General features: G+C 40.9%; 1 protein-coding gene and 2 long non-coding RNA genes across 3 annotated transcripts; 1 reads left to right on the forward strand and 2 right to left on the reverse strand.

Annotated features, from left to right (window-relative positions):
* Window positions 1-21,757: 21,757 nt before the first annotated feature.
* On the reverse strand, window positions 21,758-44,282 carry RAB12 (RAB12, member RAS oncogene family). Its single transcript, XM_027452047.3, has 6 exons — window positions 43,935-44,282; window positions 32,687-32,747; window positions 25,222-25,360; window positions 24,592-24,681; window positions 23,522-23,626; window positions 21,758-22,999 (listed from the first exon to the last, which is right to left on the reverse strand). The coding sequence occupies exons 1-6, from the start codon at window positions 44,179-44,181 to the stop codon at window positions 22,886-22,888; spliced, it is 756 nt and encodes a 251-aa protein (XP_027307848.1). The 5' UTR covers window positions 44,182-44,282; the 3' UTR covers window positions 21,758-22,885.
* A 3,714-nt stretch (window positions 44,283-47,996) lies between these two features.
* Window positions 47,997-49,333, reverse strand: LOC140001709 (uncharacterized). Its single transcript, XR_011807200.1, has 2 exons — window positions 49,220-49,333; window positions 47,997-48,221 (listed from the first exon to the last, which is right to left on the reverse strand). It is a non-coding gene; the product is annotated as an uncharacterized lncRNA (long non-coding RNA).
* Window positions 49,334-67,568: 18,235 nt separating this feature from the next.
* Window positions 67,569-71,015, forward strand: LOC119716009 (uncharacterized). The gene is made up of 3 exons (XR_005263622.2): window positions 67,569-68,195; window positions 68,354-68,437; window positions 68,944-71,015. It is a non-coding gene; the product is annotated as an uncharacterized lncRNA (long non-coding RNA).
* The last annotated feature ends 1,074 nt before the right edge of the window (window positions 71,016-72,089 follow it).

The following is a 72,089-nucleotide window of genomic DNA, read 5'->3' on the forward strand; positions in this document are numbered from 1 at the left end:
GATATATCTGTGCCAAATTTAGCAATTAAAGCATCAGTATTTTTCCACAGTGCTTCGTTCCCACTGTATTATTTCCTCCTACCTCTATTACCTCTTCAACTGCTTCTTTTCTGACCCCGATTAGGGAGGCTGTTCCCAGCAGAAACTAAATCCAAATTTCTTTTTTTTTGTTGCCACTTCAGTTCCTCCTGAGATGCTGCAGGCAGACACACTGCATTCGTCTCTTTTCAGTAATTTCAATTAATCTACCTTCAACTGATCCTAGACCTTCAGGACATCAGGCTTTACTGTTAGCTCCTTCAAAGCTGTAGCTGTCTTTCATTTAAGTCTGGGTTTTGAGGCAGCTGCTACCTATATATATTTTTTTTTTTTTCTGTCTCTGTAAACCCAAAAAGCAAAACAATTGCTTCTCACAAATACTCTGGCTGCGGTGGTTTAGGAGTGGCTTTGTCCTCAGTGCATCTGTTGTTCTGCTGGGGTTCAGGAAAGCTGATTACTGAAGTCTGTTTCCCTGGCAGTGCTTTCACACGCAATTTCCTCTCCAACTCTCTCATCCAAGCTTGGGGCACGTCATGGCATCACCATGGGACAGTTGAGCCCTGTATTACACAGCACCTTTGTGGCAAGCACAAAATTACCTCCCGCTGTCTGCACTCATCTGAGCAGGCTCCACAACCCGTCGAGAAATCAATGATTTTGAAGAAACATGCAGACTCTCACCCACCGGACAGTGCCTATGGGTCAAAACCAAAGGCCTGGAAGAAGCAGAAGCCAATGAGTAGGAATTATTATCTTGACACAGAGAGAAGACTAAGCAAGGAAAGTGGACTTATGCATGGATGGACCATGTGTAAGATACACGAGATGGACCACTGGTTGCAGGACAAGATGGAAGCACAACCGAAGTATGAAGGCATAAAGAAATCTCCAAAAACAGTATTATTTGTCTGTTCAGGATTCCAGGCTCTTTTAGCAAATCAGCCATTTACTTTAATTTGTGAACTTAAATAAATACTGTTAGCACTGCGGAGTCAGAAGTTGAAGAAAAGCTTTGCTTTCTTTGTCAACATGTCTTGTAGTGTACTACAGCTTCTGTCTGATCAGTAGCAGAACCAACACTGGTCAGTTTTCCCTAAACTGGTGAAACATAAAGTTTTTCACTAAAACAGGGAGTTAATATTCACTAAAAACATTTTCAGATCAGCAAACATACTTTCACAGATCAATAAATATAAACAAAACAAATAACAATTAATACCATATAAATATACATGTTTTAAGAGCAAAAACATATCTCCAGATCTCTAGCATAACCAGAAAGAAATGTCCTTAACACTGAATGATTAGAATTCAGAAAACAAAGACTCAAAAATCAGACAATGACACATCTGCTATGGCTTCACAACACTTTGAGGCTCTTCTTTTTTTGGCTGGTTTGAAGCTGCTCCATATGCTAGCCAGTACAAGGAACTGCCCACATTTTGTAAAGAATAAGATATAATCTGATAAATAATTGAATTTCCACATCTCATTTTGTAGGGTTCATCTCAGAAAAATGCTGACATGCCAGTGCAGGAAAAACAGGTGAGGAAGAGCAGTTTTTGGAATGTCTTGTCTCGTAATAGTGTTTGGACTCCGTTCACTAGCTTCTGAAGGAAAAAATATCTTTGCATTCAATTTCTTGCCTGGTAATGGAAATAAAGCTCTAATATTCTCTATTTGAAGCAGTGATGCTACAGCATGGTGTCAGCACTGACTGGTCTTAAGATGCTCAATGTATTTGAGTGCCTTACCTGCGTATAACTGATCCAATATTCATATGAAGATCTTCTTGCCTTAGAGACAAAATAAAACAACAGCTCAGCTTCTTGGATATGTGGCTTGGTCTGGGAGGACCTATGAGTTCATGTTGTCATCTTTCTTATAACCATGCTGTCATACAACGGCCACCCTTCTTCTAAATACCAAGTGCTTATGAAATGCATGGCAAACAGCAGCTGCAACGTACTGAAAATTTTCTGAAGAGTTTTGATAAAATCTGTCTCCGGGGGCTGTTGACGATTCATCTTGTAAAGAGCTGAAAACTCACTGCAAGGTGGGAAGTATGTAGGAATAACTGGCAAAATGGAAAGCAGTTAATTGTTGAATTTGTCAAGGACTACCACAATATAATTGGCATTTGCAATCTATTTATTAACAATTTATAACAGGATGTGGATGTACACATTCACCGAATTTGCTGATAGCAAAACGTTATGCTGATAGCTCAGGACTGTGACAGGCTGTAGGAAGACCTTAATGAAATTAGGTAATAGACAATTTTGTGGTAAATTAAATTTATACCCATGCAAGACTGGGGACTAGAACTGAGTGAATAATTATTTCTAAAATGTATTCAGTATATTTAGCTTCTGTTTATGTTTGGAAATTGCTCAAGATCTATTTATGCTTTTCCAAAATTCATTACTTATTTCAGTCATTCCTAACATAATTGTTATAAGCAATTCACAAATTGCTTATAGCTAGTTGTGGCCATTTCACCTCAAAACACATGTCCTGACTCCTACTTCCAGGTTGGCGGCATCTAGAAACAGCAATGCAAACTGATTTCTGTGCTCATAGCCCCAGAGCACCCTTCCTTTAAGTTTAAGAATTAGTTAAAGAAGTTTAAAATTAGCTAAATTAAGGAAAGTAAAAGAGAAATGTATGGTAGAGTAGAAGATGTAATTACAAGACCTAGAATATGGATCAGATTTTCTTCTGATGTTTTGTACAAGAAGGGTCTCAACAGAATTTTCTGCATCAGAACTTGGCAGCACTCAGGAGAACTAAGCTAACAAATACAAAATAAGGTTTAGACAATTACATGAGTAAATACTGAATGGAAGGGAATCAATACTAGAAAAAATGGTGTTTTTAAAGGAAATTCAGAGAAAGAATGCAGAGAAGCCCAGGGAGTTCACAGGACCCCAAATGCTTGGTCTATCATCACTGGAGCTTCTTCAGTGTTGTCACTTTATCAGGACGGCCAAGAAAGATTTCCAGTTAAGAACATAACTTCAGTTTCCTTTTAAAAATGAACTATTCTACGTGTTAAAAAAGAAAGAAAATGATGCTGGTCAACAATACCTAAAAACCCAGCCATTAGGGCTAATGGGCATCTTAATGGTGTGTGCTGAGAATAGTTTGGAAAGAAGAACTGGTTCAACCTTTTTTCATTTCAAAAAGATCTGTTTTAACCCTGCTTTGGCACACATTATAGACAACAAGTATTGGATTATAAACTGCCTGTCAGAGTTCAAGAAGCATTTGGACTGTGCACTTAGTCATATGGTCTGAATTTTTGGGTAGACCTGTGTGGTGCCAGGAGCTGGACTCAATGATCCTTGTGGGTCCCTTCCAACTCGGGATATTCTATGAAACTCTATGAAACTAGATTTCTGTAAATCTAGCATCACATTGCAAAGTGCAAAATTCTGGTGAAAAAGGAAAGAATCTGGACAAGAAAAAGAGAAGTGGGCTTACAAATCAAATTGCCTTCCAACGATTAATAAGAAAACAGACCAGGTCTAGGACATACTTCCTATTACAGTATGTTTGGAAAATTATCCCAGTGCAGCCTGCCAATGACTTGTACCTCTCTCTCTACCTGTACTTCGCACGTCCTTTCCCAGTGGACAAAAAGGAACCAGGAGAAGGAGAGGATGGAGGAGGAAAGGGGGTACAGGAGGCTATGTGACATCATGGCCATGTGCAATAGCTGCTGCCTGTCTCAGGACAGCGCTTCCCTCTGACAAACCCACTTCACAGATCCCAGGCTGTCCCTGTGCTTTCTGTGTTAAGTGGTGAAGAAGCCAGCCCCCCCTGTAAGGGTAAGCAGCGTTTGGAGGACTGCCAGCCTAATGTGGCAGTAAATGAGCAGCACCGCAGCGCAGCTTCATTTTAACAACGGCAAGTTTATACTTGTGCCACCTCTCGTTTTTAATTCACCATCACAGATGCAGGATTTTTTATCATTTGCAACATAAATAGAGCCTTCCCTGTAAAAGGATCCCTTACTGTCCATTGTTTTTATCTTTTTTTTTTTTTTCCAATCCTCTCCTGTTTCATTGTTAGTCACTTTTGCCTTTTCTACATGAATCAGTGTTGCTTCTCCCAAAAAACAGGCATGTGGGATTATTCAGACCAAGCGTTGATATTAAAACTGGGGCCACTTCCCTTTGGTAATATGCAGGGAACAATAATGTGAAGCACTACAGTATGACAGCCATCTCCTGAGCGGAGAACAATACACACCTGACTCATTCTTTCTGCTCTCTCTCAACAGCAATGTATTGGGATCTTGCATTGCTTCTGCATGCCACACGACACGTTGTGTCCTCATTTCTTTTGGACTTTTCTGAGAATCTGCAGTGGCACACTCCAGAGATGTACATCAATTTTTATAACACTTCTGTTCTTTGAAGCACGAGGAAGATCTTAAACATCTATTAAATTGGCACTTGTCACTAATTATTTTTAAGCTTATCATCATTTGTAACTTTAAAGTCTCTTTAGTTGCTCTAATTATAGATTCTGTACACCATACTTTCTCCATTCAAGAAAAGAGTTCATCATCTCAATTCAAGCACAGTTTTAACAAACTCCAGGAGAGATCAAAAAGATATAACTGAATCCTGCCGTGTGGGCAAACACCTATTGTGCTTATGTGACTGCATGACAGAAATCCACACCCAGAGCAAAAAAAGGCAGACTTGCTTTAGGCATAAAGTTTCTCTTCTTTTACTACTGTTTCCCTTATGTATGCCTGTGCCTTTCTTTATCTCCTGCTCTCCCTTCACATCTAAATCATGCTCATCCAGAGTATCAAAACCACCTTTACCCTCTGGGCCAGGTCACTGCTCTCTTCAAATACTTCTTGCCAGCAGCATAATTCTTAAGGTCTTATCCTCCCATCTTCATGGATTTACCCACGTTTTCTGCTCCTTTCAACACACAAAATGCAATTCAGCTTAGGAAAGATGCTGTAAGCCCATGGGGTTTGAAACCATGTTGAGGTAGAGATGCTGCTGCAAAGCTGCATTTTGGTGTATATTTTATGCCTGACCTGTAGTTGAGGTGGGCAGTGTAAACCACCTTTTGAGACCTCTTTTTTTCATTCCCTCAAATTACGTGCAACAATGCAGTAACACATCCCCTTTCCATGTAGGTAGTATTAATTTTACCAAGTGCATGGGATATAGCAAGAGAAATCATGGTGCAGTTCTGCTAAGACATTAGTCGCTCTTCTGGCTAATCGCTGTGATTGTAGACACCGTGGGCAGGTTCAGCACAAGAGTGCAGGCAACTCTTCAATGTTCACTGTGAGATCAAAGTCAGCTACTTGCCCCTCCACACCTGACGGTTCTGCTCCATGTGATGAGCCCCAGAGTCCCTTTGGTGACCTACGCTCCTGGGGGAACCACAGCCACAGCCATGAAGGCTTGGACTCAAGCTCTGCTGCTCTCACCTCATGTAGTATTGATCCCACTGCAACAGTCCTGCAATCTCAGAGATCAGCTCTTAAGCTACAGCCCATGTTCACAGACTGTGTCTCACCTGCTTGCTAAATGTTCTTTTGAATACAGGAAAAATTCATAGGCTTTAACGTGGCATTACGGGATGGTGTGCTTTATTTTACAATCTTTGGTGTCTTTGTGAATTTACCCATAAAGCTGCATTACTACTTCGTGTTTCATCTAATAAGTGGTATTAAATAAAGGTATTATCATTTTTTTCAATCTTAGTTAATATTCACAGTTTCTACATTGTGTGAAATTAATATTATCCAAGCAAAACTATCAAGTCTGAAGAACTGAAATCTATACTGTTAAGTCAAGGCTACCACACACTGCACAGCGAAACCTTTTAAAGACTACTACACAACACATTACAGATCTAAGCTTTTCAAAGCAGGATATTCAGGATTAAGGCTACATTTAAATCCAAACATGATAAAAGGAAAAAAAATAAATAGGCAAAACACGATTACTTTATATTGATGTTATGTAAGTACTTAGATGGGGAAAAAATTCATTCCTTATTTCTATCTTGTAATGGTACTGGGAGGAGAAAAGATATTTTAAAGCATTAACCTCCCTCCCCCTTTTTTTGTCCTTATCTAATCTGATACCATAAATACTGAAATACTTTAATCCAAACTGTATGGTAATTGTCATCATAGTGGTGAGCTCATTTTGTTTGTAAGGCTCGGCCACGTCTTTTCTGTTTTAGCACTCACATTTCTCTTTTGTGCTTCATCTCTAACATTGGGGAGCTTGTCACCCCTGAAATTCTTACCTCCACGATGCTTCTCAGATAACCACAGCATTGTCTGTACTGTATTCTACCTTTAAGTTACTGACAGATATTCTCAGTACTGACTCAGTCTTGAGGTTACTTGTGTTTTCAGGCAAGACGACTAACATTACATTATCCTTTGGGACTCTGTATGCTGTCTACATAATGTATGTCTATTTTGTAAGCAGCTTAGGATAGATAGACCATATTTTATATGAAGCGGAGCTTATAACCAATGCCCTTATTTAGTAATAAACCATGTTCACAGTCCTGCCTGTAGCGCCCAGTGGCAGACTGGGATTTATTTGAGAGAACAGGAGTGACAGCACAATAACATCTACTGAAATGCACTCGGTATCGCTGCCTTTCTTACTGGGAGCTGAGGACAGCAAGCAGCCAGCAGTGTAGCCTCCTGTGCTCCTTGGTAATCAATATGCATAAAAGGCTCCTGGGTCCTCTCCCTGTCACTCAGCAGTCCACCTTCCCAGGAAGGGACACGACAACAGAAACGGCAGCAGCATTTGCAGGAGGGTAAGGCTGCCCCCATCCCTCCCCAGGCTCCCAGAGAAATATGTTGCCTTTGAAACCCACATGCCAGGATATTAAAGATTTATGGCTCCTGATTCTTGCTACAGTTCACTTTGCTGCTTTGTTTACTTGGCAGGGAGAGGGAGGGAGGAGGGAACGGGATTAGCCTCGAAACCCCACGACAAAAGGCAGAAAAGCTCTGCCTCGGGCATTTAATAATCTACATTTCTACAGAATTACTAAATATGCCTGCCTTATCTCCAGAAAAGTTGGCATATTTTAAAATAGTAATTCACAGCACTTAAAAAACACTTCACCCTAAAATAGTTTGAAAACCAACAGGAGCTTTGTTCTGATCCAGCGCCCACTGAGACGTACAAGAGAGGCACAAAGCCACACCGGGACACAGAACCAGTATAATTTAGTTACTATTTAAAGTCTCTGAAGTTCTTTTTTTACCTACATTACCTTTAACACCACAAATGTTACACAGCTAAAAATAATAACCAGAACCACTGTGATGGGAGGCTTGTGAAAAAGAGGGGGAGACAATTCGGGATTTCAGTCAAGTGGATAATTATCTGTACATACATGCAAAGGCCTTTACAGCTGAGAGAGCGCTGCAGTATTTCTCTGAACGTAACATAAGGGAAAGCGATTGGGGCATTTTATTGTATTTTTGTTAACATTTCCATCAGAGAAAGAAAACTACCTCGTCTTTTCTGATGGCATTAGATAAATATCATGCAATGGCTCAAAACGCTAATTTGTTTAATTGCATTAGTCCACTCCCCTCCTGTTATGGGAATTCAAGCTTCAATGGCAAATCCAACCCCTTAATGAGATTATGGGGACGTCCTCAATATGAGGCTGTAGGGTGGCAATAAGATGGGCAAGGGAGCCACGCGTCTCCTTGGTGACCGGCCGAGTGGTTAACCCTGGTAAGAAAGGGTGGAGGGAAAAATCAGTTTGAGTGACAGCACTTCATCCTTTAAACTTCACTTCACTGCTGAGCAAAGCAGAAACAGTGCCAAGCAGTGACCATGGGGAAATTACCCTTGTTTTAATCTCCCTCCCTTCCAGCTGATGTCAGGAGAAGGGGACAAGACAAAGGACCTCCAGCTGTGGTAAAGATCATTAAAACAGAAGAATACAAAGCCATGGACATCACCGTGCCATCTATTAAATATTAGTTTCAGTTGAAGGCAAACATTTTTCTTTGTTATGCAGCTTGATACTATTATTGCTGTTATACCTTTAATCCTTTTTGTGTAGCTTTATTCCTTTTTTTACCTCCTTTGTAACAAAGGTGCCTCGTAGTCAGCTCCACCAGCTAATCAAATTGCTTTCTCCTCATTACCCACAGTGAGCTGTTAGAGCCTGAAGCCTAAGCTAACTGGGATATACGGTCACGATTCGAGTTCTGTGGAAGGGCTGAAACTGTGCCAGAATCACCATACACAGATATGTTGTTATTGCTGTTGTAATCACCATACACAGATATGTTGTTATTGCTGTTGTAATCACCATACACAGATATGTTGTTATTGCTGTCGTATCAAGAGCAGGTGATATGCTTTGGAGTCAGGGAGCATTTAATCACATGGATGCCCAATTAGTATACAGAGACAAAACATGGGTTTGTCATTCATGGCCTTCAGTGGAGACAACTGATAAGTCTTTTAATGTCAATATCCAGTACATCCAATATCAATATCTCCAATCCATTGTTTTAAGACAAATGTTGGGCAACATTAAAGAGGTGATGTCTGTGAATTATTATTTGTTACATTATTTTTTTCCCACGACAGAGATATTTCTGAGTCAGAGGACAACACTGCCCACATACATCGAAGCAGTGCATAACCCACACACATGGATCCCCTGAGCCCGGCTCAGTTCACAGCAGTGCAACTCTAGAGGATTTCCACTGGAGCCAGCCAAGTTAAAGTGCTGTGAAAAATGTCCATAAAGGCAAAATGGTTTCCATTTCACAAGACCACGTAAGGAAGAAAGGTCTGGGGGTGTAGACCCATGGGTAAAACTGGTCTAAGGGCCCCAAATGTTATGTGAATCAAAAAGCATCAGAAAACTTACTCTGAGCACCATGCACCACGGGTGGGTGGCTGGCCTCTCTGGCACGCTGCAGCTGGCTGGGAGGGCAGTGTCCTGCTGCAAGGGTGAGAAGAAAAGGGCAGCCCATTACTAAGTGAAACCAATACAGACAACTTCTAATTCCTCCATGCTTTAATTTAGCTGAGAGTGTAATCAATTGCTGAAATCATTTTGCTATTTTTAAACCTTAGGGAGCAAATGGAAATCTCATTTTAAAGACAGAACCTTAATTATGCTTTCTGAGAGCTAGTCATTTGCCAAAGGAGGAGCAACGAGGCCAGGGCCACATTCCTTACCTCCTTTCTCACATCTGTGAAGGTTTCCGATGCCTCCTGCCGACTCACCGAACGTAAGCCTCCACCGCGTGGGGTTTCCTTTACTGTGGACTGGCTCCTGGCAGGTATTTTGATGCAGCTGGTCACCAGGATTAGAACAGAAGAATCAATGGGTTTCTCATTTGGTTTGTTTTTGTTTTCCTTGGTGCTTTTGGGAAAGCCTGTAATTCTTATAACCACATCCCAACCTCAGTCATCGAGATCTTCTGTACTGTAATCCAAGCTGCCATTACAAGCGTGGCTAGGTATACTTGCAGCAGCTGTCATCTACCTAGAGCCAGATGAAAGGTTTCTGCAGCCTTGGGGCTGCTGAAGCCAGCAGCAGTGAAGCTGCAGCAGCATGGGGTCCCTCACAGCCCCACAGGGAACGCTGGGCACCTGCTTGGCCATGGGCTCAACAGCCCTTTCTGTGGCACCTTGCCTGGCTCTGCCAGAATTGTGCCTTGCCCTCATGGAAATAACTCATTTCCTCCACCACAATTAGACTGTCTGTAGTTAAGTCTTCAAAACCTCATGTTGTTCTTTGGTCCTTCAGCCCATTTATTAAATGCACAGCCAGTTTTGCTCATTAAGCTTTGATAGTTCACGTGGGCTGAGAGTTCAGTCCACAGCAGCTCCTGTTGTGCACACAGGGCACGCCTGCAGCTCCTTCTCTTCAGCTCTGGATTTTTTCCTGAAAAAAATCACCTTTTTGCATTTCTTGAAGTTTCTTTGTTGGTCATGGTTTGTCTAGAGCCCAAGAGAAGACATTCTAGTGTACATCTGAAAGTTCATCAGGATCTGTAAGTTAGCAGCTTAAGAAGCTGAAGGCTGGGAAGAAGAAGAGATACTCACAGCCCCTTTAAAGTTATTTGATACATAATCAGGTACAATCAAATATTTTGATATATCAATTATGAGCACAATCTCTCTTGACTTTCCTGACAGTGAAAGATATGAAATCTCTCTCCTGAGAAGGACTTGGTGTAGGAACACAATTTAAGCACTCAGATTTAGATGAGTTAAGTGTATGGTGCGCTGACTCCTTCTCACTCCATTTTTCCACTGCTCACAAGTAGGAAATTCAGATGTATGTTATTTATTTACTTTTTAACCATGTGGTGTGACCTCTTGCTGCTAATGACAAGAGATTAACCTTTTGAAATGTGAGGATGAAATTACACACTCTTCAGGACTACAGTCATGAGCGAATACATTCACAGATAGCCTTAGAAAGAGCTCCGCACATGTCAGAAACCCAGATCTGAAATTTGTGTCTATAACAACAAAACCAGAACCTTACTAAACAGTTGTTTAGCAGGTTCGGGATCACAATCCCAATCCCTTCTGCTTTGGCCAGGAACAGAGAACAGTTAGTAAGGTTGTGAACCCAGATCTCCACCCACAGTTTCAGGGGGAGGAAAGGCACCTTGCAGCTGGGTCTTAACTGGTCATGCAGCAACAAGAATTTTGGTTTTCGTGGAGAGGTCTAAAACTAAAATGAGCTCTTAAAATGCATCCCCAACACTATTTGGAACTGAGTTTTGGGTGTGTAACACATACTCAAGGCCATGCGTGGCTGTACTATGTTTTGAACACAGCTGCAAGCACTCATGTAGTCATTCCCTTAGCAACATCCATCTGAGATATGGAAATATTAAGGTTATTAGAAAATAACTACTAGTCACTAAGAAAGAGCACCTTCATCTCACCACATGCTAAGAGAGTTGTGAAATACAGACAGTATCATCTGGAAATTTAGAAAAAAAAAAGAGGGGGTGGGGGAGGCGGGGTAAAGAAAGGCCAAGAGAGACCTTTTTTTTTTTTTTTTTTTTTTGTGTTGTAGTGCCATAAAATACAAATAAATGGGAGAAAAGGCAATTATAATTCCAACGCAGAATTTGAGGAATTCCTTATGGCTCTGCCCTCTGCCAGAGGACACTGCCCTTGTGATTACCATCAACATTTTTGCAGTATTTCACATATGTTTAGGTGGTTGTGTATCCGCAGGGGAGGAATAAGAAGGTATAATGTAATGGCATTATGTAGGTTTATCCCATGCAGAAAATACTTATCTACATCAATCCATCTCCCTTTTGGTTCTGTTGTCTTGTGCAGCAGATGGGATGTCAAGTCAAATATTGCAATGCTAGAAAAAGAGGTTTTGCTACCGTTACTGGCACAGTTTTAAGAAAAGTAGAGTAGAGGTCTAGCCCTACATACATACTGCAGAACCAACAGAAATACATACAGTTAAATTCTAGTTGAAAGATGCTTCCAGTGATAAACTAATAATTTTGCTGGCAACACCTAGAGCATATCCTTTTTCATTTGCTCCAGTGGTTCTCTTCCATTTCAATGTCTGCTTCTTTCTTCCTTTTTATCCATCCCTCTCCATCCCTTCTAATGCTTTTCCTCCTGTTTCAACGGTTTTCATCCCACCCCAGGCTGCTTACCTCCTAGTTGTACTCCACAGGACCTTCACTTGTAGAATGCTCCATTGGAACTTTCTTACCACTTTTGTCCTCTCTGTATTCCCAGGACATGCCTCTTACACCATTTTCAGATTTATATTTAATTTATCCCTACCCCATAATCCCTAATCTTTCCTTCCTTGCTGAAATCCCATAAAGCCTCATGCTCTGACATCTACCAGTGCTCTGGAGGCTCCTGTGAACCCTATTTTGTAGGTGCTGGAGGGTGCCTGTGTGCAGCTTGCACGGTGCTCTGCTGACTGGCAAGACACTGCTTTGATGGCTCATCTGGGCACACCAGGAGCTCGGCTCAGCTCAGCTCGTGCTGACAAGGTAGGCATCACCCCCGCTCGATCTGACAGGCTGACAACGCTGGTTTAATACTAATGAGCACAATTTCCCATTCCAGTATCTCATTAATATCTGATTTTTTAGTCACAATTCTTCTCCCTTTGCTCCCCCAATTCCACTCTCATCTACATTCAATCTACCGGTGATGTACTCATATCCAGTCTCCATTCTCTCTTTGTTTTCTCCCCAAATGCTCCTCTAATTCTCTTGCCTAGAGCAAGAAGCAAGAGTGGCCAAACACACTGAGCAGTTCAAGTGCATATAAATGATCTCTGAGCTCACAAGTCTTCACTGAAAAAGCCTTTTCCTTTGCAGTATGGAGTTAAATGAGAAAGAAGGGGACACGATGGGCCACGTGCTGGGGAGAGAGGTCAAGGTGGTAGCTATGACTGAGACGTGCTTTCTGATGAAGAGCTGTCATGGGAGATCAAAGATCAGGCTGACCAGATGTGTCTCTCATGCAGAGGAGGAAGGCAACAGGCCCAGCTCCCTCTGGTCACCATCACTGAAGCCACTCAAAAAGGAAGAAGGAAAGCACAAGGCAAGGAATGCCCCAGGTGAATCAGGGCAGGGATGACCTCCAGAGGTGCCTTCCAGCCTCAGCCATTCTGTGCCTCTACAACTGCAATCTGACCTCTTCAGATATTGGCAGGAACCTGGAGGCAACTCTAGGTTCTACCTGGAGTCTACCACCTGAGTCTCAGGTCTACCTCAGGTCTACCACCTGAGTCAAAACCCTCTTGTAAGCCTCAAACATTAAGACTTAAGTTACTTAGAGTTGTGCAATGCATGCAAAAGTTGGTGATATTGCAGAAAACCTGTAACCCTCCTTGTCTTATTGACTTCACTGCATGGTGTTTGCATTAACAGGGAAAAGAAAGGTTTAACCGGTCTCGATATCTCTTCTCCGTCCTCCTTTTAGCTCTATTATCAGCAATATTTTAAATTTCAGCAGACACCTAAACTTTCTTTATAGGCTCCTAGCACAGCCTAACACAACTGCAACAATTTAAATCTGTGCTATCCAAACACATTTTATCTTTTAGTATCTTATGACCCAGGAAGACATAAAACTCAATTTACTCATTAACCTTAGCTTCCTGAAGCTGCAATTACCGCCCTGTGGACAGCCAGTAATTGAATTGAGTAAGAGTAGCATGCAAATGCCACCCAGTGCTAGATACTGCTAAAAGATAATCCCGCATGTTTAAGAAAAAAGCATTGGCACACAGACATCAAGTAGTAAAGCAGTAAAAAGGAACAGGCATAAAGGAGCACGCACACAAATTAAAGAAATGCAAATGATCAGGAACACAATGGCAATAACTACAATATTACATAAGCTTAGGTTTACAGTTTACAGATAATAGCATGCAACTGTTACTTTTGCACTGAAAAGCATGTTCTGGTAGATGGCTTCACCACAGAATCAGATTTTTTTTCCTCCCTGCTTTCCAGAGTCATAATTCAAGGTGTTTGGTTACATTTTATATAGCCTAGCACAACTTGCTCCAACTGCAGTGAAAGAGATCAAGGCATTACAAATAAGGACTGGAGCTAGCAAAATGAGATTTAGTTTTAAGGACACTTGTCTTTTAACATTGTGTCTTTTTTTTTTTTCCCTCCCATTAAACCCTCAGTGTATTTTTCCCAAGCCTCTGGGCAGAGCTTTTGCATTTTTAAGCTTGATCTAATTTAAGTATAGATGACCCTGGCCTCTTACTGCTACATTACGTATCTCATCACGGTACTTGTGGAAACATCTTAGTATTTGGCTGAGTGCATTTATTACGTGACTTCATATTCTTCTCACGTTCTTCAACTTGTTTTGTTTATTTTCCTGGTTCCAGCCCCCTTTGTTTCTTTCTCCCTTTGCTCACAGAACATGCTCCAGGAAATACAAAATGCCACTTAAGACCTTTCATCACCAGGGTTCTGATCCCATACAAGACATGCCTATGAGAGTATTTCAATTCAGATTAGGATCATCCCCTCTTACTGCACTAGAGTTCACGTGGTAGAGTTGTTTTGGAGGAAATGGATTTCTTCTACAGGAAACTAAAACAAAAAAAGAAAAAAAAAGAAAAAAAAAGAAAAAAAAAGAAAAAAAAAGAAAAAAAAAGAGCCAGACCACAGCAAGTGCAAAGTAATCCTTTCCCTAGCAATGTGCTAGGGGCAGAGCCCCAGGCACCAAGTCCACATGGCTCTGCTCACTTTAGACCTCAATTCTTGTTCAGACTGACATAACAGCCACGGCATATATAAGTATGTACCACTTTCTCCTATTTTAATCTGATGACACCTTTCAAGAACCAACAGAGGATCTAAAACAATTTTTCCACTGATAGTTTTGTTGTAAATGATGTTGTCTCTTAAATAAGATGTTTGACTTGGGTCACCTTAACTCAGGTTCTCCTCTTATTCTTCTCAAGATCAGAGATGAACATGAATATAACTTTCCAGGACCTCTCAGATCCTCAAGTGTTTTTGAAGAGCAACTGTGAGTGCTAAAGAGACTTACGATTTCCTCAAGCCATCATCTCCCTAAGGCAAGTCACCCATATTTTGTTTTTCTGCTCAGGAGCTTTTCTGTGTAGTTCTTATATTTTGCCTGTTAATATATCATCATATCAGTTTTTGTGACATAAGACTTTTTCTGGGATAGAAAAAAAGGGATGCCTGGGATTTTGGACGCTTCGTCTAGGCACTTCTTTCCATAGTTTTTGAGACCACATTGTTTAGGCTCACAGAGTTCCTGGGTGCTTTTTTCTGCAAGGCATCACAAACGAGGCTTGGCAGGCTTTGGCTGAACTTCTCTCAGCCTGACTGGAAACTTTAGTTTAGCTTGTTTAAATGTCAAAACAGCTTTTCTAGTGATCTGACAGCTACTACCCAATCTGTGCACTTAAGCTTATTTGAAGCATGTGATATACTGATATTTATACAATAAATATCACTAACATCTCTATGTAGAAATAATTATTTAAGATTCATATGTAACAATACAGCGAACATTGCAGTTACACAGAGGCAAGGTATGACAGCACAGGCCTCTGAAGTGAAGGCCCTGGATGTGATTTAGACAAACACAGCCCTGGGCAGATGACAGAGGGGGCCCAGGATAATGCTCAGGATGTAAGTATGCACCACTAGTCAATGGAAGAGAAGCACAAATAAGGACAAAATAAGTTCCAGGAGTAGCAGTGAAGGATCCAACACATGCAAAATGCACTGTATATTGAAAGACATTGCAGACCAGTGAAGAAAGGACACGATGTGCCAGTGTGTATGAAATGTGAAAACAGCCACCAGTGTAACCTAGGGTGGTAAAGAAGTCACCAACATCACACACCTCCTGTTAAAGAACCGGAGCAAACCCCAATACTGATACCACTCTACCCTGTGTGTCTGCATGTGCTCATGTGTTTTTGTGCAAATTTAAACTGACTTTTTAAAAATAGAGATGCATTTTGAATTAGTTATATGACGAGGACAGTGAAATATAGTAACTGGACTAATCACAACATCTGCATTTTATTTAAAAAAAGGTTTCCAATTAGACCAACAATAAATTCTTGGCTTTGCATATAAGGTACGTTCCCCTTTTTGCCCATAACAAGATTCTGAAACTAACAAACTGATTACAATTAAGATTTCTTTTGCTGTTATCTCAAATAATTTGTATGGACACAGAGAATTCACAGGCACCTCTGACGGTGAGTAATTTTGTTATGGATTTGTATCTAGAACAATGTCAATCATGCAAGATCAGCAAAGGTAAGTTTAAAGTTTTAAACGTGTCAGCATGGAGATTTGCACTGCTTTTAAAACACCTTCAATCTGCTTTTTAAACTGGCAGAAACAGTGCAACCTGCCTGTGCTTTCCTTTACCTTGCCTGTACTGCCATGCAAATTCCACTGAGTTCTCTAAGGCTCACCAGACTGATGCTGATTTTGGGTGGTTAGTAAGTCCTGTAATCAAGGAAGACATGTAATAAAACGATATTAGGGATCTATTAATATCTGTGATATTCAGCCATCATAGACCGCATCAAAAGGGAGATCCACTTGATGTAATCTACCTGGATTTAACAAAGCCACTCAGCCATGTCCCTCCCTGAAGGCTCTTAGATATACTAAGATGCCACAGGATAAAAGCAGCAGTACTCTTTTGAATAGATTCCTGATTAAATGATAAAAAGTTATTGTGTACACTGATGCTGAAAACGCATTTTTGAAAGCAATCCTAGCCTTCTTGAAAAAAAGAAGGTAAAAAAAATAGTACAGAGGAGAGCTGTAAGGACACTTAAAAGAATGAAATGACTTCAATAACAGGAACAATTGAAGATATTATGACTTGTCAACACTAGAAAAGATATGACTGATGGAAAAACTTGCTAAGAGATCTGAAAATTACAGGTCACTTAGAAAAGGTAAAAAGGAAACAATTGTTCACCGTTTCTTCCACTAGGAGAAAGATGGGGAATGAAGTGAATTAGAAACCTATAGGTCCAAAATAGAGAGAAGCACTTTTTTTTCCCCTAGTGTACAGTTACACTGTAAAACCACAGTACATTGCAGGTATCAACAACCCACATGGGTCTAAAAAATTGTAAGCAATTGATCAGACCAGTTCTTGGAAGAAAAATCCATTGTGCTATTAAGATACTTCTGGTGTGGGAGAGCAGAAGTCTAAAGTCAAGTTGTCCTCTGCAGTTGGGAAAAAAACTGTATTTTAATCTTTGTCTGTTAGGGGATGGCAGTGAGGAAGAAAAACAACAACTTTATGTTTGTCTATGATCATGGCAGGCTGAGTTAAAGCAGTCTGAGCCATCTCTTCCAATTCCCCATTCTTAAAAAAAAAAAACAAAAAAACTGTACTTGAACAAAGGAAGCCACTCCCATTTATCTGTAGGTCACCACTCGTTGCAGATGGATGTTTGTCTCCTCTTTCTGGTGGTTATCAGAGCTCTTTGGATTTTGTCCCAGTCCTTGCACACCACCAGAAACCCCATCAGCAGCAGCTGCAGCATCTTCCGCGGAGGAGTGACTATGTTCAGAAGCTTGTAGTATAAAGTCATGTTACAATTTGGCAGGTAAACAGATTTTTGTTGCCCTACTGCCTTCTTCCCCACTTTTAAGTGGGGAAGCCAGCTTTTAGAGACCCAACTAGGGAAGGTGTCCAGAGGATTGCGAGTGCTACAGCACTGAGATACATGTAGTAGATTTTACAACTCCTGTGTGCAGCATTTAGAGAATGTGATAAAGGACTCTGTGTTAAGAGGAAAACAACAATTTTAATCTAAAAGACATCTTCATTTCCTCATAGGAAAAAAAATCATGGCCGATACCAAACAGGAATCCTCATTTTTAAGAGAACAAAATCCTCTTAAGGAAATATAAAATTAAGATTATAAATAAAATAAGATCTAAATGTTTCCTATCTGCTAGGATCCACAGGAAACTTGATTCTTCTGTTAGAGCTGGCACCTACCCAGACCAACAAAAAAATGTGTTTTAATAGCATTGAACCTGTGATCCTCTACGATAGAACAACGTCCTTAAACAAACAAATGGACCTCTGAAATGCCCCTAAAAATCAAAATATGATTTTAAGGAATAACACTCTTCACCAGAAACATTCATGTATATTGTAGTCAGAGCTGGAAGTAAAAACAATTTCATGCAAGAACACCAAATCAAGTTAGTAGCATAAAGAACAGGTTTTAGAGGCAATTCTAAAACAATATATATACATGTGCGCGTGTGTCTGTGTTTCTATTAGGAGTCGTAATACAGAAGCATAAATCACATTGTGTGGAGGGTGCACGTTTCAATTCATTTATTAGAAAATGAAGGCTCAAGTGAGTATGAAATCTTGATGATTTTTAAGGAAGTTATGGAAGTAGGTACTCAAGAAGTACAACTAAGCAAATTACATCTATCATACAGATCCTAGAAGTTAGGTAAAGTATCCTTTCTATTAAAGATGATGCCTAAGCATACACAACTTTGAATATAGAAAGAAAATATTCTATTTTTAATCATTCATATAATTCTTTCCTGGTATCAACGCAACACTAATGCATTTCTTTAGCCACATTTTCAGTGCCCTCAGCTATTCACTACTACTGTACTTTCATTTGCTGCTTCTGAGAAAGGAGTTTGGGCAACAGACCTTAACTGAGCAGGAAGAAAGGAGCAGCTAACCCTGCAGGAGAGGGCTCTGACTTCTTCCTTGGCGGAGCTTCAGTGACCCCTAATGGACAACTTCCATCAGTGCGCCTGCCCCTAACAAAAACCAAAGCTACGCTGCAAAAACACACAGTACTGAAAACATCTTGTTTCAGCCTAATATGAACTCTGCCGCTTTGACATATTTATAGCTCCCATTCAAGACCAGTGTACCTATTAGGATACCGCCTTCAAACCCTGGCTATTTGAAATACAAAGAAGAATACGGTTATAGGTGAATAAATCCTACATGTAATGGGGTCATTCTGACAACTGGTTATGACAAGGCTAATTCAACATTTTTAAAACAAGAGCACAGTGGTTTTACATCTTCCCACAAAAAAAAAAAAAAAAAAAGTTAAGGTCTAATCAACATTTTGAATTGATCCATTTATACCATTTTAAAAGGAAGATCTGCACAATCAAGAGCCATTATGAACAGCAGTAATAATTTGAAAAGAGTGCAAAGATTTCTACCTTCTCTCCCGTAAGTAACTACACCTGCCAATAGTGTGGCAATGAGCAGTTTTCATTACAGGAATAGGATTCTCTGCTTCAGTACAACTACTACTATTTGTAAAGAATAAAAAGCAAACACAAGAAGGGAGAAGTTCATGCTGGTTGGAGCAATCCCTTTCTTTCATTCACCAACAGCAGAGATGAACTTGTGTGAATGAATTCTCAGTACAAGAAAGCAACGAAGCTGGAAATGGCCCGCACTCCCTATTCCTCTTCAGGCAAAAGTTTCTGTTCATGTGCTTTCTTCACTAGCTTTACTGCTCTACTCCCCTTTTCCTATCTACCTTCCCACCTCAGAAACGGAGCTGCTATAAATCTTCCCACTTCACTGAGATTTTGACACACCAAGGGGTAAAGGCATCGAAGAAGAGGATCACAAAGCTCCACTTAGACAACTTATAACAGTAGTCCGTAAGATAACTATTGGCTTCCAAGGCTAACTGGATTCATAAGAAATTCTTCACACACTCAGACCTACTTAATTCCCATTCTTGCTTAAATCTAGCACTTCAAGTAGTGATCAGTCGGCAGCATCACTTTCACAAATAATGACAAAAAGGCAAACCAATTAAGGCAAAGCCTTCACTGCCAACAACTTCACTGCCCCTTTAGCAGTGATATAAATTAAGCATTTGACATAAATGAAGGAATGTCGAAGTCTCCAGCAATGGCACAAACGTGCAGTCCTAAATTTGCTTTAGAAAGTCACCCTACCCTGGCTTTTAACTCCCAGTCCTTTCTTCTTCTGCCTTCTCTTCCTCTTTCTTTAGAGGCTGCAAACGCTGAAATCAGTTGTGTATCTCTGTTCTGAAGAGGCAAAAGATCTGGTGAACAGAATCAACTGTCACTGCTCAAGCAGCACACAGCATGACAGTACATGTACTCAGAAAATAGCCGTGACACCTATCGAGTAAATCAAGATGTGCTAGTGAGCCAACAGTTTTCATTTTTTTCTGTGTTGTGACTCACTGCTGCACAAAAGAAAAGTTTCCAGCCCTCCTACTTTTCTTCTATTCTTCTATAAAGAAATGACCTGGTAACTCAGCCCACTGGTTGAATGCCCATTATAGGCAGATCTAAAACTCTTCAGAAACATGCAAATACCACATCAGTCTCTGGATAGAGATGAATTTCATTTTTGGTAGGAGACAATGCTAATTGGACGTACCACTCAAGTTGTGCCATTTCAATCACTTACTGGATTAAATCCTAACCGCACTGAAATCAGTGGCAAAACACCCTTACATGGCCATGATCCACCTACCATTTTTTTATGAAAATCAAGAAACCAGTGCTACTTTGGAGCAGATGTTACTGTCCTACTTCAGACAATTCTTTGATTCCTGATCACTATGCTAGATTATCAAGAGACACTGCTGTGAATTTTTGTCAGCATGCAGAAACTGGCAGGGACAAGTGTAGTGGTAAAGCATGTTGGGCTCAGTATTAGAAGAAAACCATTTCCACAAACACCCAGAAGCACAGAAATGGATTACGCCAAACCATGGCTCCTGAAGAACCATGATCTGCTAGCACAAGCCAGAACAGATTTACAACTGCAGCTAGTTCTCATCTTCCCTTTTTTTCCTCCTTTGATCTCTCAATGGTTGTGCAGGCCATTCTAGCAATCCATCATTAAAGGTCAACAAGGGTTGGGCTGACAGATGAACGTCTGTATGAGCAAACGGACAGCAACAATATTTTTCCCCCCACCCATCCTTCCACACCACATTGCAAATGCTTATTAGGATGTAAATGAACTTTGACTCGTGTAAAAGTTGCCAAGATCAAATTAGGAGACAAAAACCACTTTAGGATTGTATCATAATGGATCTGAAGCAAACAAGTTTCCTGAACTTTTTATGATTTCCAATGAATCACATACACACACTCTTAGATAAATAGGTGTCTCAAATGCAATGATTTTTCATTTTAGATACAAGAGACTGGGATCCCAATTTACCTACATACAAACAGAACATAATTACAAGAAGAAAGTTTATCTAAGTCAGATTTCTTAATTTTTATTAAATCCAAAAACCGCAGGAAAAAAAATCACAAGTTTCTAAGTACATATAAAAACAAATCAGCTAAAATAGAATGGTTGTCAAATTAAAACTCAGTTTCCATAAATTTTCCTTCCCTGCTATTGCCCACAGTATCATCAGAAATCCTACAAGTGCTTTAGAAATTGATTTCATCTTATCAATATGATAGTAAACCGTAAGTTTACTATGTAAAAAAGCAAACTGTTTAGGCACAAGGTGGCAAAAGACATAAGCACAAATATCAACCATGCTTCCTTAATCTTTAAGTATAAATCAAAATGTGCTAAAGACCTGCATGGTATTGTATTCAGAATGTCAGAGCTCACTCAGTAAAATAATAAGGGATCAAAAAATTTATTAATACTTTTTAAAATGCTTTTTACAGTTCTGTGTGTCTTTTTTCCTTCCACAAAACACAGAGAAGCTGCTTCAGGCAGTGGTATAGCTTACTGTTCAGTGCCAGTGTTTTGGCTAGAGTGACAAAGGTGACAAAATGGTTCCAGCACCAGAGAATGAGAAGTAGAGAAGCTGTAGTGTGAAAAAGACTGGTTAATATTTGTGTTGCCAGTGTAATTAATAGCTTTGCAACCGCCTGCTAAGATGGCATGACAAGCAGTCACATGCTACTTGAAGATATCGGCTGGGCGAGGTCATCCCAAGACAGCAAGTATCATGGTGAACAACTAATGCTTGCTGCTCTTTTAACTAGACCTAAAGGAACTGTCAAACAAAGTTAAATAGTACAGAAATTAAAACAAGAGTCGTTCCATATTCTAGATTTTACCTTTTACCCATAACTTGATACTTGCCATTCTAATAACAGGTGCAGTTCCACTGTCATTCATAAATACAAAATTTTATTTGCACTTCATTAGTTTAGAAAGACCACAATGTTTTTCAATACCACAACATTCAGGACACACCAAGTTATTCAAATATGTAACTACTGATTTACCACAGCTAAACTAAACAGTGCATTTTAATAAAAGATATACCAAAGATATAATTCACAAATTCATTATCAGACAAAAACCTAACACAGTATTTGCTTGATGGGAATATTTTCCACCATTAGGAAAGAAAATCATTTCACCTTAGTTTCCCCTCCCCCAACCCTACAGATGTCCAGACAAATACACACATATGTTCCTTAACACAGGAAAATGCATTACCTTAGTATTTTTTTATTTATTTAAAGAATTTGTCTAGGACAGCAGCATTGCTTTTTATACCTTCTTTTAGAGCTTGAATATATTTCCATTCTTTTATTTAAACTTATTGATTCTTGCAATTAAGTTTATGCTTATGCAGAAAATTATATATGCAATTTGAGAGTGCAATCTTAGATCTGCACCAGATGTGATGTCTTAGTACACAAAGAAAGGGTTCAGCATTAAACAAAATAAATAAGGCTGCCAAAAATTAAACTTAGCTTTCAATAAATCCAGTCAGCAGAGGATGCTACAGCCAAAAATGTTTTCACTACATTAAAATGAAACATAATGCTGATTATGGAAGCTTTGTACATAAAGTCCTCTGTTTTAAAAAAATTTGTCTTTAAAATAGTTAGCAAAGCACCATATACTTATCTTCATACCAGAAGAGCTTCTGCCTGCCTGTTTATAATAACAAGAACTATTACAACATTTATGTCAAGAATAGGTATAGATTTAACTTCTCCTCCTCCTCAACTGGAAGTGTGGTAAATCCCAACCAACTGTACAGTATTTATAACACCGGGGCAATGAATGAAACATCATTGTGAGGGAGAGGGGTAATAATTAAATGTTATATAGCTGAATCCTACACAGGATTGCATATTTGCATATTTACAAGTTAGTGTGTAGCTCTGACTCGAATAACAAAGTGCAACAAGAAACTGCCAAATGATTGTAGTGCAGAGTACTATAGACACTTTCTTTACCCTCCCACTCCTATTTTTCACTCTGTACGAAGCAACAAGTCAACAGCAACGGACATGTGGCCTTGGAGGAGGCAGTTCTGGTGGGATTTCTGGCTCTGGTTGCAGGGACAGGATACTGTTGGACAACTCATTTCTTATAACATCCAGTGGCATCTTAAAGAAAAGAAAAAATCACCTGTAAACAATCATCTGTACAGAATTCAGCAGGATGAGATAGTTTAAAGAGCGTAGCCAGCCAAAGCCTTCATTTAAGGATTTTTGGTTCTTATTAATTAGTGAACTACATTAGAGCAAATTGTGTTAACAATTCCTTTCAGAAAGAAGTTGCAGGACCTTGTCAAAATAAAGTCACTTTCATAAAAAAAAAATGACAAATTACAACAGAACTGCCTGCACACGAAAGCAGGCAAATGTACAGTCAGACACTGATATAAGTGAAGTTATAGGAAGTAGGAAGTGCAGCAAATAGCAGCAAATGTTAATAAATACTGATGTTGAATTTGGTTAAGTGAAACACACAGCAGAGTCTGCAAACTACATCATGCCCACTACACATTAGCCTCGCCTGACAGTGTGCACTTACCCTGTGTCCTCCCAACAAATACAATCAGTGATTCAGTATTTAAACTCTGACCCATTTATGTGGTCACAGAGACTACCACTTCAGTATTTTACCTTTTTCAGAATGTCATCAACAAGTTTTAGAAATATTTCATCCACATTAAAATTATCCTTGGCACTTGCTTCACAGAACCGCATCCCAGTTATTTGCTGTGCAAACTGATGGAAGAGAAAATAAGGTAACTACACAAACAGCAACTATACATTCCTTATAAAGCCTTTAAAAAGTTTTCTTGAAATCTGACTGGACTTGAATTCAATTAATAATCCTGAATCTCTAAGGTATAGCAAATATTGCCAGATATAGCCAATTTTCACTTAGAATTGGTTTAAGGAAAAGTGTGTTACATTTTTCCAGACTTAAATCTGAGAAATTCATGTCTTCAGCTGACATGGATTACCGCAGATTGCCAAAGAGTAATAGCTTCTGAGAAGTTTCATTCTCAACCTTATTATTAAATGCACAAAAGGGGAGTACAGATGTACTCAATCAGCCTTGACTCCCTAACAAAATTCTTAACTTTCCAATGTACAATGGGTAGCTGAAGGAAAATGCATATGTCCATAAAATAGTGCCTTGATCAAGGTGGTGCTGTAAGTATCATGGTGTAACATACTCTCTTTTCAGTTTTCTTACCACTTTTTAGAGTTGGAAGAGAACAAAAAAAACATGGAAGCAAAGATGAGCTAAGTAATCGAGTAGGACTCTTGCCTATCCTAAAATAGTACTGAAAAGCAAATCCCTGGAAGAAGACAAAGATGTTCTGAATGGGCATATTGCTACTTAAAGCATACATCTTTACTACATCCTTTATCAGAGTCTATTTGCCAAAGACAGGTATCCCCTACACTACTGTGTACTGGCCCAACAATCAGATTTGTAGGATTTTTATTTTTTTTCCCTAAACAGCAAAGCCATACTGCTTCAATAAGAAAGAAGGTAATTGCACGTTGTATATAAAGTAGTAAATGCCATATGGCTTTTGACAAAACATCACCACTCTCACTCAGTATGTTCCTTAGACCCAACAGTCTGAGCAAGAACAGCCACGGACTCTCAGCAGGAATATCACAGCAGTTTTGGTTCTAGCTGTAACTCAGAATTTGTTTATACTTGTTCTTACCTTTTCTCCCTGCTGTCGAGAAATCTCTCGATCAACTTCACAGTCCAGTTTATTTCCAACTAATAGAAGCTCCGCATCTTCTGACGCATACTGCAAGTAAAACATTTTAGTTAACTAGACCTATAAATGTAAGACTTTGTAATGCCAATGCAATATTAACAACAAAAAGAGCAATTCCTTTACTAAATAAGGACACATTCTACACAGTCTGTTATGTCAAAGTACTTCCCAAACATTACTTCAAGAATTTTCATCTTCAACTTTTAAATACCAATTTTAAAACATTACTTGAGAAATGGTGTTCCAGTTTGTCTATGAGTGAACGTGGTGACTTATTTCACAGACCAAAATAAAACATTTATTCATTCCCCAGTGCATAGGCAAATGCATAACGTTTCAGATCTCCAATGGCAATTCTAACTAGGACAATTCCAGTCCAAGGATGCAGGGACTGACAATCATTTTACAACAAAACACGTAATTATTAAATTCCTCCTAAAAGAATCTAGCATAAATTAGCAGTCGTTAGTTTAATAATCCTACACATACACTGTTAAAAGTTTTACAGAGTTCCTTTGAGAAAAGGCTTCTCAAAACAAACAAAAAAAGAAAAAAACACGTAGAGCCTACCTTATCAATCATTTTCATCCATTTTGGTAAATCATCAAATGTTTCCTTCTTGGTGATATCATACACCAAAATAATTCCCTTGGCACTTCTGTAATAAGCTGAGGTAATGCTGTTGAATCTCTCCTGACCTGCTGTGTCCCTAAGAAGCAGCAGCAAACATTGGCACAAACATTTCACTGATTTGCAAAGTACACAATAACTTTGTTTCTATTTTAATAAAAACACCCCTCCCACTCATTACACACTATATTGAAGATCTCCTTCTATATGTGTGAATTTCAGGCAAAAAAATGGAGCAGTACTTTCAATCACAAAAAGTTTTCACATCATAACTACTTATTCCATACTAACTTCACCAAGAAAGGCCACCAAACAGTTCTACATGCGTCTGAAAATGAAGCTGTCCAATGAAATGAAGCTGGTTTTGTGGGCTTTGTTGTTGTTGTTATTTTATAATAACCCTGAAAAAATGAAAAAAGAAATGGAAACATGCTTATCAAACTAACACAGCTGGACATCCAACTATAAAATAAGCAAGGCATCGATCATTATGGTTTGAGCTTTCACAGTCTTGTTGGATCAACCACAGCAATTCAGCCGTGGTTCTAAGACTAATGCAGAGGCTACCGGCAGAAGTGAATGAAAGAAGCAAGCAGCCACACGGCGTGGCTTCTGAAAGCGGATTACTGGCTTTCACACTTCGACCTACTCATCTGAGGTGTCAGAACAGCATTTCCAGTCCTCATTTTCATCATTATAGGCATTTCTACCAGGTTGCACTTTACACAGGAGACAATTTTCCAGCAACGACAGCGCTTTGCCTGTACTACCTATAGTTTATATCCCAAAGTAGGTGATACAAGGATATTTTTTTACTGAACACCATTATGGAAGATTTTTGGCAGATATATTAAAAGAAAAAAAAAGCTGGTGTATACTGTAAGCCTTAAAATGTGACTGTAGCACTGTATTACTTACTTTCCACTCATGCTAGCAAAGTGATCGAGTATTTGCTGCTTGAGTTCAGCCCCCAGAATTAATGGGTAATTTTGAAATTTTACTGTAAGAGTAAGTTAAAAGATGGCCAAAATTCAGAGCAGATGGGAGAAAACATGCATCTGCAGGGACTCAAAATCTCAGAGGAAACTCTCTTCAACAGCCACATTTTAGACAAAAGGAGGATGAATTTGGGAATGAGATTAACAATGGAGAGCTGAAAACACTTGTTACAAAAAAAAAAAAAAAAAAAGGTTATGTTCACAAAATACCACATTGATTGTCCTGAAGAACTCTTCTAAGGTTTATGCACAACAAGTGGTAGAATAAACTACCACAAACCTATCTTGCTCTTCACAAAACCTTTAAGGATCTTAGATAAGCAGCTTTAAAAATGAAGCACTTGACTTTCTCCTGAAATTGCCACAAGTGTACTTGATAGCAACACAACTTTGCTAGCCATTTCACAAAGTAAACACTGTCTACTAGAAAGAGATTTGAAACGTCTGCCTCACAGCCTGTGGAAAAATATTGACTAATACTTCACTGCAAGTCAACATCACCGTGATGTGGAGCTTGGGGTAGGGAGGCCGAAGAGAACAAATTCCTATTGCATCCAGTTTTGTTTTATTTTTAGTCATATACCATTCTCCACTCAAAATTAAGAATTACATTCAAACAAACCTTTGGGACCCTACAGAAGGTGAAAATGGGTAGCCTGTTTCAAAAAGGCCAAGCTTCTAGCATGTCAGAGCAGTTTTAGATGGTTAATTGGTTGCTTTCTTATTGCTAACAAAGCATTTTCATTAAAGCAATACAAGTTCTGGCAGCTGAGGTCACACCGATAAATATTACTCAAAACAAGTAATTCGATTTTTCTCTTCCCTTCTTTGCTATGGTGAGAGTTGTTCTTGACAGGCCCTTTGGAGGTTCCTTCTGTGAAGGATTTGAGAAATCTATTACGAACCGTTGATTTTCCACACATGGATAACATTGCTCCAGTGTTTTATGCACAGTCTTGTCAGAATTAGGATCTCGTGGAGCAGCTGCTGCTCACCCAGCCTACTGACCAAGTGTGGTAGGGATGGTATCCATCCAGCTCCATTGCTCTGCGCAGCCGTAACCAGCTGGCAGGTGCCAGGGCATTCCCCGTGGGGAAGAAGGGATGCATCAAGCCTGGTTGCGGCCAGACTAATGAAAAAAGTTGCCTCTTTTGCTGGCCAGTCTTCTCCTCTTCCATGTGCCCTTTTCAGAGCAAAGAAATAGAGGAGCTGTTTCAGAGTGGCCTGGCTGGGCCTGCAGGCCCACGTCGAGGACTTGTAGCAATTCCATCAGAGAGGGGCTGCTTCTGAAGTATCAAGGCATTCATACATTAGAAAAACATGGGGGGAAAATAAATATACTAATGCTCAGCTACCCTGTCTGAAGAGACTAATCAACATGTTAGATAAGCTGAGGTGTAAGCGATGAAGTCACCTACACAACGCCACTCCACCTGTCTCCAGCCCCACGTTCCCCCAGCCTGCTGAGTGCTTTATCTCCAAGTCTATCTGGTGTTATCAGCCTCTCCTCCCCCTGCAACCTCAGGTGCTTCAAATGTTTATAGCATTCCCCGGCAGCTGTTCCTCTCTGTCGCCATACCCTCAAGCAGGCCCTACACTCCTCGAAATATCCCACACCTTGCAGTCTGGCTTGCTGGCTAAACAAGAGGCTGTGGCTGGTTCAAAAACCCACAGACAGCCTGGCGGCCCACTGCATGTGTTAAATGGCCAGATGGCCACTAATTGTCACCTGCCAGTCATACTGAGCATAGCTGACTTTCCTTGCCTTGCTCTAACAGTTGTAGACGTCCACACACTTCACGTAACCAACGCGTTGACCGCTGCATCAAATTTAAGTGAAGGCCCCCCAGCAGGTTTCTCACTATAATCGTGATCTTACAACCCTTGTTTCCTTCAAAAACTGGAAGAAAATAAGCCGAATTTGCAGTCTCTAACATTACCGTAACACTGTATTAGAGAAAATTGGAAAATTATCTCTGGAATAAGCAGTAATCAACAGTGGGCTGCTAATTTCAAATGCAACCCCAAGCTGGCTGAGTAAGCTGCAGAGGGAGCATCAAGTTGATCTTACACGTGGAAGCTTTTGTCTTCTACCAGATGCCATGGTCTTTTTCTTTTTACAGGAAAAATATGCAGTAAATTCTTCCAGCACTAAGTAAAAAAATAAGTCCAAAAGCAGAGCTGATGTTAAAAGCATATCTACCTTAAATGCCTTCCCTTCATGTGCTGTGCTGGAAAAATTAAGTTTGTTATACTGTTCTCATCAATATACTGCACTCCCACAGCCAGAGCATTTTAGTAAGGATAGCTACTACAGAACCAATAGAAAGCTGCAAGGAAAGACAAGAATTGTGTAACTGCACTGACAGTATGCAACTTCACGAATTTCGTGAATGACACTAGGCGCTGCTGGTTCCTTTCTTCTCTGTAAGGATCAACAGAAAAGAATCACTCAGTCCAACGTCATTAAACACAAGTCCAAACAATAAGTTACTACAACTTGATCAATGATTTGGCATCACTGAGAAATTACACCAGCTGAGTCTTTTTTTTTTCTTTTTTTTTTTTTTCTAATACTAAACCCAGTTTTCTTTTATTGATTTTTCAAGGACTTGTTAATGGAAAAAACACTGATATTTCCAAATCGTACTCACAAACACACAACGTGTGACTCCTAGACCAACTACAAACTGTAATTAAAAAAAAAAAAATCCTCACTTGTTTTCCTGCTTCAGTAACAGAAACTAGACATCACTCCAAAAATGCAAACAAATGTTACACCAAACAAAAGCAAATTAAAAAAAAAACAAACACACGCAGCCCATTTTCAAGTGTTGACTTGCTGCATTCTAATTATTTCAGACCGCACAGAACACAATACAAATACAGCTGATCTTCATTAAGATACTTGTGGATAATTTTTGTTTTACATAAATGTTCTCTATCTAGAATAGTTGCTTGAAAGACAGACTCAAAACTGTCCTTGGCTCGGAAGTTAGATTCATCTTTTAACAAGTGGTGGTGTGAAGTAGCGATAGAGGGGGATGTATTTTTAAACAGAAGTTAAAAAATAACACTTTCTCATGCTTTGTGCATTTATGGAACTTGAAGGCAACATTTTAAGAATGTTTTATGCCCTTTTAGAGGTTAATTCTACCTGTCATGCTGAGCTTTTCCTTCCCATAAATTAATATATATATAGATTTACAATCTTTTATTGTATGGAATAATTTATTTCAGAGGTACTAAACAGCAGGAACTGCATTCTGTTACGTTTCAGAACAGATGATCTTTTCCTCAGAAATTTTCCAGGAGGATAATTGCCCATTAGGAAGGCCTGAGCTGGCAGAATCAGAACTCTTTATGAGAACGCAGCAGCCCAAACTACCTTCAGAAGCAGATCGAAGAGTTTTCTTGCCAAATCAGTAAATTTGTAGAGCTACCAGAGAGCTCCCCTGGCAGACTGGCAGGACGCAGCACAGCGGCACGGCACCGCCGCTTCCAGCAGCCAGGTGCCTTCAGACAGGTAGCCAGGGCTGGCTAATTCTTGCTTTAGGCAAGTGCCCAGATGGTTCAGAGGACAGGGTACGCTCTGATCACCTGCTGTCCTCCTGAGCAGCCCCTGGCACACCATACTTTGAAGTGTCAAGGTGTGCTTCCTATATTTCCTCCAGTTTTCAAGCTCTGAAAAAGCTCAGCTGCTCAGAGTCGCTTCCCAACTCATCTGATGGCTCCAGTTACTTTACCCACGGCCTGACTGCACCACACGCTGCTTCTCAGGGAACACGAACTCCTTTCGGCCCAGAACTGCAGCACAGAAGCAGAACTATTGCACCTGCTGCTCCTGGCAGCCCAAGGGGCGCTGCTGCCCTTCAGGTGGAACAGAGAAGGTGGATGCTACGTAACATCTTCAGTTCTGCTCTCCTATTTTATATCCTAATGAGTAGCAGGTTGTTTTCTGACTGAAAGGCAGAAATAGGGGAAGAGGTACTGTAGTTAGGAGTGATTGGATAGGAACAAATAAGCTAGAGGCAAGAGCAGAAGCCTCCGTGATCCTCAAGGGCGCAGTCTCCACTTGGAAAGGAACATGGGAGACCAATCTGTATGCTGCTGTACTAACAGCAAGCAGGTGAAAGCTGCTTTCAGATGGGTGTCTTGCACACCTAGTTGACTGATACATTCACAGTTCTCTGCTGTTTTTTCCATAACTTTAAGTGGCAGAGGTTTGTTGAGAGCACTGCTGGCAGGGCAGTCAGTGAAGAGACAGGTCAAGTGACCACTGAAAAATGCGGTACTGAAATACCAAAATTAAACCAAAAATAAAACAAACAAAAATCCCAACCTGTTCCTATTTGATTTTTGAAGTAGAATTATCACAACTAAAAAAAAAATAAACAAACTGGATGCTTCAAAATGCAATCTTAGTCATTTTTAGAAAACAGATGTGCAAAAAATTTACAAATCATTTGTTTACTGGAAAACACATGTTTCTGTAGCAGTTACTGTGATCTTTGTATGTAAAGACTGCCAGGAAATACAAGGCAACCTCGCCTTTGTGTAGGTATGAAAGGAGACTGCATTAACCATGCGTGACTCAAGTCTGTGTTTCTAAATTTCAAATGTTTGACTTTGTAAATTGTTTTCTTGTTTTCATCTAACAACTGAAAGTATAAAAAGAGTTAATAAATAGGCCCAGCAACATACACAACATACTTCGGGACAAATTAGCAAATGGAAGGGTTATCTAATTGCTTTTCAAAAAATTTACAAGTATGCCATGACAGTTTTAAGGGTTAGCTGTAAGAAGAGCATTTTAACAGCAACTGTTGGAGAGAAAGTGGCACATGGGAGCAGGAAGTTGTACACATGGATATTAAAGTGCTTTAAAATATTTTCTCTTTACAACATGTTTTGTTCACCATTTTAGCAGGGCTTTGCACAGGAATACTGGTCACATTTTAGCAAGCTATCAATTTTTAGTTTTAACTTTCCTGTATCCTACTAGCACATTCTCAATATGTGGAAAATAATGGTTTAAACATCTCTTTTCCAACAAAACTTCTTTTCTATAAAGTATTTATTCAACATGAAGGAATCAATTGACCAAGTTTGCACATTTCACAGCAGAATTTCACATTAGGCACACGGTAGCATCTCCATATGAAAATTCTTTGTTACCTCTGTCAGCTTCAGCAGACCCTGGCTAACAATTGCTGGCTCAACTGCCAGCCTTGTGGTCACAGGTTTCCAAACAGGGACAGGTGATGGATGGAGACATGCCAGTAACATTCAAGTGTTAGGTGACTGATGACACCAAAGATGATGCAGCAGTTAACTCAGAGGGAAGCAAGACAGACACATGGTGTGACAAACAGAGTTGATGGTGACCTGCCAAGAGGAGTTAGTAAGCTCAGTTCACTGCATCCATGTAGTTAAGAGTGAGAAACCACCAGAATATCCCCAAAGTGCATTGAAGAATTATTTAGTGCTTTTTCCCCCTCTATAGATTGTTAGCAGCTTTAACAGCTTAACTACAATGCCAATTATGCATCAAGCACTATTAATAAACAAAGCTAAGCCTCTACATAGTAGCATATAAGATTAATGTATATTAACATAGCTGGTTTATTCTCTCATAACAATGCTTATGTATTGCACTACTCTGCGAAACAAAGGAGCTCTTAAGCTCAAAAATTCCTAAGCAATGTAAATTGTTTTAATCTTTGGCATGGGGAATTGTTATGAGGAAACATGTAGCCTACTCCAGAAAAGAAAAGCTGAGCTCAGACATTGAGCTTTCTGCAGTAGGACATCAGTTCTAGTTAACGGGTACAGTCTTAGTTGAATGGAATCATTTTACTTCCCAGTGCTGTTCATAGTGGGTGTAATTTACTTAGCCTTGAATGCCCTTCGCTTTCAGTTATTTAATATAGCATCAAAGAAACAGCACTGCCGACACCAAGTTTTATAAAAATAGTTTAGGAAATATTTTACAGTTGCTTTATAATTGCTTTTATAACAAACATCAGTTTTGAATGGTCCAGAATTAAAACCAAAAAAACACCTTTCTCTAGCATCTATTTAACATGGTCCCTTTTGTTTGTAGAACTCCTATTTCTTGTGCAGACAATTTCACACTTTTAGAAAAAAGGGCTCGAGACCTCTGTGATGCATGAGCATTTCAGTAGTTACACTCATGTCCTATTTCTAATTTTATCTTTCTCCTCCTTTATCCTCACAAAAATCTAAGAGCTATTTGGTTTTGCTTAAGTCTTATGGGAACAGAGGAGAGGAGCAAAAGGGCAAGAGCTAAACCAGCTTATACCAGTTAATAGTATTAGACAAGCATATTGATTCATGCTATAACATAAAAATTAATACATACTGCTGGTTGCACATTTACTTACCAGATTTGTAATCTAATTTTCTTTCCTCTTAGCTCTACTGTTTTGATTTTAAAATCAACACCTATAAATAAAATACAGCAAACAGAAAAGTAGGAATAAGAAGCAAAAGTAACGAGGGTGTAATTATTATTATTATTAATTATTTTTGGACTTTTTTTTTTTTTAATATCAAATTTAAACAGTCTGAGCAAGCAGCAGGGTTTGCAACACTATGGGGCACCTCAGGAACATCACGGGGATTTGACAACCGCTGTACAGTCTGTGAGCCACCCAATTTGGCAGCACCACAACATAAACCTTCCACTTTGTGCAGCACTCCCAGCAGCAGGTAAACCCAACGTAAGAGTAAAGCAACGGGTTGTTCCTCCCTTATCCACCCTGCCTGCCAAGGACAAGCCTGCTCTGCCTTCAGCTGGCACAGACGCCTTGGAGCATGAAGCGAACCCCATCCCTCCGCACCAGTTTTGCTGTCTGTGACGTGGAACAACACACATCCCTCCCCAAGCTGGATGCTTAACATCTGTGAAGTGCTACAGCGCAAGCGCTGGAACTGTGGTTGGTTTATGCAGTTTGTTAGCACCGGCATTCTTAATTCCTGCAAATATTTATAAACAAACTGCTTAGATTTAGAGCGACTTTTAGAATTCCTTCTATACCTGAGTGGTACTTTCTTCCATCATCTCAAAACTCCAGGCACATTTTGAATGCATGCTAAATATCAGAGATACAATCATGAAGACCTTGTTATACAGAAAGATTTTAAGTGCAAGAAATGCTGGCAATCGACACATAAGACACACTATGGTCAAACAATACCTAGACACAAAAGAATACCACTTTTCCCACAAAAATATTTCAGGGTACAGACGTCCCAGATTATCACTGTATTTGTAAACTGTTTGCCTGATCATCTTAGTATACATTTGTATAGATTTTCACCTCAGTTCTTCCTGAGGAACACCATCCCTTCTAACAGAGCTAAATCAGAAAGGAGGGAAATAAAAAGACAAGAGGACATGATTCAGACTGGTACACTTAAACTCACACAGAAGTGCAGAAGCATACTGTGTTGGAAACACTTTTCTCTTTCACATACAAGAGTATACCAAGCATAAGGATGACAACGAATAGGAAGAAAAGATTTTTATTTCCTCCAACAAAAAAAATACAATTCTTCCTAGTGCCTGTCCCTGGTAAAAGTTAAGTGTCCCTACTGATATTGCTAGAATCAAGACCAGACTGTAATTTCTATAGAAGGAATTGAATTTGGCCCTCATTTAAGCTTTACGAAAGTCACAAAAAACTTAGTTACAAAGAAAAAAAAAAAAAAAACCACGAACATTTTACATCCTGAAAACAACCAGTTAGACATTGTTGCCTTGGTGTTTATTTCAAAGTGCTTTTACAGTTGTGTCTGTAAAGCTGTTGGCATGAGATAAGTCAATCAGATAATAATTTCACAGCAATTAACTTGTTTTGAAAAATGAGTTACATTTTATGAATGGAAACAAAAAGATAGCTTTGACTCTACTTTTCATTTGTAAAACAGGCTGTCACTATTTAGCTAGACTAAATATGTGAAAAAAATCACTGATCTTCATTCCCCTAAACAGAAATCCCTCCAAACAGCTTGCAGTTGTGCACTACACAGTGATAAACGTGTTGGTTATCACCACGACAGTTATTCTACTCCATGTCCTTAAAATTGCCTAGCACAGTTATTCACCAGTTCTTACACTTGCTCAGGACATGTGATATTTATGCTCCACTTCCCAAAATGTACCCCATTCATACTCCTGTGGGGCTCTTGGGGAATACAGGAACCAAAGTAATAAACTGGTTTGTCTACAATTTTAACACCAATTTGCAAGCATTCGCATGCAAACTGAGAAAAAAAGTATCACAATAATTAAAGTTTCAGAACATTCATAAATCCTAACTTTAAGAAATATTTGCCGGCACTTTTGAAAAAGCACCATCTCTGTTAGTATAAACACTGTGTTAGTGTAAACGTTAACTATTTCTACTACTAAATGCCTTTTCTCTACATAATTTCATTTAAACTATATAACACCGTTGTCTGAATGGCCACAACTTTGTCTACAACAAGACGGCTGATTTACTTGCAGAGGAGGTAATCAGCATTAACTGAACTTGCTTCAGACCTCTCCCTTCCTCCAGGAAGCTGGAATACAGCCGCCCCAACATCTCACCTCGAATTCCACTGCCACTATCTCATACAGCATGCCATGAGATCTGCCGCTCATCTGAGACCTCCGGTTAAAATAAAACACAAATTAAAAAAATAAAATATAAAATAATATAAATAATAATAAATAAAATAAAAATAAATAAATAATAAATAAATAAAAATAAACAAATATAGAAAATAAATCAAGCAGAGAAGAGCCTACGGCTGAAAAAGACTGTTTCAGAAGAACACTCTTGAGATACTATTTATTATTTCAAAGGCAGGTCCTCCTATCAGTCATTTTAAGAGTCAAATCATGAGAAAATTCTTTGCTATTAAAGCTTGCAACAGACAAAACAAACTAGCAGGTTTTACAGAAGAACAAACTTCTCTGAAGCTGAATCATTTAACACTTACATCAGACAGCTTGCCAGCGCTACGCAAAAGTTGCTCAACTGATTTTTATAATTAGTAATGCTCAGCAAGCATCAACACAATGCCAAAGCTTCCCGTCTGCCAACACCGAAGGAAAAGTCTGGCAGCTTTCCTCTTGCAAATGAAGAAATAAATTCCTAAGCCTGTCAGTCTTCGGTACGGTGTTTCACCATACACCTGCCAAAGGTACCGCTTTGAGTTTACAAGCAAACTCGTAATTTAATTAAAATAATACACTCACTTGTCTTCCACTTGGACTTCAAACATCGTGAGAAAAAGCTCAATGGATCAAATAAGTTAGCTTGACTAAAGTCCATGAATATAACTAAACGTAAGGCTTTGCTATCCACATAACTTCTCCAATTACTAAAAACCGGAGGAAAAACTGTTAACAGTCCCAGGAAGTCAATCAGGAAACCCACGCTTTTTTTTTATTGCTTTATTTTTAAAGAAGTGCTTTTTTACCCTCCTGTATTGATGGCAAGGATATTTGATAAATTCTTTAAAATCCCTGCTTCAAAGAGTGCCTAATGTACAGTTGTCCCCAGTTACATACAGCTCAGGAAAGCCCAGGGATCAATGATCACTGCTGTCAACAGCACCAAATCTGAAAAAAAAAAAAGCATTTTACAAGGGCACAGGATTTTAAAGGGCTCTCTTTACCTTACTCTGTAGCTTATTAGTGGTATTTTGAACATTTCATACAGAGCACAGTGCTTTTGTGATGAAAGCACGTGAACTTTGGATTAAAAGCATGCTTCATACAAATACGAGCACCTACTAAAACACGCACTCAGCTGAAGCAATGCTTTTTCCAGGAAAAGTAAAGGGCTACTAGACCACAAGGCAAAGAGAGGGGGGTTATTTGCTTATTAATTTATTGAGTCTATCAAACACACAGCTAGGCAAACTGTCTGCACTCCCTTCCAAAATAAACAGCCCGAAAAGAAAGAACAGGCACTCAAAATAGAAGCGCCCTAATGAAGCTCTAGATAGGGCAAGTTGGTGACAATGACGAATCTTGTCACTGCCCCAAACTTGAGACTGTTCCAGACTGAAAAAAATCCAATAAAAATTTAGCCCGGAACAGATTTTAACATTTCTTGCCCCAAACAGGAATGAAAAGTTCCCTACCAAAGCATAAACTGAAGCACACACAACTGTGTCTAGGTTCTCCCTTTAAAGCTAAAGCTTTCTGTCCAGAAATAAAACAGGTAGTGAAGAAGCTCCTCACTATGCATTCTGCATTTAAGTTTTAAATAATTTAATTTTTTCTGGGCCTAAGTGCAGAAAAAGGAAGTGGAAATGTTTTGCTTAATGCACACAGTGACCTTCAGAGGCCAAGATTTCCTGATCACAAAGTTCAAGCAGGAGCTGGGAGAACGGATGGAAATGGAGCACACAGCCCCCCTCCAGCTAAAATCAATTCCAACAGAGGACATTTTCAGAGGCCCATCAGCTATACGCATCAGAGCCAGTGACAAATAATCAGACCAGATTTGAAGAAATCCAATCTGTTTCAAAAGTCAGAGTTTGTGTCCTGAACCACCCGAAGCAAGAGAACTCAAAGACTGGGTCGGTTTGTTTGCTTTGGGCATCCGACAGCATTGCACAGAGACGTTTTCCTGCTTCCCTACAACCCGTGGCTGAGGTCATGGGGCTTCCCGAGGTCAGAACTATCCCTGTCACCAGCCTGCACGGTGTCTGCTACAATCCAGCCCTGCTCTGTGACTAAGGACTAATCACAACGCAGCTCTCATACCTACAGCCTCCGGGAACTGCTGAAGCCAAAGAAAAGACGCTCGGTGGCTTCAGTGCTCATTTCTGGGGGAGGAGGAGGGACAAGAACAAGGCACACGGGAGCGGAGAAGGTTGCTAAAATTGTTTTGGAAAAAAATAAACCATCATATTTAATTTCAATTGAAGCTGGAAGACAGGCAGGGAAATGTTGAGAACCACCACAGTGGAAGTACCTCTTTCAAGCCACACATTATAGAAGCAAAGATCACAAAGAGATGAGGGAGCATGAAGCGTTAGTCACCTGTGAGCCAGTCTGGGGATTGCTTTAGAGGCAGGTGACGTACACCATCCATCCGAAAAGCTCTGCAGGGTAACTCTAGAGCCATTAACACGCGGAAACCTGAGACTGCTCGCCTAAAATAAAAGCCGACACGGACCTCGGCTGGCAACCGCGCTACAGACCGAAACGAATCAGACACAACAACACACGAAAAAGTAATATACGTGCAGTGACTACATGTTAAAGTACAATTATGATGGGTTTTTAGTAATGTGACAGGGATTTTTGAATGCCTAATATACTGTTTATGGGCATCTCAGGTGCTCGGTACGTCCAAACTCAATGAAAACGGAGGAAGTCATTTCTTTATAATTTTACTGTCTGTGAAAATGTAAAGTCCTTCAGAAAGTGTAAACTTTTTACACTTTTTACAGTGCTAACTTCAAAGCACGGACCCAAATTTTGATAAACAGAACGAAGTAAAGGGGAAAATGGAACAAATAAGATTTTTTGGGCCTTCCTGAAGACAAAATATTACAAAGCTCCTGATTACAGAACGGAAAAACATCGTGAGCTACTGGTCTACAGCTACCCGACCTTGAAAGGACAATCAAATGCGAAAGAAAAATTAATAACCAGGACTCCAGATTTTTAAAAAGGCTGCATCTATTCCATCATGGGACTGGATTTTGGTGTGGGTACCGAGTTTTCCATTCCTTAGATGCCAGGAGAAATAAATTGCAAAAGTGTTTGCTATAGGCTGTGAAACAGTTGCAGTCCTAATAAGCGGGAACATCCATCCTCTCCCTCATTTAAGGACAGCCCAGGGAAGAAGCGTCTCAGACATGTCAGGGTTTCTGTGATGAAAGGCACCCTACAGAGAGAGCCTCTTCCATTTCATGGGTCGGCTGAAAACACAAGCACGCTGTGAAGTGCGCGTGCTATTTCACCAGGGGAACATGTGAGTTCACAACTTCCAGAAAGAAATACGCGAGTCCATAACAGAATCACATGCCCACCCCCTTTTTTTTTTTTTTTCCTTTTGCTCCTGACACTCTCAGCTGTTCACAGCCCAGACTGAGTTTGACAGCTGCATTCCACTCTCCTTCCAAACCACGCTCCACAGGCGACACCGCTCAAGTGGGCTCTTCGTTTTTTCTCTTCTTTTACTTGCATATTCTCGTAAAAGCACCGACACAGGACTACAGGACATGTGGAGAGCTCTGCGGTGTCGATATAACCTGGTAGCTGAACATTTCTATCAGTTTAGAGCAGCAACTGGTTTACAAATGACCAAATCAACTGCAAATTTACTCCTTGGTAATTCAAAAAACAAAAATAAAAATAGAAAAAACCTCTCCCCAATACCCTGCTCCTGAACCCTGATAATTTATACCACCTTGCTGCTACGTTTTCCTATTTTAAAATACAGTTCTGAGCCCCTTCTGAGGGCTCAAATGGCTACGCATGGAAAATAATTGCTGACTCCACCAGATGCTGTGAAACACGCTTAGCTGACACGTACGCTCGGCACACAATTACTTGCTAGCTTCTTTCAGTTGTGGTCTCCAGCGTCGATTGCAAGTGGCAGCACTACTCCTGAAAGGTGGAAGGCAGCTTCCAGGGAGCACAGGCTCCTGTTGAGAGATGCATTTCCTAAACCCACGGTTACAGAGCCGAAAACAAACAGCGCGAGTTACTACACGCCCCCCAATTATCTCAAGGTTTTGTGTAAGGTTAAATTGGTTTTTGTATGAGTTTCCAGCCTCCTCGCTCTCTGCTATTTGTAGTTTGTCGAGTATCTGCAGCACAACACTAATGAGATATTTTTTAGTTTTATTTATGCTAACCTACGCTAGCCAAAAAGCCCGTATATAAGGATATACATTAATATCCTGGAAAAAAATGAAGATAAGGGTTAATTCTCACATAAATATTTAAGATCATTGATCAGAACCTTCTTCCTTTTCTTTTGTACAACAGCAAAGATCTATCAGAATGAGTACAGAGCTGATGTGGGGTATAAAGCCATTAAAAGGCTATCTGATTGCTACTTTATCACAACGTGGTAAAGCAGAAGACGTCTATTTCTACCCTTTCTTCCCTCTCTCCACCGCAGTTAAGTTTTCAGTGTCACCTTCTGGGAGGTAAAAATCTTCAAAGAAAAATTAAAATGAGTTACACTTGTCAGAAAGAACTCACAGACACATACAAGTGTAGCAAAAAATGTACACAAAAATGCTACTCTTCTAGTTGATGCAGGAGGTTTTTCTGAGGATCATCTGTAGGTTGTTCTTCATCTCAGCTTACAGGAAATTATTAAACTTGCTTTCCAAACATAGGTTTTTATCATGATTTACTGAAAGGTTATTGCACGTGAGCATAAAATATTGACAAGTAAAAAATTAAGGATCAACTTAAAGGGCAGTTCTGAAAAAATGAACACTTGATATTAAAAAAAGGCCATTCATTTAAGTGAATATAATTAATGTTATACGAAAAACTACATGAAAACTACACATGAATGTTGTTAGTCCACCTTTTAAAGGCTAAAAACCAATGAAGGAGGTTGAATTAACGACAGAAAACCAATAGATATATATATATACACGCACACATTTGTGTACCTATGTACTGATCTATCACACCTATGTATTAAAAAACAGAAGATGCCTTGCTTAAGGTTGCTCTGACAGAAGTTTAAGCTGAAGTTTTCACCATTGCTGTTGCTTATTTGTGGAAGTTAGGCATTTTGCTTGTGTATTTTAAGAAGAAACAATAGGAAAGAGACTGCTTGGATAAAAAAAAGCTATGGAGCTCTGTAAACCTGATGAGCCCCCAATGCACACACCAACAGACTGTTTCACACTAACATTAAAGCAAAGTGGAATAGGGTCAAAGAGCAATTTTTGTAAAGTCCCAGCACATGTGCTTCAAGTGGTACTGTGGTGTCCCATGAATAGCCTGCCAGGGCACCTGAGCTCTTACGTTGTCGAAGGCAAGGCCTCTTTCCTGGGATGCTTTCACAATCGAGAAGAGCTGAAGGGTAAGACTAAGCCTCAGAAACTTTACATACTTGGCCAGCTTGGAAAAGACGAGCAGAGGAGCTCTGCTTGATCTGGAGAAGCAGGAGAGTCAGCCGCCTGAGAAGTGAGTCAGTGCAGGGCCTCCGGTTTGGGTGAGCAGGAACCTCAGGTTCTGAGATTAAAACCAGAATTTTGCCTGGGGCAAAACAGGTTGGAGAGGAAATAATACTGAGCACAGGAGCTCTGTAGATCGGTCGTGGAAGAAAAATAGCATGGAGATTGAGAGTGAGTGAAGACTTAGATACAGATAGGGCAGACAGCCCTGAGGGTTAAAGGGCACAAAGAAGGCCTTTGGAAAATAAAAGGACTCTTTATTATAGTAATCGTAATAACATCACTACAGAGATCCGAATTAGGATGTATTTCTCTGGGGATAAATCATACTTTTGGGAAAATAAGGAAGGGGGGAAAGAAGCAAAGGCAAAGAGTCCTCCTTCACCACCCATCTTCAGACCTCCTCACAACCATGCCAGTATCCGTCCACTGTCTCTGGAAAGATCGCCCTTTTTTATGCCTAATTTGGCAAATTTGGTTTTCTTTGTCAAGAGCCTGAAAAACCTCCAAGTGATAGTCCTGGATCTTTCTCCTTTGAGAAAAAGGCAGGTGCATGGAGGTCAGATAAAGCCTCATAAATGGGGAATGATTTTTACTGTAAAATAAAGTGTGTATATGTGTGTATATATATACATATATATAGTTGACAAAATTAATTTAATGCCAGTATTATCTTTAAATAAGCATTCTTCCACCATGGAAGATACCTTAACTACTTTGGACTTAATGCTAGCATGAACATTTATATTAATTTTACATCACTGTAGATAAGCAGTAACACTTCTAAAGAAAATTTCTCTGCCCAAAGAAATAATAAGTTATAACCTAATAATAAGAACAAATATTCAAGCCTGGCATGTAAAATTGTAAACAGCGGCCTCTATTTCTCATTTGACAACAGTGTGCAAAAGTCAGTAAATATTTGAGCACAGTGAGTATTCGCAGTGCTATGTAAATAGCAGATTAAGTAGACACAATATTCTATGCAACTTAATGCCCAAAATAAATACATCAAAAGAATTTTAGATCAACAGCACATCGTGTGCCGTTATGAATAATGTGCCGAAATCTGCCAAGCTATTTTTGAACACTTTCAAAGAACTTCAGTGTTTTGAGATGAGACAGAAGACACCGATATGTTTTTATTGCAGAATTTTCTTTACCAGTCTGGCAAATTTAGTCCTTGCAAATTAACATTGAAGCACTGAATCTTTTTTAATCGAATCCACGCCTCCCCATTCATGCAGAAACACTCAAATTTTCCAATTACCTGGCATTATTATCCTAAGCAGCACTTAGAGACAAAAGTCAGCCAGTCACTCCTAATAAGCTTTGGACAAGGAAAGTTTTTGGACATCACTGTCAGAGAAGGCCTCTGAGTAGCCTGCAGATTTTCATGCAAGAGGTTAAGGTGTTAAATATTATTCTGCTTGGCCTATACTTCCATGGGTTTAGGAAAAACAAAACAAAGCATAAAAAGTAAGGTAGAGACCACTAATATCATGGTAAGGGAGTTAGTATGTATTTTAGGATTCTGTTTAAAATACATCTTCAATAAGATAGGTAGATACAGCATATTTTAACTTCTTTTATTACATAGTCTTTTCAAATTTAATCTCGAGGTATATTCTGTTTACATAACTTCCCCTGAAATTAGATCAGCCACACTGTTTTCAATAACGTTTCAAAACATATTCTACACTTACACTTCTTGAAAAACACTGCAGTAAGTAGTTACAGAGGAAGATTTTTATGATTTCAACTGCGTATCGAAGTCTGACCTCAGATCATTTCTGAGTGTGGGTTATTTTCCATCCAGCTAACATGTAAACAGCGGAGGTTACTTCTTCTTACTCTACAGTACAAAACAGCGGGGTGTGAGCTTTCAGTCACGGCTGCAAAAAGCTTGTTCATTTAGCAGTTGAAGGATCTGGGGGAATCTCAACAGCTCTCAACTTTAAGTCAGAGGACCTTGCAAGAATGCCATTACTGTCAAGTCTTTCTTACATGTGTTTTGGCACAAGCTGATTTCCCTATGCTGCTTTGTGTTGGCACACTTTGTACATCAAACATTACGTAATCTTCTGTCTAGCGGCATACCACCATTTATTTCCTGTTTTTTTGTAAAATAAGGAAGCTTCTCTGCCTCAATCACTGTCTCGGTTATCTAGCAAATCAGTTTTGCTTTCAAGGCACCAGACTGGAAGTCTGGCCCGGGGTCTAGGGCACGTCCTCTCACTTCTCAAGGAAACTAACACGAGGTAACAGAGAGCAGTCCGGCCCCAAAAGAGCACTGAATGTAGGTCAGCCCAACAGAGAAGCACACGAGTTCAACACAATACATAAACCTGGAGAATTTATAAAGCATACAGTCCACTGTCAGTTCTTCCCTAGCTCACCATACGCTTAACTAAACCAGCCCGTCTACAGAAGCCCCCAGCGTTTCTTCATGACAATGCATCGCTTCAGGATTGCGTCTCTGACGTGCTGTCACTTCTTCCTAACTTCGGAAAAGTTAAGTTACCTGCTTAAATATGTCAACACTAACAGGCTGCTAAGAAGAGGAGCCACGGCTCTATCAGATTTGGATTTTTAAAGGACCTAGGAAAGAATAAGAACAAAAGAACTGACAGAAGGCACATTAAAATGAAAATAAGGGTAACTGTATTATTCTGTCACAGGAAGATCATCTTGAAAAGTAACAATTTAGCTTCTAAAAGGCAATACACTCGCTTTCCATCAGACGCTACACCTTTCCCTACACGTCAAGCTGCAATTAAGCTCCGCACAGGTACTTTACGATGACACAGCCTTAACAACCACCTCGCTGCAACGCTCGGGAGCTCGGTCCCAAGAGCAGGTCTCTAATAACGCCGACTCCCTGGCTTGCTTTCCGCCCTTTACACACTCAGGCATTAGGACAGGAGGTATTACGCTCCCTCAAAGGCCGGCACCAGTGACTAAACCACGCGCAGGACGCCGCTCTGCCACACTAGGAAATCGCCTTCTGGTTTGCTGTAAGGGCAAAACACGCAGTGTGCTCGAGAGGTGCCCTTCCAGAAACAAACCATCAGCTCTTCCTCTTATCTAACATTGTGGGGGGCTTGCTGAGGGAGATACGACACCAACCTGAGGTAACCTGGAACAACATTTGGCGTCCCACCAGCTAGGTGTTGGCACTGCACGACTCCCCCACCCTGAAACACTCCCATTTCCCCACACACAACGCCACAGCCACCTGTTCCACCAACCACCCCTCATTTACCTTCCTTTAAACCCTGCTTTTTGCTAGCACCAGCGACGCAGGACACCCCCCGCCTCCCCCAAACCCGTTAGGACACCGAGGACCCCCAACACCTTTACAACCAAGGGCTCGTAGGGCAAGCAGAAACCCCCCCCGGGGGTGCCCCACCGCCCCCAAACCCACCCCGGGGACAGCGGGGCCGGGCAGCGCAGCCTTACCCACGGTGGACTTGCAGGCCTCGCAGAAGGTGTCGTCGGTGAAGCGCTCCATCAGGCTGGTCTTGCCCACCCCCCGGGAGCCGATGATGATCACCTGCAGCTTGAAGTCGGCGGGGCGCGGCGGCTGCTTCCTGCGCCGAGCCTGCCCCCCGGACAGCGCCGGCGACCCCCCCGCCGAGCCCGCCCCGAGCTCCAGCCCGCCGCCGCCCCCTGCCCTGCGCTGCGGCAGCCCCGAGCCCGGCTCCATCAGCGCCGCATGCGGCGCCGCCACCCCGCCGCCCCCCGCCCCGCCGCCCGGACCCTGCCCTGCCCTGCCCTGCCCTGCCCAGCCCCGGCTCGCCCACAAGCCGCCGCCGCCGCCGCCCGGCCCGAGGGGAGCGGCGCCGGCAACGGGAACGGGAACTGGAACGGGAACGAGAACGGAACAACCCCGTGGCGCCCGGCACGGCCCGGCCATGCAGCGCCCTCTACAGCGCCGGAGCCGCGGCCCCGAGCCGCAGAGGCGGCTCCGCCCCGCAGCGGGGCCCGGCCGGGGGTTGTCGCCCTCGGGCTGTGGTGGGGTCTGGCGCAGCCCCCTCCGTGCTCAGCCGGGCCCCGGAGTGAACCCCAAGTTCTGTAAACACAGACCTCCGACAGCACGCACTAGGTCGTCGGCCTCAAATACTGATTCCAAATAAAGTTAATAAAGAGTTTGTGTTGGGAGAAGTAACGCCATAAGCAGTGTAACACATCATAACAAGTGCTTGCTGCCCGTACCTCTGAGGGAATTTCACCTCTAGCTCTTCAGAGTTAGGTGTTTCAGGAGCTGGGTTTTTCAGAGCTGCCCCCTACAAAGGTACAGGCCTGCATTTGGGGGCTCTGGGGAATTCAGCTTTACCTGGCCTACAGATGGGTGCCGTGCTCCTCTGGACGTCACAGTTAGGAGCATCCAAAGCTCGTGGGTATTTGGGAAGATTCAGTCCCATTTTCTAGCTTTTCACAATTATAAAACTACACAATTCCAGAAGGGGATATCAAAGTGGGATTTACACGTAAGGAACCATTGCTTTACAGGAGTGACTTTCTTAAGAGCTAGTTTTCTCGAAGAAACAAGACAGCTTGACAACGAGGCCACACTGTCAAGAACAAAGAGACCAAGAACAATTTTAACACAATTTCACATAATTTTCACCAATTTACATCACTAGAAATACAGGCACTTCTACAAGCAAATAAGGACTAAAACTTTAAAAAACAACAACAACAAACCACAACAGTTAACAAATCAATCCCAGCACTTCTTGTGCATTACTCTCTTCCCACCATCTTCTTATTGATCATCTCCCCTGCTATGATTAGGTAGTTAAAGGGGCAAAGCCATCACTGAGAGTGAAATAATCAAGCAAGCAGAGCATCATAACAGACTACATCCTATCCTATCCTATCCTATCCTATCCTATCCTATCCTATCCTATCCTATCCTATCCTATCCTACCTCTTAGTTCCTTGCTCTAGAATTATAATTTTCTCCAAAATCAGACATTTACTCTGGCACATCTCTAACTCTGATAGATTCTCAGGATTGCTCAGATTTCCCTCAATTGTGCAGATCACTAGGTATTGTGTAGTCTGTTTCCATACATCCATTATCAGTCATTAGAGAAGCCCCAATTCCACATATTATTTTATGTCCTACTAACTCACATTCAAACAAGGTAATTCAAATAAATCCAGAATGACTGCTCCATTTCTATATCTGCATGTAGTCAGCAACATCAGTGCTTGTTTTCAGTCCCTCAGTGGATGAAGCAAACTGTGGATACCAGGTTTCAGTTGTGTAGCCTTGAGAATGTGGCATTTTTTGAGTGGTTGTGTTCAGCAGAAGAGCTTTTTCCTGAGTAGTCAACAGCAGTGCCATACCCACATGAGCCAAGTGCCTGCCTTTGTGCCTCCAATCTGCCATATGTTTTCTAGCTGATTTTTTCTCTCTGGCTATTTCTTGGGACAATCTCAGCAGGCGTGTATAAATTATTCATGTTAGCCAGTTTGAGGCACCAAAACCTTTCCTTCAGTGTCTGTTTTCAGCTTTTCCACTCTCGATGTCCCCATCGAGACATGTATTCAACTATGGAGTACAGCAATAGGTCTTCTTGTCAAGGTCAAACTACAAACGTCAGGCAGAATAAAGAGCACCCGGACAATCTGCAATACTGCAGAAATTAGTTTGTCATTCCTCAACTATTTTAATCCAAACAGTTTTTTTTAATCCAAACATTTTTTTTTCCCAATTGAATTCCTTGGCTTGGATTTTCTTTCTTTTTTTTTTTTTTTTTTTTTTTTTTTTTTAAATAAAACATGATCAGTAGTTGCTGACAGAAAAGATTTTTGGACAGATTTTCAAGATGGTCTGAATTTTGCTGCTGTATGTCAGACAACGTCGTTCAATGCGTGTTATGTAATTCCGTATCCAAGGAGTTGGATATTCCATGGTATTAGTTTTTTTGGTGTTGCTTGACATCTTTGGATGACCCGATCAGCACTTTGATCTCTCTAGCTGAGAGCTGAGGCTCGTACCTTCATCTAGATCCCTTTCTCTCCTACTTACACCAGAAAGCAATCGTTAGTGGAAATCATTATCGAAAACACAAAGAATGGTTTTGTTGGCTGAGCCGAAAAGGGATGGTAAATAGGAACTGTAGATGACACTGAGAAACTGTAAAGTTTGTTTTATGGCATAAAGAGATTATTCTGAATTAGGATTAAATAGAGTTTTAATTAGTTCAGCTAATTATAGGCAAGATTCTTTAAGTTTTCTAAATTAAAAAAAAATAATCTGATTTCAGAGAAAAAAAAGGCTAAGATCCGAGTTGCACACAGTTATAACGTGGATCGATTTGACTGAGGGTATGAAGTTTTAAAAACTAAATACTCTTACCATTCACACCGTGAATAATGCTTTACTGCTACAGAGCCTTGTATTGGTACAGTTCGCATATTTTCCCCAAATGGAAGCATGTGTGTATGATGTATTAAGCATTTGTGCACGAGTGGAATCATACCTATATCAGAAGAATGTACTAATATTACTATAGAGATCATTTTTGGTAAAGCTAAGCAACTTTTGTGGTACCTTGGCCTCCACTTCGACTCATTTATGCACACAAGTAAAATATCAACTTGGAAAAAGAAAACAATCAAAAACTAGCTCAAAAGGCAGTGAAAGAGATGGAATTTTGATTTCTTCATAATTGTTTGGTGAAAAACAATCAATATGCTAGTAGGCAGTGCAGTCAGAGTTGCAATGTTTTCATTACAAATGAAATTGGTATTGGCCAGCAGAAAAAAAGCTCGGGGCAAAGCTCACAGGATTGGTACAGCAACGTGGCTGACAGAGAACAAGAGCTTCCAAACTCTTAAAAAGCAAAGAATCAAAAGGAAAAAAAAAAAGCAAAACAAAATTCTTAATAAGTAGATGTATGGGAAAAAAAAAAAAGTCTGTTTTAATGTATTTTAGAGCTGTGTTCATAGGACAAATTTTATTTAATAGTGCCATCCCTCCTCTACATCCCAGATGCCCGTAGTGCAGCCAGTACATTCATTTATGTTTATGGACGTGACAGATGAATGGCTGCAATGTGATGAAGTGTTTGGAGATATCATTTTGTATCCATGCAGATAGTTTCCACTGTGTATGTCCCCCATCTATCACCCTTTAGGCCTCAGGTATTTTGACTATTTTTTCTTTTTTTATGCATATTTTTTCACCGTCCACCATGTCTTGTGCTTTTTCAGGTTTGACCCAGGTTGAATTTGTTTCAAGAGAAATATTTAAAAGAAAATATACAAAGAAGGATTCTTTTGGGAAATGGGGGGAGAACGGGGCTGATTATCTAGAGCAGCCTAAATGGATGTTAAAATCAGTCTCACTCAGCCTGGAGGATATTGATGGACTATTGACAGACCGGTTGTCTTTCCAGGGAAGGAACTCTTGCTACTCAATTGAGGACAGTAGTACAGTTAATTTTTAAGTCTCCTTAATCAATCTTTCCCATAGTCTGCTCTACAATACTGATGGGAACTATGTTACTATTATAATTCATTTATTTTAAGGCTTATAGTGTAGTATGTGGTTAAAGTTACAGCACCTTAGAAGAGCAATCCAAGAAACAGTTGTCTTGAGCATCTCAGAGGAAAGGCTGAGCACAGAAGTACACTTAGCACCTCTTCCATACATGAAATTTTAGACAGCTTTTTTGAGGTCCAAGGCAGAATCCAGATCCTCCCTCCTGGATCAATACCCAAAGTGTTCTGCTTGGAAAAATAAAAGAAAAAAAAGTGTGCTTAACAGAAAAATGAGTGCTTAATAGACATTTTTTTTCTCACATATACTGAAGTCAGTGACTTCCATATTGCAACCTTGAATCTTATCTTCTGTTAACTTCATTGCTTTTATTCTGTTCTGTAAATCTGTGAAGAGATACCAACAGTCTGTGTCTTTCAGCAACTTTTTTTTTTTTTGGGGGGGGGGGGAGGGAGGAGGGAAGAAGGCTGGAAATAAACAATTACCTTTTTCCTACATTCAGCTTCATCTACTCTGAATAGTTTTTCATCCTTTTACAGGGATGTTATTCTCATGTGAATTTGAGATACACTTTCTAAATGATTTTTATTCTGAGCAATAAAACCCCTTTTTAATATGTTTGTTTCTCTCCAAACTTGAATATTTTACTTACTGTTTGAGTGAACTGGAAGAACCTGTTTCCTAGGCTATCAAAACCCATTCTTGGATTGGAAAGGTTAGCAGTTTTGAGGGATATCACACTGTATTTCAGTTCCTTAATATATATTTTTTTTCTCTGAAAATTCAATGTTAGTATTATTGCATCCATATTGTTCTTATTTTTGACAGATTCCATACACACATGGGATATTTATCATCCAGTATCAGCATGTCACATTAAGTATGATTAAATCAAAGTAGAAACCAAACAAAAATTAGAAAAAGTCTTGCTGCAAACAGCTCTGCACAATCTTTATTGCACTATTGATTTTAAGCAGGTCTTCTCATTGATTTCGGTGGGGAGTTTGGTTAAAAATCAATAGTATGAGATGGCCTTTTGATTGCACCTCAAAATTTGTACAAAGACAATAAAGGGATTTTCTGTGAGGGAGGGCCTTTTCACTACTACCATTAGTGTGAGAGTTAGTGGGTTATATTCTGATTACTCACTTCTGAGCGAGTTTTCCTTTAACAGATGATGCAGCTCATGTACACAGAGAACAGGCCGTACACGTATAATTCATACCTTGCTTTATGCAGGAGTCAACAGGCAACGCCACAGATTTCCACGTCATCCTGGGACCAGGATTGATTTCTATATATGTGGGGACCCTTAGGAGAGCTGGAAGGAAATAAGTCTCTTTAATGTTTTTATAAATGATCTGGATGCAGGACTCGAATGCATACTAAGTTTGCAGACAACACTATGTTAGGAGGAGCTGTTGACTCCCTCAAGGGCAGAGAGGCCTTGCAGAGAGATCTTGACAAATTAGAGCCTGGGCAATTATCAACAATATGAAGTTCAGCAAGAAAAAGTGCTGGATTCTGCACCTGGGATGGGGTAACTCTGGCTGTATGTATAGACTGGAGGACAAGAGGCTGGAGAGCAGCCCCACAGAAAGTGATTTGGGAGTTTTGATCCTCAGCAAGCTGAACACGAGCCAGCAGTGTGCCCTGACAGCCAGGAGGGCCAACTGTGTCCTGAGATGCATCAGGCATGGCATTGCTAGTTGGTCAAGGGAAGGGATCGTCCTGCTCTGCTCTGCACTGGCATGGCCTCACCTTGAGCCTGCCAGAGTTCAAGAAGCATCTGTACAATGATCTCTGACATACAGTTTGATTTTTAGATAGTCCTGTTGGACTCGAGTCCAGGAGTTGAACTTGATGATCCCTGTGGATCCCAATCCCAATGAAAAGGCATCTTAGAAAGGTATTTTGCTGAATTCCTTGGTTCACAGAGAATTACAGTCATAAAAGAGCAATATCTTTCTTTTCATTGGTTTCAGTGGAATGACTTCATAATTACACAGTGGCTTCAGATTTGGCCTTAATTCTATAGTCATGATGTACATTATTTTTTCCGGTTTTACATTTGTTTTAAATGTAACAAGTTTCATTTTAAAAGAAGACGGTGGTTTTAAAAGCTTCAGTATATGTCAAATAAATGTGAAACTCCATCCATTCATCCATCCATGTCAAGCTGGCTTTACCAGTCTTCTCTTGATCACTCCATGGTACCCAAAAATGGATACAGAGACTGTATTCATTGACCTCTGTGGAATTAGACTGGATTTATACTAGTGCATGCTGTATTTTTTCTGAATCAAAGTTTGCAATAAACTGCAGAAGAGCACTGAAAAATGTAAAGAATGGTTTTGCAGATGCAAGCCTATTTACTTCAGTCCTGCTTCCAGCAATGCTTCAAATAGACTCAGATATAATACACTTGCTATTGAAGTGAGAAACTAAGTAGAGAGCAAAAATAAATAAATAAATAAATAAAGTCATACAGATAAATGGATTTCCAAGCAAATTCTTGGAATAAAATTAAAGTGAACGTTGTGACTACTGTAATGTGATAAAACACAGAACATGCCTTCGAGGTATGCAATCTTATGGAGTTCAGGTTTTTATAATAAGCTTAACTGACCAACTTTCCTCCTTTTAATTATATTCTTCTATTCTCCTCCCAGCAATTCCAGAGAGCTATTTGTTAGACAGCTTTTTTTTTTTTTTTTTTTTTTTTTTTTTTTTAATTCATTTTAACAGAAATGATGTCTCAGGTTTGATCATCGGTATTTCAAGATCTTGAACTGTTAAGAACTTGCAATGTTTATGCATTTCAAGACCACTAGGTGCTGCCTATTCACTGCAGTATATCAAACCTAAGCAGTCTCTTACAGTAAGAGGAAATAATGTGAATTATTCACAGTACCAAACTGAATTTGAGACCTTTTGCTTCCAAATGTAGTCTGAAAAACTGAGAATAAAGCTAAAAATACAGCAGAGGGCTTATGATGTGTAATTAGAGGAGGCATTTTCTCAGCCGTTTAGTTTTGAACCCTTAATTAGTGACATAGTGAATAAAAGTTATCAAGAAAATCCTGCAGAAAGCCCTTCCAATGTTTTAAGAAAGGAAAACACAAAAAGTCCTCTCGTATTCTGGTCTGACTGGCATAGTAGGGATTTGCTGTCAGGCGATTACTGAAAATTGAAAAATGTAATTAAGGTTCAATTAAAAGTTTCTAATCTAACTTCAGCTCTGACGCTCATTATCATCTTAAATGTGACATCCATTGTTTCTTAAATAACAAGCGAAGAGCTGGGTTCTTACAGTTAACGCTCAATCCTTCCTAATATATTTCATTACCTGCTAATTCTGTACATGCAACTGCAGATTAAGGACAGGCAGCAATAGAAGAAGGAAGTTTTTCTGCGTGGCTATAACAGAAAGAAGTAGCACAAATCTCTAGCTTTAAAGGAACCTGCCTATAATAGTTGTAAATATGCTTAAGAATTAAATGCCTATAGGAGCGAGTAACCAATCCACAGACAAATGCAAGCTCATGGTTGCATGAAACAGCCTGGACAATTTTGTGGTTTTGCTGTTTTTAACAAATCTATATTCCTATCTTCTAGAAGATGGACTGTGCTGGGAATAAACATGGGACAAGGAATAGAAATAAGGGCATGGATAGTGTGTCAAAATTAGCATATTACGATAAATGAAACTGCTACTGAAATAAAACATGCAGTAAGAAGAAAGCAGAGTTATTGCTGTTTTGTGTGTTTGATATCATTGTTCTCTTTTTATTGTAGAAGAGATGACATTTCATTGTTCCTTTGACTCAAACAGACCATGTTTTTCAGTACCAAGAATAACGGAGACGTGATACTGCTGCTGAAAGACAGACCAAGCATTACCAAAAGTTTATGAAAAGATTCAGATAAAAATTTGCAAGGCTTGTTTTCTCAACATCGGTAGATTGAAGCTGTACCCATATTGCTTGCAAGGTTTGGAAAAAAAATGCTTGAGTCAACAATAAATACAGTAAATTAGTAGCCAGGGTAAAGAGATTTATCACCTCTGTAAAAAACCTGTCTGTTAATGCTTCATGTAAAGATTGTCTGAAGGGAATAAGTAATCAAGTGACCGAACACCCAGGAGAGCAGGCTAGCAATGAAAGCATAGGTAAGGTTCTGAAGCAAGGTTTAGAAACCGTAAAATCCTGCATGTTCAGCTTCCAGTTTCCTCTCTTTTTAATAGGATTGTGGTGATCATACTTCCCAGAATGATGCTATGATCCAGAATGTGAATCAAAACACACTCCATGTTATATTTATCTGCTAGAAATCCCAACTCCATTTAAGCTAATTGGATTTCACCTCTGATTTCAGTCAAATGAGGTCTCATCCATCACTGTGTTGGCTTTTCTTTCACTTGAAGCACTGGATAAGAAGTGCAGGCTGCTACTGGTTGTGTGGAGCAGGAATGGCATTCCCAACCACACTTGACATTTTTCAAAGCTACAGCCAGGTTTGGGGCCACGCAGTCACAGTGTTCTCTGCCACAGATGTTCTCTCCTTTTGCAGGGCAAAAGGCTTGGCATCAACTATTCATACTGGCAGCGCTGCGTGACATTTATACAAATGCGGACAAAAGAAAAATGGTATGTACTGGAGGTGGGAGCAGTCAAGCTCATCTGTTCCATGTCACTACTTTATTGTAGTGCATGTTCTCTTTCTCAGCTCTAAAGATAAGCATGATTTGGGGAAGACTCTAATTGTCCGCATCATTCATTTCTCTAGAGTATTTTCCAGAAAAAAACAACAAACAAACAAACAAACAAACAAACAAAAAAACAGCCAACAGCCTTACATCATGTTTGTAGTACTGAAGAGGTACTGGTGGCTCAACCTGCCCCAAAGAACCACAGCCGGTTGTATGGTGTCAGAGCTTTAAATTCCAAGCCCCTGGAAGCCCATCAGCTGTCTAAGTGGGTTATTTTTCAGTTACACATGACAAGCTTGACCAAAGGACCTGCTTAGTGCATGTCCTGTTCAGAGATTAACGTTTAAATGCCAGGCTTGTGTCTGATCCCACTGTTGCCCGAGTTACAAGGGTTAGACCTTTCTTTGTAGTGAAGCTGGCTTCTTTAAAACAGTGATGGTAAGATCACTGTAACAAACTGGAAGCATCTTGTAAAATTAAACATATTTCTATCAATAATTCATGCACTGATAAAAATCTTATTGGAATGTTATTAAATAACACCAAGTTTCAAATTATCTTAGAATTCTGAAAACATTTTAGTGAGGATTTCCAGCATTGCTCTAGAGAAAGTGAAGGAAACTCAGGATCTACTTATTTGATTAAATCCCATGCAAAGTAGCAAGACAGTTGATTTGTTAGCATTATAAACTTAAACTGTCAATAAACATATTTTCAAGGAAGATAGATCTTTCTTTCCAAGCAAACGTGTTGTGTTTATTTTAGGGTGAACTGTGCATCTGATGTGTATTGATACAGTAGTGTTGATTTCTCCGGTGTGTTTGATATAACACCAAAGCTTCTGAATAAAAGATGTGCTCCATATTGGACAACCAGCATGCACAGCATATACATTTAAAACTAGATTACTGAAGTGCAACTGGTAGCAAGCTGGGTGTCTCCAGCAGGTTTTGCAGAGGTCATCAAAACAACTCTTTTCAATAGATTAAAAAATAAATAAATTGATTGTGTAGATGATGATGCAGAACCTTCACCTGAATAGTTTAAAGATGACAGAGATTGTCCAGGAAGTAGATAAGGAACATAAGATGCTATAAAAAGAGAATTCAGTTACCTAATTAAATGCAGTTACCCAGGACAAAGAACTGTGTTTCGGAAGAGCCACATCTGCAAATAGGAGTCACTACAGGGCACAGCAAAATTGGAGCCAGCTTTGATTGCTCTTCAGGAGGGCTACTTGGTCTTGGCTAGATGCCCTGTGCTTTCAGCTATGCTGTCTCTAGTATTCAAATTAACTCTTTAGGGGCCACCTCAGGTATGCCTGTGGTATGTTCTGCAGGCTTCTTGCTCTCTCTGTTCGTAGACAAGTGACTCGAAAGAGTTGAAATTCACCCATCTCAAAATCGAGTCTTAATGCTAGATTTTAGGAAGAAGGAGCAAAAAGAAATGGGGAAGTGACTTTGACAGTATGTATATCAATCGTAACAGCATTACTAGAATACTGTCTCCATTTTTCATAGCTATTTTTCTAGAAGGATAAGGTAATCTAGTTAAAGGATACAGAAGAGTACAGAGCATAATGAGAACATAGGCTCTGAGAAACAGCCTTGTGATGTAAGACCTCAGAGGTATTCAAGGTATTCAATTTATTAGAGAGAAATTCAATCACTGGATACTGTAATTTACACACGGAAAAACTAGCACTCTGTCCATAGATCAAACACAGTTCCTGTGCACGGTTAAGACTGCATACATGAATTCAACATGCAGTACAGCTGGGTGACTGGGTATGAGATTCTTTGGGCCGTAAGGGAAGGAAATGGCTCATGTATGTCTCCAGACATTACCCACCCCTTCTGCCACAGTCTGCAGAGGCCATTCTGCTGGCTGAATGGCACTACACGTCTACCTCCTGCACCCAAGCGCACATCCCTTCTTACCTTCCTTTGAAACTAGAAGCATTTTGTACCCTCAAAGATGACTTGCTCCAACAAAATGTTAAGTAATACTCAATGCTTAGAGTATCTAGGAGGTGAAAAAAATCTAGGAGCCTGTTTTCAGATTCTTCACAATGGAGCAAACACCACATTCAAAACTTTGGAGCCAAGCCCCTCAAACCTGTGTAGAACTATAGATCACATAACAGGATTATCTTTGTTATGTGTGCTTTCATATGAATTTACCTTGAGTTACGCTTAACTCAGAAAGGATGGTTTGAACAGCTGAATTAAGTTGAACTGTAGCCAATTGACAGCGATGGCACCAACAGGATTCTCTCCCCTCCAGTACTTTCATACATGGAGGAATGCCCTACAACAGCTCCTTAGCACAAATATAAGGTGTCTCAGCTTCTCATCATTTATACTTCCTAAATGAAATCGCTTAGCTTACCAATTTATCCATGCTTGGATTATTGACTTGTAACTTGAAGGGAGTTTGAAAGGAAGCAGAATGCCTTTCTACCAGTGGACTTCATCTCACAGCTTCACTTGAGTGGACTGTTCATTACTTGGTTAAGAAAATAGTCTGAGCTAAAATTTTTCAGCATTTTTCTGAGCATCACATCTGTCAGCCTCCAATTTGTGTCCCAAAGCAACTTTTTGGAGTTTACCCCACAGTTGCTCCTTTTCCTTGTGCTTTCACTTATTAATTTGATTCTTAAATGGTCTTCATCTTGTCACTTTTTTTTTTCTTTTCTTTATGAAAGCCTGTTTTCTACCTAGAACAAACATCAGAAAAGATGAGCAAAGGAGATTAACTAAGTCCTGCAGAAGCACCTGCATAATATTACGCTTTTTAAAATTTAAACGTGAATTTGTAAGAGAAGGTGTTAATTATTGTATACTAGTTTAAGGACACTCTGTAATTACGTTTTCATTTCCAGTGACTTAACTGATAGCAGAGGGTGGACCAGTAATGATCTTTGGCTACACAGTGCATTTTTTCCTTTCAATGAAAGGACAAAAGATAATTATAGCTTATTAATGGACAAGAGAACTGTTATATACATAAAGAAAAAAAAAATCATTAGCATCTTATTCAAAGCTTCAGAGGGAAAACATTCAATGTGTAGATGCATTCTGTTTTATGGACAGACTTGGTTTTTATTTTTCCTCTGAACATTGTTTTTTTCAGAGGCACAGTAACATTTTGTACACTTCATTGTTGTGTTATTTAGCGTCATGTGTGGATTTCCATCTTATATAGAAGGAGAAATCTACCAACATTCAAAGCACTTTTGCAATTGTTTTATTGGCTCTAGTTCAGGTGGATCTATCCTTTCCACTTAACCACAGACTTGAAATACAGGAATTTAAAGAATGCTATAAAATTTTATTGCTGCTGGCAAACTCTTGCAATCTTCATGCTTCCCAAATAACATTTCAATATGCATTTTTGCTATTTTAAAAGATCAAATTTTCATATGAATCCAGTAACAACATACAGTATTTGAAATTTAAACAGTTTCTGGAATATTTAATAAGTCTTTTGGCTGAAACAAAAACAAAAACCTCTACATATTGCATTAATAAACCTAGACCATCTGCCTCCTGCCTTGATCAATACATTAGTTGTTAGGGAAGGGATAAGTCTGTACTGTAAATTGTAGCGATTTGTTTGCACTCCAAATCTTTTCAAATCAGCTTTTTAAAAAAGCAAAGAGAAATATGTCATCCTCCCCAGTCCCTAACAAATATTACTATGACTCAGAAATGCAATTTGAGACTAGGTTATTTCCATTTCAAAAGGAGCTTTGAGAAGAGTGGATATGTGGAAGACGCAAAACCACCAGAGTCTTTGTAGACCACAATTTCTGAACCATAATAGAATTTTTATTTAATTTATTGTTAATAAGATGCACCACAAGATGGCTCTCTAACAACAAAAATAGTAAAAAAATAAATCCCAAGCTAGTTTTAAAAATAGTTGTTAAGCTCTGCCTGGGAGAAAGTTCATGGGCACAGACCAGTGCGTGGTGCTGTTGGAGCTCAGGAAAAACAGCTTAGCTACCCCTACAATATCAAATGCGTCATTGTTTTTGTTGTACACCCCCCTCCCTCCCCAATCCTGCATGATGTTATATGCTTACGGGAAGCTGTTAGGATACAATAGCACTCAGAGGTTCAGCAGTAAATAGCCATGCCTACCTGTGACAAGTTAAGAGCGTATTTGTTATGTGGATGCTGAGTGCAACAGCACAAGAACTCATTGGCATTATTAGCTGAAGAATAATTTAACAATAATTTATGCCCAGTGTAGAGTGAAAAAAATGAAGCATTTGCTCTTAAATTATACAATTTTGTTCTCTACTATCGCTTTGAAAGGAAGATAATCATGCTCCAAGCTTCCGTTTATTTACTGAAATTACATACATAGTTATTAGTTGACCAATGTCCAGATTTACTTGCTGGAAAAGAAGACGTACATACGTGCAAAAGCACGGAGAGAGAATATGCATGTTGAAAATATCCAGTAAAAGTATCAACCACAGCTGTGTGCAGTAGTAGTCTTAGGTGTGTATGATCCAAAGTAGCTGCTAGAAAAGGCCATCTCCCTGATGGCATACACTGATTTTGCTAGAGATGAGGAACTTTTCTATTTTTATCCCTCATCTCATAGGTTACTGCCAAAAAGCAGAACTTGCCTGCCTGTAGCAACGGCTAAAGCAAACTTCAGCTCTTTTAAAGGGAGTCGACATTTTCAGGTCTGCATGGTGCCAAGCTGGACACACAAAAGGCAAAGAGTCAGTTCTGATTTGGCTAGTCTAATCTAGCCAAACTCACCTTGGAGCTTCTAAGGCTGATTTTGCCCTTCTTGTTTGAGCTGGTCAGAACCAAGAGGAGAAAACCAGAAATTGTCCTTATCTGCTTCTCATCTGTTTGTCATGGCTGCTGGCTGTAATTCAGTAATTGCCCACGTGAGCAATTCTGTTCCATGTGAGGACAAAAATCAAATGGATTAAATTCACCTGTTTGAGTTTTCCCCTAGATGGAGCAGAAGAGCCCTTGTAGTCAGTTAACAGCTCTCAGCTAAGAGTTATACCCATCCAATTCATAGCAAGGCAAAATAACAGATTAGTTTGAACTATCTTCAGCAGCTTGTTAAGATAACATGTCCTGAAATGAAGTGCTCCCATAGTCAGGCACAGCAGAGATGTGATGTAGAATCTAGTTTTTCTTCCCCTCTCAGCTGCTAGCTGCTGCCTCAGGTCTGCTACCTGACTGCAGCTGTGTGGAAAGGCTTAGTGGGTGCTAATAAATCAAAGGCAGGCACAGATTCAATGTGTTAGTGTGTTTGCTGTGACTGAACTTGGGATAGAGAGCTTAGCTGCAACCCATTGTTATTATGGCTCTGATAGAGACCATTTCACAGAGGCTTGTGGTGCTAGTAATGAAATATAAGAGGATTACTGCTTTGGACAGAGATTTATATCTAGTCTTCCCAGCTCTAATAAGAAATGGTCCTAAGCCACATAAAATGGGATCCAGACTTTCCTAAAGTTTAGCAGTGTTTTGAATGGAGACTTTGGTTCAGGCCAAATGTTTATAAACATCAACAGATCCACAGTACTGAAACTCTCTGAGACTCCCTGGCAGCCTGCACTACTCCCTGTGGAACAGTCCGGCAAAATTACTGTGATAAAAGCTCTGCCTTGCAGTTCCTCAATCCCAACCCTGGCCAGGTTTCTCATAACTGGTTCCTGCTGCTGAGATGGCCTCTGTTGTTACTGCCCTTCAGATAAATCATCTTTTCACCAGGGTACCTGCTCTGTCTTGAGCGAAGGTTACAGGGAAGGCTAGGAGAGTTCTCCTACGTTGTTGTAATGTGAGCATTGCTTGGTTGCCCAAGGGAAATCATGGGATAGACTATGCCTGTTGGCTGACACCAAGTGAGACCCTGAAATGGCTGGATTAAACTGGAAGTCATAGCTGTATTTTCCACACAATATTCCTGCCCTACTACTCTTATAACACCCTGATTGCTCTCTTCACTGAAAGGATAACATCCATTTACAATCTATTGTGAACTTAGTCTGGTAAAATGGCCCATGTCTGGTAAGCAACATAAAGGGTCCCTCACTCTGTGGGGTGGACGAGGCAGATTATACCTGTTGTTACAGAATCACAGGATGGTTGAGGTGGAAAGAGACCTCTGGAGGCCATCTGGTCCAGCTGCCCTGCTCAGGCAGGGCCACCCAGAGCTGGTTGCCCAGGACCTGCAGTCATGCTTTGAATAGCTCCACAGGTGGAAGCTTCACAACCTCTTTGGGCAACCTGCTCCAGTATTTGACCATCCTCACAGAAAAAGATGTTTTACTGTTTTCAGGTGGAATTTCATGGTTTTTAATGTGTGTCCTTCCTCTCTCATCCTCTCCCAGGGCCCTACTGAGAGGAGCATGTTTAAGCTTGTTGTCTCCCAGGACACTAAGGTCTTCCTTGGCAAAACTAATTCCCAGCCTCTTGCTCCCCAGTGTATTCTGGTGCCTGGGATTATTCCTCCTTATGTGGGAGATTCTGCATTTTGCCTTCTTGAACTTCATGAGAGTCCTCACTGCCCAGTTCTCCAGTATGTCAAAGCCCCCCTGAACAGTGGCACAACCATCTGATGTAGGAGCCATTCCTCCTTGGTTTGGATTATCTGTGAACTCACTGAAGGTGCACTCCCTATCCTATTGACCAGCTCATAAATTAAGGTGTTAAACAGTATTGGCCCCAGTATTGATCTCTGGGGTACCCACTATTGACTTGCCTCCTACAAGACCTCATGCCACAGATCACAACCCTCTGAGACTGGTTGTTCAGCCAGTTTTCAACCCACCTCACTGGTCACTTTTTTCATTTTATGAATGGTGATGCTACGGGAGATGGTGTCAAAGGCTTTCCTAAAGTTGAGGTAAACTGTCCACTGCTCTCCCCTTGTCCACCAAGCCAGTTATGTCACTGTAGAAGGCAGTCACATTGGTCAAGCATCACTTCCTCTTTACAAATCCATTCTGGCTACTCCCCATCACCTTCTCATCATCATGTGTTTGGAAGTGCCTTCCAGTATCATTTTCTTCATCACCTTCCCAGGGACCAAGGTGAAATTGACAGGCATTTAGTTTCCCAGATCTTCCCTCTTGCCCTTCTTGAAGATGGTATTTGCTCTCTTCCAGTCTTCAGAAACCTATCCCAAATAGGATGAGCATTCACAGATAATCTAGATTGTCCTTGAAATGACATCAGCTAGCTCCCTCAGCACTCATGGGTGCCACCTGACAAGCCCCCTGGATTTACGAACATCCACTTTGCTGAAGTAATCCTTAAGCTGGTCCTACACCATAAGGGAAGTCTTCATTTTTCCAAACTTTCCCTCTGTTTTCAGGGGTCAGGGATTCCTGAAGAATGGTTTCCCTGGTAAAGACCAAGGCTTAGAAGGCATCCCTTCTAAGCCCTTCACATCCCTCTCCAGGTTCAGTTCCAGGTCATCCTTGTCTTTTCTAACCCTATTCCCTGCAAGATCAGACTGTTTATTCCTCCTGGACACCTGCCTCTGCATCCACTTGTACACCTGTCTGTCATACCTCCTGAAAGTACTTCAGCAAAAACCCAGCAGAGCACTTTGTAACCAGCTGGATCATCCGCACAATATGCAGCACAGACTGCACAAGGGCTCCCAGGCCCAGATGTCGCTGCAATGGGAACAGAAGGAAGCACAGTAGCTGCAGCAGTGTGTTGTGATCCAAAGCAAACTTGCTGTCTTAAAGATGTGACAACCCTCTCCTGTGTTTATTTTTGGTAAATCCAAATGGGCTTTTTCCATCTACTGCCATATATTTACAAGAACAATGGACTTTTTGATATCTAAAGGATAAGGATAAAGGACATGATAAATATGTTACACTGAGTTTCCCCTGTATTGTAAAATTTACATTCTGTGACTCAAGTAGTGATACTTGGAAGTCTTTAATGATAAAGCACAAAACAATGACTAGTTTTGTGCAGAACATAGAAATGGCATCAACATACACTCAATACATAAGGCAAGAGTAGGGAACAAGAGGAAACAAAATTATGGAGATGTCCTCATTGCTTTTAGAGATGGTGTGGGGATCAGAGGTGCAGAGGTCCTTCTTAAAAAAAACAAATCTATTTACTTAGTGGTGATATTCTCAGGGTATAAAAGAATTACTTGATGTGTTTCATCTTGCGAGATTTGTATATCTATACATGCCCCAGTGCCACACTAGGTTATGTAGATGCTTGTGGTTTATCAAAGTGTATTTTGTTAGATCTGGCAGTCTCCAGGATGCTGTCACACCACTAATAAGAATTAGAAGAGGCAACGTTTTTTCCCTGCTCTGCATGGAGCACTTATGCTCCTAGACAGCTGACAGGGCACCAGAGACCCTTCTTTGTTCATCATTACAGCTTAGGAGTGCCACAAGCACATGCCCAATTTTAATTAAAAGATACAATTCAAAGCTGATATTGATGAAGATGTTCACTCAAGGAATGGACAATTTCCCGGTGACCAGTGTTGGAACCTGGGATGCCTATACCTCCTCATACAATTAAGTTTGATCAGGCATCAGAGCTGCTAATTTTCAGTAAAGGGATGAAATACTAAAGGTTGGACTGCCTACACACCACTGAGCCATCAAACTGCCCTCCATGAAGGCACACATCGCCATCAGACTGGTCTTGAGTAAGTCAAGCGTGGTCAGCGCTCTTCTGGGTTCAAAATTCCTAGGCTTTATCCTGCCATAGTTCTCAATATTTTGTGCATTGAGTACCTCTGTTTTCTTATCAGAAGATAGAAAGACAGACATATGTTTTATTTTAGACATACCTTGAGTGTCTTGAAGCCATTCCTGACACCTTATACAGGTTATATTGGGAGGTACCAGCTCTTGCCTGGTTCTCTGTTGTTGTGCCTAGGTTATCAGATGTACTTTTTAAATCAGTGCTCTATCAAAATATATTCAGTGTAATTAACGTCTTGGAGGTGTTTTCTAGTGAGGATATAGCTATTAGCAGAGGCAGCAGTAAATGGGCTTAAAAAATATGAAAAATCTCTTAATCTAGGAACAGTATCTTTCAGGCTTCTATGCTGCCAAATATACTCCTACCAGGTCTTCCAGGGTCAGCCTCCAAACATGGAGGTGCACAAGTTGCTTTATACAGATAAATAACCTGCAGCAGAACTAATCTCCTGGAAGTAGTTGCTTGCATGCCTCAGCGCTTACAGGACTCAGCAGCTCTCTATTTGCATCATGCAGTTACAAATGCCACGAGTAATGGTGTCTAAGTGGTTAAATTCTCACATGAAAGAGATACCATAGCACTGTAGTTGACGTCTGTGCATTGGTCCAAGAGAGTGTTTTCTGCAAAATTCTGTACTAAATTACAATAATAATACTTTATTTGCTTAATGTCAAGCTATCATCAGTCCCATGCAAATTGTTAGCTTAGCAACAAAACACCATGTAATTGTCACTACAATCTTAAGCCTCAGCAGTCTTGATTTTCAAAATAGTAGTTCATCAATAAACCATTGTAAAGGCTTTAAGCTCCAACAGGAATGCAGTAAGGAAGCTCTTTTCATCTGCGATGTCAATAGGCTGAGGCAAGAAACTAGATTCATCAAAGTGACAAGTGGATATATATATTTTAACTGTAATGAATAAATGACATCTCTATTAATGATTTATCTACTTTCAACTTTAACAAACAGTTCTAGTGATAATGACTAAATTTTTTGCATTAGGAAAGTAAACTGACACATACCTAGCATAGCTAAATAGAGCCTAGTTCTATATTCATAAATGCTATCTTTGTATATGGAGCCCCAGTTGGTAATTAGCACCAGAACTATTCATTTCATTTTTTAAAAGTAGATACCTGGGAGTGCCATTTAGTCATTACTCAGAATTACTTGTTATCTTTGATGAACTTAGTCTGTGCTCTCATCTGGTACCAGACTGCATGCTAATGCCAATCAAGAGTGTAAATATGCAGAGGAAAAATATTTGGGATATGAATTTTAAATATGCTTGGTGTCATTTTCGTTCAGTTCCCATTGAATCAGGGACTGCAGTGGCAACACCCTCTTAAAAATGTTATCACTGGGGCAAGAAGTGATATCACTGTGCTTAGAGAAATCCATCTCTATTCTTGTGACAAGAAATGCACTGTAAATGGGCATTTTTCCTATCCCTCAGTCCATTCCATTTGTTCCTATTCTTATAACAATTTCAAGCCACTCACCCATATCCTGCACATTAGGGCTGGTTAGGACACGCTATTCATTTATCATACGGGAAATAGGCTGCTTCACCAGCCTGACGTTTTACAGAAAGGTGTTGGTTTTGGTGAGAGGTTTTCTGAAGGTCTGAAAGACAAGAGGGAGACAAAGCCTGTGTCCCAGGACAGCACTGTGTTGGCCGGGAATGAGCTGCACACATGTGCCAAGCCAGAAACTTTGCTTTTCAAAACAGGCACTTTAACACACTTCCATTTTGTACAAACAATGGAATAAACAGCTTGTTTTTATCCTAGTACAGAATAAAAAAAAAAACAACAGCAGCAACAATAAATGTCACAACCTGAAGAGCTGCTGCCACAAAACAGACGTGTCATCCTGCGGTCAACTTTTGGAGACATTTAATTTGGAGATGTAACTCAGCATCTAAGACACACACACACACACACACAAGATGATGTAGCTGGTTTTCTGCAATCAGCTTCTATTTTTTTACATCCTTTTAGTTAAAGTATCTATTTTAAGGTTTCCTTTAGTGTCTGTCATCATCTCTTTTAGGTACTGCAGAGGAAATTTTGAAGCACAAATACTCAATAATAAAAACAATAATAATAAATATGAATGTCAGGGAGGCAATTGCTCCAATTTTGGCTTTGAAAAACTCTCCCACTGAATCACTAAACAACCCCAGTTTTCTCTAACCTCAGTACTTTTATCTGTAGGGAGATTGATGTTCTTTTGAAGTTATGGGTCATTTTTCAAAACATTGGTTTCCTCCTATTTTCTGTTCATTTTTCTCAAGATGACTACTCTGTGATGATGCTGGTTAGGACATTGGCTCCTCACCTCTGAAGAGCTGGATGAAAGATTTTAGCCTTTCGTATTTGCCCATTTTATTTATTTAATCATAAACCACGGTACAGGAGGAAACAAACAGCAGGAGGAAACGCAGGCCAGAACTGGAGCAGAGACACGGTGTGAGGTAGTAGTAATACAGTTGCAAGGGAAACTCTTCTTAGTGTTGCAAACCTATTTAAACCTGCGCTAGGTTGTTGTCAGCACTCATGTCAGTGCATTGCATCAGCTGCACCAAGGTGAAATCAGGACTTGGCCCCACTTCTGCTGGTGACAGTGTTGGCCTCTCGCTCTGGCAACAGCTCTCGCCTCTCCTTTGAAGAGCAATGGGCCAGACAGTACCCCTGAAGATAGTTATTTGCAAAAAATATGTTGCAAATAGTGGATTTATGAACACAGGCTTTTGTTAACATATTTTTTTCTATTTCAATAAATACACGTTAAAAAAAAATGGTGATTTGGAATTGTTGCACATTACAGTGAATACAAATACACTTTATAAATGAATAAAATGCTAAAGCTTCTTATGTTCAGATCTGTCACTCAGTCTCAGCGGAAGTTTATCCTCTTCATGAAGGTTTAAATTTTCTACTGAAATAAATATGAATCAGCACCTCATTCTAAGCCACTGAAATGGTGGTTTGCTTTGTTTTCCTTGACGAAAATCAGATGGGATCCAGTTGGCAAGCTTGCAGCGAATGCCTTAGTGGTCGGAATAATCACCTTTAATCATTTCAAGCCTGGAGCCATTCTGACATGAAAAGGGAAAATCCAGGCATTGCTGTCTGCACCTTCATGAGAAAAACTCCGTCTCTGGGCGCACAGCCCAGCAAAGGCCATGGCCTAGGAAAGAGGGAATGATAAAATAAGTTCAGCCCAGCCTGGAAATGCCTCTTGTCCTTGTGGGGACCCTTGCAAAGCTCAGGGGGATGGTTCTGCTGCCCTTCAGACACGCGTTAACCTAGCTGCGGAGGTGCAGGGGAAGCAGGAGGATAAATGATAGTTAATGCCTCCCACCATGCTGTGTGATGGGCTGTGCAAAGAAGCAGAGCAGAACTATTCAAGGGCTTCAGAAGGCAAGTTCTGCGAAGCTGGCTGGCAGGAAGGAGCGAGTGCGCTGTTTGTGATGGCTCGTTCCCAGGAAGAGGGCTCTCAATCTCTTTCCCAATGGGGATCTTTTACACAAAGTCATAGCAAACATCAGGCCGGGCATCAGCCAGTTCCAAGGTCTCGCCGTCCTCACATTTCAGAAATAGCGTGCATAGGCCATTTTGTTATTTACACTGAAAATCACAGCTTCCTTCCAAAGTCTGGGGAGGCTAAATGAGATTTGTTAACACCTCTGGATTTCCTGCTGGGCGAGGTCCATGGTCTGTATGCGGGTGTTGATAGTGTCGCTGTATGACAAGGAGACAGCATACAGAAATTGAAATGGTTGTTCAGCATGAATGTGATTTGTGACCACAGACTCCGCAGTACGTATGAACCATCTCTGGTCTTGTCAAAAGAAGATGCGGGGGAAAACTTATCTTGGAAATAAAATGTTAGCAGAGCTTTTCAAGTGCAGTTGCCACCCTTTTGCCCATTTTCTTCCCCAGTTATTGTAAGAGTTGAGAAATACATGCACTTTCTTCCACCCCCCCCGCTCTGTCTTTCAGCTCCCTATACTCCTCAAACTCTGCCAGGCTTAAGTCACTGTGCTGGAAGTGCTTTTCAAGCTGACTGGTTCTCAAAAATAGCTAGCTAGGGGGAAAAAAAATCTGGACTGGGACCAGAAAACAGCAAAGGGAAATGGGGGTATAAGGCATGCTTTATAGACCATTTGTTCTCAACTTTTTCTGTCCCCCACGGCATCATGCAAGCAGTTCTTGATTACCCATACTAACAGAGATGTAGGATGTCCCATGTGAAGCAAAAATGTAGCTAATGCAAACCATATGGCTGTTAAGCTTTCAGAACGTTCATTAAAAATAAATAATAAAATAAAACGGGGAAAGGAAATAAAGCCAATAAAACTGGAGCATGATGGTCCCTAAGCTGACTCTGACTTGAGCTTTTAAGCCCACAGTAACCTGTGCCACCTGCTTCTGGATCAGGAGGAGCTGCAGGAGCCTTTCTCTAAGAGTGAGTTTATCTGCACCTCAGCCAGCCTGCCCTAAACCAGCCCAAAGGCAGGACCTCCTTTCTTCCTGCTGTTCAGGAGGAGCAGTGATCACAGGCCCCTGAAATCTGTCCCTTTCAGACTGCGTTCAGCAAAGAGCCCTTATTGTCCTCCTCTAGCTGGTGGATAAACCAGACACCTGGCACGGAGTCATTCTAGTCTTCTTATTGACAAAGCTAAGAACCTCACAGAGGGCGCTCAGCTTTGTAATTCCTTACCCAGCAGAGTACAGAGCAAGATCCAAACCCCAGGCTTATCTGTTCCCACACGCGTCAATGTGGTGATCAGCTCCCGTTCTTTAATGGGAGTGCAAAACACAGCCCTCACCCTCCAACAATAGTATTTCAGGCCTGCCACTTGAATAACTGGGCTTGAAAATTGTTAATCCTGCCTTGTGGGTTCTCTACGGGCTGTCAGAAGAAAACAGCTCAGACACAACACACTGCAGGTTAAGTTGCTCAGCTGTCAATGCTGCGTGATGGTGTGTGCAATCGCAGGTGAGCACCATTGAGAGCCTGGTTGTGAAACACACTGGCTGCTCAGTACCCTGGCTGAGAAATGAAGAGCCCATACCACAACAGAGTCCAAATATTGCAATATGATGAAGTGAAGAGGACTGCCTGTTCGCAGGTGCCATCAGGCCTTACGGTGCTTTTCTCCCCTAGAAGATAAAACCGAAGAAGTTGCTTGACTAATGTGTGCAAGAGTACCAAATGTGCCTGCAAGTTTACTGTGTTTATCCTGTCCTGGTATGCTCCAGTTCTCACTGGAAGGAAACAAGAAATCCTTCCTCTTGAAAAAAAATTTTCAAGAAAGCTTGAAAATGCTTCTATTAGAAGCTGCTGTCTTTTGGTAGTCTGACGAAAATACCAGGAGGCTTTGCTGTTTGGGAACACCAGGTGTTAGTCCATGCAAAGCCTCTGTAGTGTGTTGTGAAATAGATGCCTGGATTTGAGGAGATGGTGAAAAAAATCAGGGGAGACTTCAATAGAAAATTGTTGGGAGAGAAAACAGTAATTGGGATTCTTGCCATGACGGGACTGAAACCATCGGATTCCCCATGTGCTGTGGGACATCATTTGTCCTGAAGTCAGGAGCCTGCTGATTCCCACCATACTGCAGTGAAATGATGGGAAGGATATTGCAACCTCTCCTTACCTGCCACAGCTGTCAGAGCGTACCTTTTGGTGAGTCTAGGACCGGTCTGACATTAAATAATGGAATACTAAGGGGAAAAGAGCTCCATAAATGTCTGGGAGATATAAAACCCCAAGAAATAATCTGTGCAGGTTTAGAGAGAACAAATTGTACCACCCAAGCTAGATTGTTTTTTGATAGAATTACTAAATTAATGGATGGTTGGAATGAAATCGATTAAACAGTTCTGAGCTCTCAGTAAGGTATTTGATATAGTGTGTCACAAAATCGTGTGTGAAAAATGAATATCCATCTGGGCTGCAAAGAAAGTGTCATGGGAGCTGAGGATTGAATCAAGGACTTAAGGAGAGGGAAAGAAAGTTCAAAAATAAATGACAATGACAAACCAGAAGGAGGAATTTACTCTGAGCTCTCCAAAATCCAGTGCTCGTTTCACTCCTTTTTCATGCCCTATTAGGGAGCTGCTAATGGGAGGTGGAGGAGACCATAATTAGGAGATTCAGCTGAGTTAGAAACATGAGCAGGACTTGGTAGGAAGATGAGTTGCCCTTCAGCCTCAGCTTTGGTCAGTGACAGCTCCCCCTGAAAACCAAAGCAAACGTAGGGAGCAGGGGAAGGAAGAGCACCCGACTGAAGCATTCAGTGGTGTGCCTGGAAGGAGCGGTGTGGCTGGCCTTGTGCAGAGGATGAGAGGAGAGCTCCTGACTGGCTGACCACCCATTTGACCCATCTTATCGTCTAACTGGGCTCCCTCTGGGCAGCGGGTTTTGGTTTTCTTTCAATGCTTTCTTTGTCTGGCAGCGGTGCTCTGCCTGTAAGGCTGACGAGCCAGCAGAGACCTGCAGAGATGGGAACTGAAGAGAAGGAAAATGCAACGCAACTCTCGCAGCACTCAAAGAGGGCATGTTAGGGAGTATGCAGGAATGTTTCATACCATGTCACAGGAAGGTCCTGCCTGCAGAGTGCTGATGAAGCCCGACTTCAAATGCAGCTTTTACTGTACTCATTTTTTGCTCTTAATTCTCTGTCTCTTCAATAATGAACAGCATCCTCTTCACATCTGCTTCTCAGGTAAGCTGCATCTTTTAGAAAGGGCACTTCTTGCAAATCAGCACGCAGGTGTCCCACATCCTCAGCTAGCCCAGGCAGGGTGGCTGTGCCCGACCTGCTCCTGGCCAGGGGAAGCCACCATGCCATGAGTGGTCGCTTTGCTTTGCTCTTTCCTGCAGTCACTGCTGCTGAATTCAAGATATCTCGTGGCTGTGCACATGCCCTGTCCACTACCTGCTTCTCCCAAGCAATTACTAAATAGGGTAGGTATTTTTTTCTTTCTTTGGGTCCTACAGCTGGAGAAAAGAGGTGAAATAACCAAACTGAAGGACCAGATTGGGTCTGTAGCATGGCCCTGAGCCCTTGATGCCTCACACAGGCTGTCAATGCCAGTGTCTTCTAGCTTCTTATGAGCACTTATTTCCCTCCCCCCTCCCAATATTAACACTTAATCTGGAGTGTGGTTGGCTACAGCCACTTGTAGACCTAGAAAGTGCCTTTTATTTCCTCGTAAGTGGTTTAGCAATTTCTATTCTGAAGGTCCTGGACCTCTCGTGACTCATTTTTTCAGGTGTTTTTAGATTTTTGAACAAGTATAGAAGCAACCAGGAGTGACGGTAAAACCTTGCTGCACGGAGAGACTAATTTTCTTCTGTTACAGAGATTAATGTTATTCTCTATGAATACAAAAGAAATCTCTTGGCTGATGAACTTTGCTGTGACACCGGGAGGGAATGGCTCCAGACGGCTATTTTCTGTCTTTCCCCAGAATCGCTTCACTCAGCAGCTATTTGTAGGATACTGAATGAGCCAAGGAGCCGTGCCAGTTCCTGCTGAGAATCAGCCATCAGCTCTTGTGCTGGGGGAAAATGCTGTAGGAGCTGAGCCCTTCCAGGGGAAAGCTGGCTAGCTGAAGACCTGCCAGCTGCTGCCAAAGCCAACAAGGCGAGCAGCCCTCGTGGGCGGCCGCGAGCCTGTGGGGTCGGCAGTGAGCTCCGCTGGTGGCACAGCACGCTGGGTGCAAACACGGGGGTTCAGCAGGAGCCAGGGGTCTGTCCTGATTAACACCTTTAACACATTAAGCACGTTTCCATCTAGTTTACCTTGCCCGGTTTGCAAATAAGCCAGCAATGTCGCACCTGCTAAGCAGCTAGAATTATGCATCATCATAAATTAAACTTTTTAATTTGCCAACATTTCTGGCTTATGCCATTTATCATTCAAAGCCATCCTTCAGAGAGGCAGAAGGGTTTTCTGTGCTGTTGTTTATGAAAGGGGAATCTTCTCCCTTTGCCCTGCTGCACAGGACAAGGGTGTGGGTGCTGGCGGGTCGAGTGCTGGCATCAGGAGCTGCTCATCAGATGGAGGTCTCGTCGGTGAAGTCATTAAGCCCAGGACACAACGCTGTGCTTTGCACCACAAACCCACTGCAGCTGCTTCAGGCTGAGCAAATGTTGATGTCCTCTCTTTGGGTCACCGCAACACCAAGTGAAGCCCACAGCAGCCTTCAGGCAGGGGGGACGCACTGAGGAGCGAGCTGCCTCGCTGCTCTCAGATGCTCGGAGAAGTCCTTACAAACAGGAGCACGATGCTCACATCAGTGATGCTGTTCCAGCTGAGCAGGCTGGCATCAGCTACAAACGCTCTGCAATACAGTGAGGTAAAGTGTCCTTATGAAGCTGGGTGGTTTTGACCTCCCTCTTGCCTCGATTCAAGGCTCAAAGCTACTTAACCCGGGAGATGGGGAATCAGAGAAGTGGCTATTTCTGTAAATGCATTTCACTGATGAAGGCCAGGCTTTGAAGATTGATATCTCTCTAAAACTCTTTAATACCGTGAATATCTGTCGGAAAAAATATTGACGACTCCGGGTTTTATGTACAAGAGCAAGGCTGTGTTGGTGCTTCCCAGAAACCAAGTCAGAAATGTGAGCTTGTCTCAGGTCTGGTAATTCTGGACCACAAGGGGGTGCTTGTAACGCTTTTTCCCGTGAAAAAAATATGAAGTTTTTTTTTCCCTCACTGCCTTTCCTTTAAAATCAAACTCTGAACACTGCTCATGGTTTCAAGAATGGTGGGGGTGGTGGGGGGGTTCTCCTTCCAAACAAGAAATAAAACTTGGTTGTGGACTAGAATAGATGGGGTAGTGGTGTGTGCAGCAGAAACTATAGTTGTATATAGAAAAAATAATATATAATGATATATTTTCCATATATAGAAAAAACAATTTCCCATGAAATAAATATTCGAAGTCAAAACATTTTTTTTAAACAAATCTATGAAGAATTGTCTGGGCAGCAAGTAATATAAATGAGTTAAACTAGTCATATGCAGTTGCCCTTTTCCGTAAGCAAAAAATCCATGTCAAAACAGATGTAGATGTATGTGGATGTGCTTAGGGTAAGTGAGCTGCATTTAAAGAACCCCAAAATGGCAGCACTACACAGTCTGATGCCAGCAAGAGGATGAGGGCAATTTATGGTACCTTGCAGAGAGAGAGTTTAATTTGGATGCTACCCCTTCTTTCCACAAAGCATCTGCATAGCTGCTGGCAAAATACTTCGGGAAGGAGCCAAGAAGAACAGCAGTGAGTGGCATGAACCCCACAAAGGGAAAATAAAGTCCACACGCTGTGTGCAGCACAGCCTTTCCTGCCCACTCTCTGCTTTATGAGGAGCCACCAGCGCCGCTGGGGTCAGTGGCAGAAGATGGTTTTCCATGTCTTGTCCTTGCTGCTGTGATCTTGCTCCCAGGAATCACCAGGCGCCCTCAGGGGACCTGCAGCTCCCCACGGTCCCCTTGCTGCCCACTGTTGTGACAGGAGATGTGCCAGTGCCATGGGTCTGTGCCTTGTGGGCTGTATCTTGGGTCTGCCCTGCAAGCCTCAGCCAGATCTGTCTGCAACAGCATCCTGAATAGGCTATGTCCTATTAGTCTGAGCACTAACTTCAGCAAGTTGGGAGGTATTTGCAGTGACTTGTCTTGTCTTTTTTTTCTGGCTAGCTTTCTCCAAGTGGGACCCTGGGCCAGGGAGAGAGCAAAGGGGGTGTGAAGATTCAGAGCTCTTCACCACACCCTGCAGTACATCGCATCCATGCTCTCGATGCACCAGACTGCACTTCTGGTCTTAGGCAATCAGGACAGCCCAGGTTTTGCCTTGTTGCAGTCTATTCTGAGGGAAGGCAATCTCTTAATCAAATTAAATATGCACATTGCCCATTTGTTTTTCAAAAAAATGGATCTTCTATACTATATCCCTGCTGTTAGAGATATAAAAACTCTTTGTTTAAAGTAACACTGCATCGTTGCTCTTTACTTCTCCTAAATTAAAGAAAGCTGTAGTGTGTGGACCAAGGTTGGAGAAGGTACACACCTCTCATATGTGTCTTAGTCATATTTATTACTGGACATGAGAAGGTGAAGGACTAGGAATGTATTTGTGCCTTGGATATGCTTGGGTATGCCACCAAGCCCTTGCACTTGTTCTCAGAAGCTCTAACAATGTCTGTTTTGTCCACTTGCTCCTGTCAACATCCTTTGTTGTCACCACCCCAGAGCAGCAGCAGGTAAAAGCACAATACAGTCCCCTGCAGTGGGGTCCTTGGATGGCAGATTTTGGGGAGAGAAATCTTGATTTCAGCTCTGGGCCAAGCTGTGTCCCTGTGGGCCTGTTGGGGCAGGTTCTGCCAGCCAGGACCCATCCCACCACCCCAGCTGGAACCCAGTGGTTGGCCAAGGGGCTTCCCCGAGGGTCCTGTGTGGCACCCCAGGAGGTGCCATGGGGTGGGTGGTGGTGGGTCAGTGATGTGGATGCACCCATGGGTTGCAGAGCATGGTGTGCTTCGGCTTACCTCTGGATCCAGAGGAGCAATGCAAGTAATTCCAGGTCCGGTGGTGGAACAAGCCCGTGCCAATA

The sequence above is a fragment of the Anas platyrhynchos genome, chromosome 2 (assembly GCF_047663525.1).
Source record: "Anas platyrhynchos isolate ZD024472 breed Pekin duck chromosome 2, IASCAAS_PekinDuck_T2T, whole genome shotgun sequence".
Taxonomy (NCBI): domain Eukaryota; kingdom Metazoa; phylum Chordata; class Aves; order Anseriformes; family Anatidae; genus Anas; species Anas platyrhynchos.

Excerpts from the sequence above, each read along its gene's own strand:
- RAB12 (XM_027452047.3), bottom strand. The coding sequence starts at position 44,181 with ATGGAGCCGGGCTCGGGGCTGCCGCAGCGCAGGGCAGGGGGCGGCGGC. Across the intron at positions 25,361-32,686 it reads AAAATTAGATTACAAATCTG|GGACACAGCAGGTCAGGAGA; the intron begins GTAAGTAAATGT and ends GCTGCTTCTTAG. Across the intron at positions 23,000-23,521 it reads TTGATGACATTCTGAAAAAG|ATGCCACTGGATGTTATAAG; the intron begins GTAAAATACTGA and ends CTTTTCTTTAAG.